We start from the raw sequence: 72,089 nt of genomic DNA, 5'->3' as shown, positions 1-72,089 counted from the left end.
GCACCAGATATGCATAATTCAGATTTTGCTCAAATGATCAGGCATTTGTGCACTGGATTAATGTTTTGTCTAATTTGCTTGATGCTCATCATGGGTGCAACTATTTACTATTTTATTTATATAATTTAATAATGTGCAAGTATTCCATTTTGCCTGATTTATATTCAGTGGCAATGATTTAGTATCATATTTACATAACTCATATCATGGAGTGATCACATGACTTATGTTCAGTAATAATATTGCTACAAATGCAGAGTAACTCATTTACATATTGCATTGTATATATTGTGCTAAGAAATAGTGTTTTATTTGCACAAGATACATGATGTAATAATGATTCAGCACCTCTTTTGTAATATTTATATCCAATGACAATGATTTAGGATGTCATTTGCATAATTTACATACTGTTGGAATGATCGGCTGTCTCGTTTGCATTATTTATCTCTTCTGTGTCTAATCTGCATAATCAGCCCCAGCCTGGGTGATTTCAGACCTAATTTGCATACTTTGCATCTCTCAAAGACAAGAACATTTTAATATATCATTTTTCAACTACAGAGCTTGAAAGAAGGAAGATTTAGTGTCTCATTTGCACATTTTCCACCTTGGTGGAATTCTGTAATAAGTTATTTGCACTTTTCATAACTCATTGAAATGATTCATAATTTCATTTGCACCAGCTATAACTCGCTGAATTTGAGAATTACTGGATGTTGCATCTTTGAATGCTAACTTGATCTTGAGGGAGTCATTTGCTGGTTTAAAGTCTTGGATTCCCTTCTTGTGGGAATACACAAAGCTTGCATGAGAGCGGCTTAGCATCTTGTTCATAATACTGTGGGGCTGAGAAAATGATTGGTACTTGAGAAAAAAAACGTGTGCTGGTTTGACAGAAAGATTTAATAGCCAACAGAAGTGCTCCTACCTGGACCACACAGTGTTCATATTAATTTAGTAAGGGAAATCATTTAATCATAAGGATAATATTTGGAAATGTCAGCTCATAATGTTGTGGGATGGTCTAGTTTATTGTTTAAGTGTGAGATTGATAGAGGTGTAAAGTGCAGAATATATTATTAAAGAAGAAAAGTATACGATTACTATGATTATCGGGTGATGTTTTTTGGGGGTTCAACAGTTTGGCAGCTCCACACTGGCTTAGCAACTTTACTTTAAAGCATCTTTACTAAATGTTTTTGGTTGTTGACTTCAACGGGCTGGCACTCACAACATGGCTGGCATCTGCATTACGCTAATTATTGCTGAATATTCCAATCAAACATTTTACAAGAAAATCTATGAAAGCAAAATAAGACAAGTTAAAAATGACTTACAATGTTGTTATCAGAGGAAAGAAGAAGAAAGAAAATTTCAAAGCAGAACACTGGAGTTCCAGATTCTCTTTAAAAATGATAAGAACAAACAGATATAGAATGACTATTTGCCGCAGAAGGAAAAATACGATAATAAAAACATAACCAATATGGTAAGCATTCTCTACACAGAATGATAGTACCTATCCGTTTATCTGTCTGTCTATCCATCCATCAAACTATCTATTAAAGTGAATATATTCTTATGTTACATGGCACCAGAGAGTGGCAACATGTTTGACGTCGCACTGACCTTTATATGGTCTCATAGTTGACATCACAGGTTGCACAGGTTTGTAGGAAACACTTCATGACAATGAACCACTCAACTGTCTGAACATGGCAGCTCCCACAATTGAAACAGAAAAAAAAATGTAATGTAAATGGAGTATGATAAAAATGAAACACAGCTTCTTTAGGTCATTTTCCTTAAAACTTCAGAAGGAAAAAACAAACTGGTAAGTGACAGTGTAATTCTGTAGATCCTTGCCTGCTGTTACCACTATACATATACTGCAGTTAGGAGTCTGTAGCAAAAAATAACATGATGGAGGTTGCCTTTTTTCTTTAAAATGTGGTCACACTGTAAAACAGTTTGAGAACTACTGAGATGAGAATTAAATAAACATTCAGACCTCATGTGGGGTAAAGTGTATACACTAGGCACTATTAACAAAACTGGAACTGTTCAAAAGTAAAGTTATAAAAGTTGTTGAATCCCTGAGAGTAAATGACAAGAAACAGAATCTGTAAGTTGTAGTTAAATGAAGCTTATGCAGGAAATGAGGAACACGGTAAAGGATAGATGGGAAAGGTTTTTCAAATTCAAAGTAGCAAAAATACCAGCCATGGACTTGGTCTGGAACCCCTACAGATTTTATTTTTTTTCTCCAGCTTTTGGAGGTTTTTAATTTTGTTTTTTCTGTCCACCCTGGCCATCGGACCTTACTTATTCTATGTTAATTAACGTTCACTTATGTTTATTTTTTTATTGTGTCTTCTATTTTTCTATTCATTTTGTAAAGCACTTTGAGCTACATTTTTTTGTATGAAAATGTGCTATATAAATAAATGTTGATTGATTGATTGATTGATTGAAAAGGAAAATAAAGCAATGGAAAAATAATTAATCCAGGAAACAATGTGACTTATTGGGCAATAAATCAACTATTCTATCGTGCTGCCAAAGGAATTTACATGGACCAGAAGTCAGAAATTGTATAGTTCAAAAGCAATGCAACCACAGCTGGCTCAAAATAAGAAAGTGAAAGGACAAACAACAGACACATGGATTATGGCAAGTTACAGAAAACTGGAGATAACACAAACAGATTAAAGGATAAAGTGATAAAAGACTCCCAACAGACTAGACTGAGTTATCGAGAACTAAATAAAATGAATATGGCAAAGGTTTGGAGCCAATCCCAGCAGCACTTAGTATACTAAGTGCTTGAGACAAAAGTGATTGGGATGCCAGTCCACTAAAGGGCCCCCAATCACATACTCAGACTGCAGACAATCTGGAACTGCCCAGTTAAAGTAACAAGCACATCTATGAGGACAAGGCAGACAAACAAAAGCACCCCCAAATAAACAGAACAACAACTAAGGATGCAAGGTCAATGAGGTTGCACCAAGCTCTATGCCACTGTAAGACTTGATAATTTATGTTAAAAGAATTTAACAATAAAAGTTAAGCTGATACTTAAATTGCATGGCTTTTGCAGCCATGCACCCGAGCCCGGCGTATTGATAAGTTTTGAAAAAAGGGTTTGGAGGTTGAATGAGCTCCTAAGGGAAGCAGGACCAGTAGACAAGCATATCAAAATGCATCATTTTGAACAAGCAAAGCAAATAAAATGGACTGGGCTAGGTACATTAGTCCTTCAGATGCCATAACGGGTTCATATAACATAACAAGACACACCCCACTTAGTACATTTGCCTTTTGCACACAGCCAGCTCAATCAGTCACATGCACCTCCTAACTTCCACTACGTAGCATAATTAAAGACAGAATGTTGAAAAGATGAAAAAGTGTTAAAATGCATATAACTTAAAAGAAAGAGAAGCCAGTAAAACTTTCTCACCCACAAGTAAAACCTGCAGAAACATTTTGTACTTATATGCTGACTATGCATAAAAGTGCACTGCCAATGACATTTTAAAGATGTTTTAACCTCTGCGGTAAGAGAAAAGGTAGGTGGTCATCTTTAATCAGGACACAAATCATAACAGGAAGTGTAATGCATTCAACTTCTTGTTACTTTCCCCAACGTTTAATTTAGAGCTCTGTATACTTAGAAAACATTGAGGTAGCGTCAACATTTCAAAAGTATATTTTTATTTATAAAAACTCATGTGCTTGACATCACATTACTACAATATTCCCTACAATGCAATACTGTGCCAGAGTTTAATATTTTTGAAAGCTAGGCATTTGAGCAGCAAGTTTTTACTTGTGAAATTATTGGAATCATCACAAACAATCATCTATAAAAGTAACAAGTATGTGTTTATAAATCAAATTACTATTTTGAATGAACTCACAATGCAAACTACATCAATTCACTTTGGCACACTGCTGTGATTTTGTTTTTTTTTTTTTCAAAATAGTCCTGTGGCCATCTCTTCCAGGCTTCTTTTAGGATTTGCCATTACTCTTCCTTTAACCTCTGTTCTTTTCCTTGTCCCAAGTGATCCCACACTGTCACAGTTATGTTGAGGCTGGGGCTCCAAGATGGTCAGTCCAATATCAGCACTGTCTCACTGGCAGACTTTTATTCCAAATAGGTTTCAGTTGTCTTTGCTGTGTGTTTCTAGTTGTAATCTTGCTGAAAATTGTAAGTATTTGCAAATATGTTTTTACTGATCTTCATGGTGAATCAAAATCTGTTTGTTTCTCTGCATTCACACACTGCTCAATTTAAACCAGATCCCCTATCCTGTCTGCTGAAATGGACTCCAGACCAGGACAGAGCCGCCGCCACCACCATGCTTTCAAGAAGACTGCAGACAAGCATTAATGTAGTCTTCTTCTTTTACTTCTTTCTCTATTCCCACTTCTACAGTATGTGGGGAACCCTGTGTTTGAAGCATCATCAAACAGTTCTCCTGCTCCTACCAAGTTAGTTCCTTTTCCTTCAGATTTTTTTTACTTTATCCATCCATCTCCACTTTGGCCTCCCTCACTTTTTCTTCCCCTGTAGTTCCATTCCCATCACTCTTTTCTCCACATATTCATGGTCCCTCCTCATCACATGTCCATTACACTTCCACCTAATTTTCTGGACTTTAAGACATCTCTCCCACTTTTATTGTACCTCTGATTATCTCATTTCTTATTCTGTCCTTTTGTGTAACTCCACACATCCATCTCAATATTCTCATTTCTGCCACATCTAACATCTTCTCCTGCACTCCCTTTACTACCCACTCCATACATCATTGCAGGTCTTACGACTGTCCTAAAAACATTGCCTTTAACCCTTGCCTCAATTCTTTGATTTCACAATACTCCTCATACCTTCCACCAATTGTTCCATCCGCACTACACTCTATGGGTTATCTCTGCATCCAGTTCTCCATCTTGAGTGACCACTGATCCTAGATATTTAAATTTAAATAGTTTTCCCTGCAGGCTAACTACTTAATTATGATCATTATTACATATCATATACTCTGTCTTCTTCCTGTTTATCTTCAACCCTTTACCGTTCAAAGCCCTTCTCCATACTTCCAACTTCTTCTCTAGTACTACACAACTCAGTGTTATCAGGAAAAATACAAGCAATTTGTCTTTTATCCCATGACTCAGCACATTCATAAGCAGATCAATGAGGTAAGGACTTAGACCCCTTTGCAGACCTCCTCTAACTAGGATCTTATCTGTTACCCCAACACTGCTTTTAACTAAAGTCCTCACCCCCTCATATATATCCTGGACAATCCTCACATACTTCTTTAGTACTCCTTTCTCTCTCACGTGCCTCCAGACCACTTGATGTGGCACTTTCTCCAATTCAATAAACACTATACAGTATGCACACCTTTCTGTTTATCTTGATGCTTCTCTATTAGCTGTCTTAATACAAAGACCGAAACACCTGTTCTTCTCACTGGCATAAAAACAAACTGCTCCTTCCTTATAGGGGTCTCTTCCTTAAGCCTTCTCTCTATAACACTTACTCAAATTTCCATTGTGTGACATCGGACTTTCATTGTGTGTGACACCAGTTTCTTGCAGACAAACATTAATGTAATTCTTGCTGTTTCCGTTTCAGGTATTCTAGTATTTTGTGACCCACATATTCCAAATTTGGACTCATTACTTTATAAGACCTTCTGCCATTGGCTTTTGCTATAGGTTTTATGGCTTCTTGTGTACTAAAACTCCTTACGCTTATTGCCTTTATCCATGAATGGCTTATTATCTGCAACACACCCTATAAGACCATTTCCTTTAAAACTTCTTCACACAGTTTAAGTATATATGTTGATCTCAGATGGCTGCAATGGATTGGTTTCAAACTGTTAAGACAGTGACCTTTAAGAACCATACATTAAATGCAGACAAATTTTAGGTCTTCTGCTTCCTTCTGTTTGGGTGTTCTGTTTCTTGTTTTCTAACTATAGTCATGTTGGTACAAAGTATGACTTTAACCTATCAAAGTATGTTAGCTTAGCCATTACCAAACTTCTCCTTGAGGTACCTCAGCACTTTGTTGTTACCACCAAATGCACATGAATCATATATGCCATTGGTAAAATTCACCACATACAGCTGCATGGAATAGCTAGGGAGCTTCAAGGACAGCCCTGGGAATAAGCTGGAATTGTTCTAGCTATCTCATAAATATCAATACATTTTTAGAAAAAACAAAATTGTTTATTTTTTTTTGTAATAATGTTCACTTGCATTTACAGTATTCTAATGTTGCATAATGGTTCACCAGCTAACACTTACTGCCCAGCCTTAAAAATAAATCTTCTAGGGTGTTCTAAGATGTTTTCACAAAACTGCATACCTGTTGTTCTCAGGTTCAGTCCATGTACACAGAGATTGAAAGGGCTAAAATTTTGAGTTTCAGCTTTCAACAGAATTACACATTTTAAACATGTCTGACCACAATAAAACCACTTATAGAGTCAGGTGCCTGTGAATACAGCATCTCAAAAATGTGTCTATCAACCAAAAAGAAACTTGGCATGGCAAACAGCAATGTAAAGTGTCAAAAACCCATTGATTTAGAATACAATCACTCCCATAGTTTATGATCTAAAGAAGACAGAAGTTTGAACTGCTATTGTGAATAATGACTTGCAACACTTTAGATCTAAAATCACATACTTAAACATGGAAATTCAAGTGCTGGACACATCACATGTTTTCATACAAACTGTATGAACAATGTTGCAAAAAGACTGAATTAAATACTATACATTACAGATACTGTAGGTTCTGTATGAAAGTTTTTTTGCCTGCACATGAATTTCTAAATAAACATCCACATTCCAATTTTCAATCTCCGATGAAGTAAAAAATAGAATTAGAAATTGCTGCCCTCTCCTGTCAATAATGGCTAAACAGAAAAAGAGTGGCATGAGCAAAACCCAAATGGATTTAGCTTTTTAGCCTAATCACCATCTCTGACGCTAAGATTTAATTAAGACATGTAATAGAAGTAGCCATTAAGAAAGATACCTTTCAGGAGGTTGGAGGTAATAAAAAAAAAAAAAAACACACTAATGAAACATTATAGTCGGTTCTTGTCGCCATAATTACTCTGAATAACTCAAGTATGCTTTTATAGGTTTCTAGTAATATTCTGTAATGGTGCCTAATAACACTGCTCTGTGGTTTATTAACCATCAAAGTGTCTCTGATCTTCTAAAGTAGGGTTTGTTTACTAAAAAAAATTGATGATACAGGAAAAAATGCAATTCTTCAATCCATTCATCTATCATCTACCCCTCTTATTCCAGGTCAAGTTTTCTGTCATACATCCATCCAACTGTCTTCCAAATCCACTTTTTTTTAATATATATTAATTTCTAAAATGCAAATGTAACAAATCAAAGAGGGCTAAACAAAATCAATATTACTTATGTCCAGATTTTCACAATGGTCTTTCTAACATTACAAGAAAGTGTCAGAGTTGGTTTGCAATGCTGGTTCAGGTTATATTTTGGTCTCATTTTAAAAATAGCATATGTTTTAGAGGACCTTAATATTTCCTGCTATCAATTAATCTTTTAAGGAATGAAAACTGGAATGATCAAATAAACATAAACTTGTTTATGTGAAACCCAAAGCTGTTTTTAAGATAATCAGAGGAGTTTGTTAAAAGATGCATAAACCTGCTCATTTAGCCCCAATTTTATTCATGAGCTACTAATATTCAGTATATTTTCTAAACACATGAATGTATTGCTTCTAAAACCTCTTCTAGTTATTGTAATGACTAGAGTTGACCATTGTAATGCTTTATAGTCAGACTGTTCAAATAGCTCACTTAATATTAAATACTTGAATTACTTTTAAAGCATGAGAACCAGCATCATAACTAAAACTAGTACACACATGTAACGCTAAATTTAAATCACTTCACTGCCTTCCTGCTTTAAAATCTCCTTTCTATTTATGTTGTTGTTATAGGACCATTTTTTAATATCGAGTGATATAGGTTAACTGAGGTTTTCTTTTAGGGTTTTCAAAAATACCATCACAGACATTTGCTAAAGATGATTCACAAGTAGCTTGAATGTTCACCAACATACAAAGGACTAAACCACAGAACAAAATAAATTAAAGTCAAGGCTGGAATATTTTCCTTTAATAGTCTGCTCAAGGATTTGTCTCTCGCAAAGTCAATCCTTTAATGGCTTGATGTTCAGGCACTATTTCATGACAGTAGACATCTTGCTTAGTATTTCATTGATGCCATGATCTCATAGGTCACATGGCACATGCGCTGCAAGCCCAGTAGCCGTGAAACTTCATAATATCCAATCAAATAAACAGTGCAGCCCATGAAATTTAGAAACATAAAATGGCAGCATCCACAAAAAAACAAATACACAAAGTGGTGACAAAACAATTAAGAACTCATTTAGTACAGTATCTGCATGAATCATTTTCCTTTATATTTTAAAGTATTATTACGAGTATTGTATTGTTATTTATATTTATTACTGCTTTTGCATTGTGCTACCATATTAGCAGTAACAACAACCACTGCTGCTATACTGTACACGAGGCAATACTACTATTACCACTATAAAAGATAGCCCACCTTTAGACTGAACACTATAAAACAGCTAACAAATTTGCATAAATATTAGCCAGTTAGTTTTAAAGTTTTTCTTATGTTTTGTTCTGAACATCAAGTTTTGGTATTTGGTTTTCCGTGTTAACATTCTCAAACCCCAGACTGCTTATCAGCTATTCTACTGTTTTGCACTTTGAAAGTCTGTCATTTTTGGCTACAGAGTTTTATTTTCTTCTGAATGGTCTCCTTTATTTGCCAAAGCACATACAATGAAAACACCACCATTAAAATAATGCTAAAAATGTAAGTAATCAATAATCCAAATTAATAAAACATTACAAATATACAGTAGACTAATGAAGGTACAAGATACAGACATCCTTAAAAGTCTCTACAAACACTGAAGCAGCAAACTTTGTGAAAACCAATACTTGTGTCACTCTCTAACTTTTGGCCACTTATGAGGATGAATGAAGAAAATATGAACTCTGACTTTATTATAACTAGTACCACAAGCTTTATTTGTCAACATTAAAGCTGCTGACAAGAGTTTTTGTATTTGTACTTCTACTGTCAGCTACCCATATTTAATTATAATGATGATGCACTTTGTAACAGATTTGATTTTGTCACAGGTTGTAGGGACTGGCAGTGGCAACCATTGAGAACCAATGAATACTCAGCCAGAAGTATAACTCATACAGTGCCAACAAACAAAGAAAAGCATGATAAAATATACAAGGACTGGAAATGATGGAGCACCTTAACCAAGCAGAACTTACTATTAAGCAATCCAGCACAAGACAAATCAGTCCTTGATTCACTTGTCGCATAGACTGTTCCAATTGGGTCAATGTTGATAATACTGTTGATGATGGAGAATTTTGAAGAATCTAACAGATTTGATTGGCTACCTTCAGAGTAATAATGAATTCTCATGTGGGTTTATAAATTAAAGTAATTCAGGCCTACAGCAAAGAATTATGCTACTGCCACATTTAACAGAGAAAGATGTCCTATTACTGGTTAGGTTAATTGGGGATTCCAAATAAACCCAAATTCATGTTAGTGGGCCTAACAATGGGCTGGCACTTTCACCAAGGTAGTTTCCTAGTTTGTCCCCAATATTGCTGTGATGGCTCCAGGCCCACGTTCATCCTGAACTGGATTAAGTCATTATGAGAAAGTTATGTTATGAAAGGCCAAATACACGTCTGTGTGGAGTAATTTCCTGGCACCATTCAACTCGATAAATTCTTTCAATACGTTCACGGAGTTTTAAACTTTAATAAGGCAAAATAAGTCTTCACAAGTATCATAGCTCTGGAATTTCCATTTGCTGGTGTAACTTTTCCAGAACTGCCTTCCTACAGAATCGCAGCTGTCAGTGTGAATTAATTATAACACAGTACAAAACCATAACCTAACAGTTTTTTTAATTTAGATGGCAAATATAGAACTTTTAAATATTTTTAGTGCAACTTTTCAATCTTAAATTTATAAAAACTATTAAAATTATTTTCATCACACTTTGTACAATAAAGCATACATGGTTCATGTGTGGTAGAAAAAAGCAAATTTGGATTTAATGTGTTCTCTTTCATCAATAATATCTTGTGATAGATGACAACTCAGCTATGTAAATACAAGAAAGGAAAAAGAGATGTTGTTGGCTCTTATAGCCAAGTTTTAAGAACTAAATGAACCCTGTCCTTCCCCCATGTGACACCTAGTCACATAACCCCCATTTCTCTAACTCGGAATAAAGTTATACATGGCTTTTCCAGGTTTCTGTGGATAACCAGATTATTAAGTGCATGTAAATGCACTCACACTTGTAGATTGATTTACTCAATCTTTCGTTTTTCAAAACTGTGTATACAGGACCTTTGGAGCCAGGACTGGGTAAAGCTCAATTATGAGTCATTAATCAGTCTTTCCTTGGGATGTGGAAGGAAACCATACTATTCTGAATATAAATCAAGGGAAGCAATGCTTAGACAATGCAATGCACTAGCGAGACTGTCATTCAAGTCAGTGTTGCACTTACCTCCAAGGACACGCGTGTGGTGTTACTATAAAATTCAACAGAGCAGTCGACAACTTATTGAAGTGTGAGAATAATAGATGCTCCAATTCTCAAATTTATTGAACATTAAATGAAAGACACGTTAACAACTATAAACAAATAAATAATAGTTTTAAAACTACACCTTGTTCTTGAAATAGTGTTTTGTCTCAGCCCCATTTACAATGGGATATCTGACTTTGTTTGACCTTCTCGACTCCTGAGTAGTGACTTCTAAACCTTTGATACTAGATTTTATCTTTCTCCCGTAGTTGCTATCAGTTATAAAGGAGGTGCCTTTCAATCTTCAGTCTCAACAGGCTACTTTATAAGCCAGCATTATAAAACCAGTATGCATCCAATATATTTTAGCAAAGTTAGATTCCTGTCATATGTTTATTTTGCACCGGACTAAATATTTTATGATGACCCTGGTGCATAATGCACAACGCATGAAATTGCACAATTGTATCCTGGTGATGGAAGAATAAATAAAAAAAATGGTACAGAGTGATTGTCTGCTATATGCTCTTTAACCTTTCATTGCAATGAATGTCACATAGGCATTTTCTTCCTCAGTATCATGGCAAATGAAATGTTGATTGAATGGGTATTTCTCTGCTTTAATGCCTATTTCATGTAGGATTATCTTGGGTGGTGTGTTAGTAGTACTGGCGGGACAGTGAATGCACAAATAACTCAGCAACCAGAACACAAATGTTTAGTACTCAGAAATGCTCCATAATTACCATACTCTGAATGGGACACACTCTATTCATAGTGTATCATTTTTGATAATGGCATTAGAGAATGATAAAATAGATTCCATTTGTATTAAATCATTTAATTCTGCAGTTCTCTGTGCTAGGATAATGCAGTAGCAGATCACTACAAGGAACTAAATCTTATTTGAGCCAAAAAAACACATGAAACTGTAAATATTTTGGAATCATTTAAAGGTAAGCATGTATCTGTATTCAGACCAACACAGCAACAATGGCCACAAGGCTAGGCTCAGGCCTGGATGAAACATATGTGTACTTACAACCAACCGATTTAGTTAACCTAGCAGATTATTATTAGCATGGGCACAGCTAGTGTCATACAGCATGTCATACAGGAGGGGCTGTCATCTCTTTATATATGAAGTAAAAGCACAGCATAGATAGTACACAGACAGAATGCAAATCAAAAGCTATGAAAAGAGACGCAGTACATCAGTATCACTCCTTCCCATTTCTGATCTATACTGTGTTTTTTGCATCTTAGGTGAGTAAAAGCTTACCTTTTTGTGTAATTGCTGGATATTACTTGTTTCATTTAACTTCAATTTCTTGCAAATGTTTCCCCCCATTTCACCAGATAAGAACTTTGATGGATGTGACTGTCATCAAACAGCACTGTAACTTGAATGCCCTGCATGCAAAATTTCAACAAGAAGGGTTTCTTCCTATTAAAATATTAAACGTTTCATTGGCTTACTGATTAAGTTTGACCTTTCCCTGCCAGAACACATGGAGTGAGAAATAAATTTTCCCAAAGTGTGATTTGCAACATTCAGATGACAAATGTGATTACAACAATTTGTAACCCAAGAAATTACCCTCCTGTGTAAAATGTGGAGGTAACACATGAACACGTCGATCCAGTGGCTGGCAAAGTCTCTCTTGTGAATGATGGAAATGGACGGTGAGTTTGGGCTAGAAAACTCGGGGTTAATGTTTAATGAATTGAAACTGGGCAAATTGAAATCTACTTGCTGGAGAATACAGGAGTGGCACTCTCCTCATGATAGATGTGATTCAATCAATATTGTGCACAACTTTTAACAATTCACGGGCAGTATAAGAACCCTATTTTTATAACACCAACTACACAGTTCTGGACCCTGAGCAATGGTTTGACACTGGTATATTTCAAAAAGGGTATACCAACCAATTAATGGATAACCTGTGTGGAAAGAAAAATAATTTGGTCATTTTCAGTGTATACTCTCCTCTGCCAATAGCATAATGTCCTATTAAGAGCAAAGCCTAACTACTGATGGATTGCAGATGTGTTTAGCATCAAACAGAACAAGAAAAATAATTTTAGTTGGCGAATTAGACACTCCAGTCATACACAAACAAACAAATCAAGGTTCGGCCAACATAAATAATAAATGTACTGACCAAGTTTGAGTTAATGTAGCATGGGTGCCCAGTTCACTCAGTCACAATGTCCTGTTTTGAAAGGGCACAGTAATTTTGTTTATGGTTTCACTGCTTGTCATGTGTTTCAAATGATGTATGGCGTACACAGATATGTATAATTCAACATGAATCATTCAACTGTCTTTATGAGGAACAATTTAAAAGGAATGTGGGTTAACGTTACTTTAGCAAAGCTCCACCGATCCTCTTGCCTCTTTCAGCCACAGGACTATAAAATAGCCAATAATACTCATTCTTTTGTGCCATGAGAAGACATGATGAACATACGATGGAGGGAGCTGAGCACTGAAGGCTGCATCCCTATTCTTCTCATTGCCAATAATTAAACAGGTGTTTTCCATCTAGGAGACTAAATATTTTTGGTTTATGTGTTCTTTCATTTTACTGTCTTTCTACAGTAATTTATAGTCTCTTTCACGTCCATCTACAGAAATCTTTTTAAATATTCATTTTAGTTGCCAATAACTTCTTAATTTAAAATGAAACATACACAGATCATAAAAATCCATGTTTTTATGTTATGGCTCGAAATCACTCTAAAAACCGCCATCTATTAAGTTTCTTAATCTTTTTTCTGAACAGGATCAAGGAAACCCAAAGTCTCTCCTGATAACAATGACCACAAAATAGTAATCACAGGATGCCTTTCTGTTTATATGCGCTCACTCACCCTTGGATAAATCAAATTTGCCCACATAAAATATACATGTATGGGTTGTGGAAAAATGTTATAGAGAAAATGAACCCGATGCCAGATTGTACACTCCACACAGTTACTGGGCTTAGCATTGTATACAAAACCCAGTGGTTAACCAATAAACTCAAAAGCAAGGCCCACTACTAAGGCAACAGTGTGGTCAAGCAGAGAACAAATGTAAAACTAATCTTTAATGTCTATTACTGAAGTGAGACATGGTCCAGTTAATGTTGGCTATGTTGTGTAGGTCATGGAGTTAAGCAGCTTGAGCACAGTTCAAATTAAATTAAGGGCATTATCACTGCAATTTGATTGTGTGGGAATAAAGCTGGGCTTGGAATACAAAAACATCCCTGTGAATTAGCAGATATACCATGCATTGAGCTAACATGTGCTTAAAACACATGCTCAGTAGCCCTGGCCGAGTCATCAATGGCTGAATGGGAGACCAGCTCTACAAGCAAGGTGTGGTATGACCTCAGATTTACTAGGACTGATTTCCACAGTGAGGCTTTCATGCAAAGTCTGGGCCAAATAAGCTTGGAAGGGGAGCAGAGCAGGAGAATAAAAAGGACAAACCTTTTCAAAATGGCCAAACACAAATTGGTTCACACCTCTCTGTTTCTTGCACATGTTGATAAGATGCATGGGGTTGCATGCAGCTCAGCCAGCTATCCTTGGTTTATCCATCCATTATCCAACCCACTATATCCTAACTACAGGGACATGGGGGTCTGCTGGAGCCAATCCCAGCCAACACAGGGTGCAAGGCAGGAAATAAACCCCGGGCAGGGCGCGCACACACACACACCCACACAATCACACACACACCAAGCACACACCAAGGATAATTTAGGATCACCAATGCACCTAACCTGCATGTCTTTGGACTGTGGGAAGAAACTGGAGTACCCAGAGGAAGCCCACACAGACACGGGGAGAACATGCAAACTCCAAGCAGGGAGGACCCGGGAAGCGAACCCAGGTCTCCTTACTAAGGGCAGCAGTGCTACCCACTGTGCCACCCTTCTTGGTTTAAAATGGGCCATTTCCTCCACAATTCTCTTTAACTTGTTCTGTTTCCACCACCCCCCCATCTAATTTTTCAATAAACTTCATCCTACCTCTCTAATCTAGGATGATAAAAGCAAAGGGATGTTCCTACTTTTCAAAAAAAAAATCAGTTTTGCTAAATCTTCATAATCGTTCAGCTTCTCAGATATTTGCCCAGCAAGAAACCTTTTTCTCACAGTGAAAAGGTAAATTTTGCTTTTAACATAATCTATGGTATGACTAATCTCACTGCCAGCACCAAAGAGATATTTACAGTCATGGCCGAAATTATCGGCACCCCTGGAATTTTCCCATAATCTGCACCATTTCTCCCGGAAAATTGTTGCAATTACAAATGTTTTTGTATACACATTTTTATTTCCTTTATGTGCATTGGAACAACACAAAAACAGAGAAAAAAAGCCAAATCTAACATCATGTCACACAGAACTCCAAAAATGGGCCAGACAAATTTATTGGCACCTTTTCAAAATTGAGGGTAAATCGTTTTATTTCAAGCATATGATGCTCGTTTGAACTCACCTGTGGCAAGAAACATGTGCTGGCAAAATAGCAATCACACCTGAAGCCAGTTAAAATGGAGAAAAGATGACTCAACCTTTCTGTTGTGTGTCTGAGTGTGCCACACTAAGCATGGAGAACAGAAAGAAGAGCAGAGAATTGTCTGAGGACTTGAGAACAAAAATTGTGGAAAAATATCAATCTCAAGGCTACAAGTCCATCTCTAGAGATCTTTATGTTCCTTTGTATACTGTGCGCAACAAAATCAAGAAGCTCACAACACATGGCACTGTAGCCAATTTCCCAGGACGTGGACAGAAGAGAAAACTTGATAAAAGAATGCAACGAAGGATAGTCTGAATGGTGGATAAACAGCCCCAATCAACTTCAAAACATATTCAAGCTGTTCTGCAGACTCGGGATGCAACAGTGTTAGCTCGAACTATCCGTCGACATCCAAACGAAATGAAACGCTATGGCAGGAGAGCCAGGAAGACCCCACTGCTGACACAGTAACATAATAAAGCCAGACTGGAGCTTGCCAAAATGTACCTGAGGAAGCCAAAATCCTTCTGGGCGAACTTCTTGTGGACAGATGAGACCAAGGTAGAGCTTTTTGGTAAAGCTCATGATTCTACAGTTTACAGAAAACGGAATGAGGCCTATAAAGAAAAGAACACAGTACCTACAGTCAAACATGGTGGATGTTCTAAGATGTTTTGGGGATGTTTTGCTGCCTCTGGAATTGGATGCCTTGACTGTGTGCAAGGTATCATGAAATCTGAAGACTATCAAAAGATATTGGGGCGCAATGTAGGGCCCAGTATCAGAAAGCTGGGTCTGCATCAGAGGTCATGGGTGTTCCAGCAGGACAATGACCCCAAACATACCTCTAAAAGCACCCAGAAATGGTTGAAGACAAAGCGCTGGAGAGTTCTGAAGTGGCCATCAATGCGTCCGGATCTAAATCCAATTGAACACTTATGGAGAGATCTCAAAATTGCTGTTGGGAGAAGGCTCCCTTCAAATCTGAGGGACCTTGAGCAGTTTGCAAAAGAAGAGGGGTCGGAAATTCCAGTTGAGAGGTGTCACAAGCTTGTTGATGGTTATAGGAAGAGCTTGATTTCAGTTATTTTTTCCAAAGGGCGTGCAACCAAATATTAAGTTGATGGTGCCAATAATTTTGTCCAGCTCGGTTTTTGAGTTTTGTGTGAAATGATGTCAGATTAGGCTTTTTTTCCTCTGTTTTTTTTGTGTTGTTCCAATGCACATAAAAGAAATAAACGTGTATACCAAAACATTTGTAATTGCAACAATTTTCTGGGAGAAATGGTGCATTTTCTGGGAAAATTCCAGGGGTGCCAATAATTTCGGCCATGCCTGTATATTACTGATACTCAGAAAGAACAAGCAAATCTACTTTTAATCCCACTATGTAAAGCAAGTTCAAGCCAATATATGGGTCAGTCCCTCCAGACCCCACCTCAAACCCATGGAGCAGAGCAGAGTGGTACTTCCACTGGCTGCCATTCTGGAATCAGCCATGGGTATTCATATCTCTCAGCTGGTTTGCGCAACTTTGGTAATTCTTAAGAGCTACCAGGATGGTTTCAACCCAGTACGTTGCTTCTGTAAGCAACCAAGAGAAGCAGATATAAAGTCAAGTTCAGTGAGTGGGCAAAAGAAGGTCACCCAAGGATGAATCATAATGCACTAAATCTATGACCACTATAAAATGAAACTGCAGGTGATGGTCTTAAGAACCTTTCTTACAGCCAAAGTTCTGCAACAACAGAGAACTCAAATAACTGACATTATCCATCCATCATTTTTTCATATCCTTATTATAGTTTCATTGGGTCACATTTACAGAGTAAAACAAAATTCTTGCTTAAACATGCTAATCCACAAGCAACATGACCATTTTAGAGCTGCAAAAAGCACAAGTCTATCCCAAGAACAGCAATGTGTTATGCTATTTTCTTGCTTCTCTTGTCTTCTCATGATGCTTCAGGTTGTACAATAGAAGCCCCTTTTAATATTAAGGGAGTAAGGAAGCTGCAAATGTCTTTCTAAAGTGTTTTCAGAGTTTAGGTTCTTGATACACACAGATGCTAACTTATTATATTGATTTCAAAATTTCGTTTCGCTCTTCGATTCCTGTTCTCAGAATCCTGTGTGTAATATATTGTAATCATTTTGTTGAATTATTTTTAGTCATTTGATTTCACTATTTTTTTTTTCAACCCTTTCTGCACCATTCCTCCACTAAAATGCTGGTGCCATCTGACTGATTTTTAATTTGTTCAATACTTTTATTTTTAATTTCATTTACGGATCCTGCATTGATTGTTTAAAGTAATTCAAAAGTCAAAATTGCAAAATCCTCACAAAGAAAGCCAAAGTTCCTTAACCTGAAAGTGGTAAAACTAAATGGTCAGATGCACCAAAACAGAGAAGCTAAGGTATTTTACATATGGCTCTTAAGAAATTTTTAATTGCACCTGGGGGCCCTAAACACATGCAAGTAAGAATTTCACTGTACTCTGTAAACAAGCAGCAGTGGGAAATTTGACCTGGGAACTTGCAAATAATTCAAATATAACAAAGAATAGACAATGAAATGGAGCAAAATTAAAAAAGTACAATAAAATGTAAGCGAAGAACACACAAGACAGTCAGACAAAATTACAGTTTCAGTTTCAATTACAGTACTTTCTCTGAAGTGAGATGACTTACCTAATTACTTCAGTGGTCTCCTTTTCCTTATTTTTTCTGCTTAGCAGACAAACACCTATGACATCTGAAGGATTGCTCCCTCTCTTTCATTCTTTGTGTCTCCTCCCAAAGTGCTACTCTCACTGTCTTATACCATCGAAACAACATATTTCACTTTCGAGACTCCAGCATGACAGTTTGCTACTCAAAAGTGGACCCTGCTTTCCTACACTAACATACTGAGGTTTTTTATCACTGCCAGAGTAATTCTTACTCATTTGAAGATGTAATCTGCTACACTCACCTTTGATCCTGGCTACCTTAGTAACCCTTCACATGACCCCTGCCAAATCAGGTTCAAACATGTAGTAGAATCAGGCACCACTTCCCTCTGCTCTTTTTCACAATGATGTGCTCTTGCCCATGGGATCTTCTTGTCAGCTGGAACATCCTTCCTTTTCCAGGCGTCCACTATTTAAGTGCTATACAGTATGTGTTCTTAGTTGAAAAGTTAATAATACAGTGTTTAAAGAATTCTGAGATCTCTGTGTCCATCTGGGGTTCAGGGTAGCAGGAGGTTGCTCCAGAACATATACTTTGAAATCCATTTTAGAATATAAACTAACAAAACAGACTGAAAGCAAAGGGATGGATGGATGGATTCATTCATGTGTTTTTATTTGGATGCAATCATACACTCAAAATGCTGAGGATTAGTAATTTCAAACTGCCATTACGCATGAAAGTGAATCATATAATCTTCATTTCATGTGCCTTTCATAGACCACAATATGATTAATAATTTTAAAGCAAAATCAGGTGAGACAAATTACTGTACTATAATTCTTTTTTCCATTTGTTGACAAAAAGCTCCAGGGAATTTATACAGTGCTTATTAGGAAGATTTGAGGAAAAATTATTGCCTATTATTACCATAACCTAGCACATTCTAACCAAAAAGCTTAAAGAAAACTCACGTGTTACTTTTAGGTTCCATTTCCGAACCTTAAATGAGATTAAGCATGTTTATGAATGTTATGTTAAACTATTGTTTGTTGTAATAAGCTTTAATTGAAATAGAAGTGCACATGTACAAAACTTAAAAACAAACAAGGCAGAAATATAAAACGGCACTAATGTTAGACAATTTTATGTTATTTAATTTAAACCTGTATTAGATAATGAAATGGGTATTACATTTTTTTGCGCTGGAATATAGGATGGATTGATGGAGCAGTGATTCAGTCCGTTGCTTTAATAGTTCCTTTGATTTGGGATTAAATCCTGACCTGGTCACTTCTTCTCTAAGGGTGTTGCACATTTTCTCTCCATTTCTGTGCACGTTTCCTCAAAGACTCTACAATATGTCACTACATTTTATTCTAAATAACCAGTTGTATCATTGACAGCAAGTGATATATGGGGTAAATGTCCTATTACTAGTTTACAAGAAGGCACAAATTATTCAACTGAAATGGCCAACAAAAACATTACAAAGATAAGTACAACATAACAAGGGTTTCAAAGTCATTTCAGCATGATTACAAGTGCTATCAATGACTGACTGCTGACAGGCTATACTGTCACAAAGACTCATTGACCAGTACTAGATGCATTAACCCAGGACCTGAAAATAAATCAGGCTAAGTGTACAGTAAAGTAGAAAATATGCAGAAAAACTTCAAAAATCAAATGTCACTCTGTTGTGTTTTTCAAAAGGCGGAGTGCTTTTTGAGCGCTGTTATGGTTTGAGTGACCATCTTATTACAGCTAGTTGTATGGTCTGATCATTCTTTTGAAATGGTTGATGCGATAAGTTTCTGACAGCTGTCTTAGTAGACTTTGCCTTGTTGATGTTTGTGGGCTCCTCTTTAGAACCACTGACGTTTGCACGCCAAACACTGGTCACATCCATTTATGTATCTACCAGCATTGTTTTCTCACACAGTTATAGTAAGATTAAGTTAGGAGGATACAAAACACAGTTTCTGCATTTTCATTTTGGTATTGGGTGCATTGTTCTAGGCTGTGTTAGTACTAGTGGTGTCTCTGTACATGACGTTAATGTTGCAACATACAAGGAGAGATGCACTAAGTGATAACATATCTGATGGCATCATAGACTTCGGATCACAGTGAAAATAAGGTTTACTATACTTGAGTATTATTGAGTTGAGTTGACTGAAGTCTTTTTTAATATGTGACTGTGCTTTTAGTACTAAGCATGCTTATTAAACATAGTCTGGTACACCTAACTAGCATAAGAGCATTTTATTTGTGTGTCATTCAGTATTTGCAGAATATACATATATTCCTGGTATGAAAAGGAATGGACATCTGCTCATTTCAATTATTGCCTTTGTACCTGTTGTACAATATAATTAATTTCTTTCTATCTATGTGATACAAAAATATATGTATATGTAACCACCTGAACACATAGAAGGGCAAGTTCTTGAAAGCTTTTTTACTCCTGAAAAACTATGGCCAAAGAGTTTATAAAATAAAAACGTAAATTATAAAACCTATCACATGACATTTTTGTAAAATTGTCTAGGTTTAACATTTAAATGGCAGTAGATGCTTTATCATAAGATGAAAGTGTTACTTTTGAAAACTTCCTGTTTGTGGTATGTGTATCTTCACTCATTGCATTCTCCATCTTGGAGATAATTGACAGTCGCAATTTGTGCTTGAAGTCTTTGCCCATAAAGACATACAGAAGAGGGTTGAGGAAACTGTTGCTGGAAGCAAGAAGTACAGAACATTGCATTCCAATATTTAGTATGTTCATATTGTATTTTGGATGATCAATTTCTATGATGGTGAAGATATGATAAGGAACCCAGCAAACAAAAAAAGAACAGATAATGGCTCCCATAATTTTGAAAGGCTTAGAAGATTTTGCAATGTGGTTCTTTTTCAGTTTGAATATAATAACAACATAGCAAAAAGTTATAAGTAGAAAAGGAATTACAAAGCCACAGGTGAAACGGATCATAAGGACAATCATCATGTTCTTTTCTTTCTGCTTATTTTCCCCATAATTGTTGAAGCAACTTATTTTTTCGCGTTTAGAAATAGTTTGGCGAAACACAAGAGAAGGAATACTTAAAAGAAAGGAAACACACCAAATGACGACCACAACCACAAAGGCTGTTTTTGGAGCACGATAATTTTGGGCCCACACTGGGAAGATGACTGAGATGAAGCGATCGATGCTGATGATTGCCAGGGTGAAAATACTGGAAAACATGTTGATAAACATTACAAATGAGATCAGCTTGCAGAGAGCTAGTCCAAAATGCCAGTGGCCAGAGGCCATATATGCAGCATTAAAAGGAATGAATAAGCAGAAGAGGAAATCTGCAGCGGCCAAACTCAGAAACCAGGTGGTATTGACAGTCCTCTTCATCTTGAATCCCGCAATCCAGATGACTAAAATATTTCCTGAGACTCCCAATAGAAAGATGATGGTATACAGCACAGCTACAATTATACTGAATTGGTCTACCTTGACAAGTGGCAAGTTGTGTACTGTCCCCATTTCATCATAATGCGAATAATTCTCATACGAAGTGTCATTGTAGGCATCGTCATAATCACTCATTGTTTTTCTCTGTGAACAGAAAACCAAGAATCAGCTACATTCTTCTTTCCAAAAACTGTGAAGCAGATATGAAACATGGTATGCCTTGGGCAAGAAAGGATCAGTTTTCTTTTATGAAAACAGTATGCTACCTAAAAACCTGTGCTGTTGATATTTTCAAATTGTGATGTTTGTTTCAATATGCACCATTAAATAACACCCTTGGGACTGACATGCTAGGCAACAAATAAGTAGAAATACAACTTACATTAGATACATGGATCAATTTAAAACATATATGAGACATATTTAAACATAAAATGTCTTACACGGTGATGGGAAAGCAATTTAAAGATGGGATTGCATTTCACTATTTTGTAACAGTTAAGTTTTAAAAGAACAAGTAGAATAAAAGGAAATTGTGAAACATTTTATTTATTAACCTAAAACATTTTAATATGACCCTTTACAAACCATTCAAAATAAAAGATTTATTGACTAAATCTAACCCAGCCCTAACTTTAATCACTTCCAAAAGTGTAACATATTAATTAAAAGCTTGTTTGTGTAATAATTGAAAGCTGCAGGTTTAAATATCTGATTTTGACAAAGAATTTTTTATTTGAGATAACATATGACAGGAGTTGGGTATCTGGACAAAGATTTGTTACATATGTTTCCTTAGTACCTTTACTGATACGGAGGTTATTTATTTTTTTAAACATGAGCTCTTTTTTACTTTCTCTAGACATTGTACTGAAGTGGGGCTTTATAGTTTGTAGTGTCATTATTATAACATGTACAGAGTACAGTGAAATTCTTACTTGTGCTGATCAACATGCAAACCATTGCCACTCTTATTTCAGGCAAACCTAAACTTGACCACAATTGGTTTGATGTCTGCTTGTGTGTCAGTTTATGTCACCTTTTCGAGTCTGTGGCATATAACTCATGAACAGTCTGACATTTTCATTACAATCCAACAATGATAGGACTTGAACAAAATCCGTCGATGAAAACTGATATGATTTATATATTTTTTTTAAACCAGAAGTAACTCTAATGGTACCTATTATTTGGAGAAATGTTTTATATACTTAAAAAGTCACAGAATATCAACAAGTTAACAGATTTTGTTCAAAACATTTTCTGAAGTTTCCAAAGTCTTCAGTCTTATAAAGGCAGTATTGACTATACATACTCAGAGATAGAGAGAGTGACAGAGTAAGCAAGATATACATTTTATTTATGTAAAGTAGGATGCAAGACCTTTAAAAAATTTTTGCCACATGCATGACTTAAAAAGTGATATTCCTTACATACATTTACTACTTTCCATTCATCAGGTTTTTAGAGATATATGGCCATTATTGCCACAAGTTCAGAGTATAGTGAAATTCTTACTTGCATGTGTTAATATGCCACCTCTCTCTAGTGCCATCATTAATGAGAACTACATTACCTTGAAATCTTAAAACATCTGTCTTCCTTAATTTAATATACAGTTAAATGATGTATGACCACTATTTATTTGTTGTGTTTTGCACTTCTACAAATTGTCTTGCAGTTTGTGAACATGGTATTGTGTATTGCATTAACTTCTCATATTTTGTTTAAATTGGCATTCTGCTCTGGTTGATTCTTAATTGTGGGCAGTGCTGCTGGGAAGACCCTATTCTGAAAAAAGTCAGATACACTAAATAATAAATTGACCTACTTTAATTATATTATTGATGCATTTATTGCAGAAATGTTTATTTTTTTTCTTTTTTAAGAATTATTGTAACACAATCCAATTCATGCCATTCTTTCACAAAATTGACACATCCATTAATTTTCTGAAGATTTTTTTCCATTACATATTTATTCAAATACAGGTATGTTGAGGCCCAGAGCAAGGAAAGACAAATATTCTGCAGAATACATACATCAAGTTGTATTGACTCTTGATAAGAAAAAAAAAAACATTTCTGCCCAGGAAATGAGCAAAAAGCACAAATGGCACAATCCAGATACATTAGCATGATAACTGTGACCATATTCCCAAATCTACTCTGATTTCTCATACATGACGACAGCTCTGCTATTTTCTTTTTTGCTGTCTGCATATATAAAGTATCCATTTCTTCTGAAGTCCTTTAACTTAAGAAGCATGTACAAAATTTACACCACTTTTTGTACCACATATCTAGTAAACATACCCATGCTAAATTTCACTTCTCTGTCTAAACCTCAATGATTTTTCATTCTCAGTTCCTGTTTCCACCTATCTAAATATCTACTACATTTGACATTGACTAACGCTGTCTTGCAGGAAACATACTCCCTAATCAGGTCTATAATGTTTTCACCTTGCCACCCAACCTCTTTTACATTCATCATTTCACTAGCTAACTACTGGTGCTCTCTGAGCTGTTCAATTCATTTGATGTGTTGCTACAAAATTTCCTACTTCTCTCTATTTCTATCTAGTTATTTATATCAACATGTAATATTCACAAGGTGTTTAACATTTTCCACCTCAAGGACTTGTTTCACTCTTCTACTCATGAGGTGGCAGAATTTTGGATTTAGCAAATTATCTCTTTGCTTCCACAATGACTCTACCCTCCCTGACCCTTTCTGCATCTTTATTGATATTGTTTTGCTGTTTCTTCTCTCTGTCTGGTGAAACACCATCCAAAACGACAACTCAGCACCAAACACTCCACACCTCATGTCATTTACTTAATGTGCCTACTCCTTCCATCTACTGCAGACATACATATCAAAATTCACCCACATTACATATTCTGTTACTGTGAAGACTACAGTACATTCCTTCCAATGAATGGCTCACATTCTCAGTAAAGTGAGAAACCACTGAAGCTCAAGACACCTGGTAAAAGGCTAGATTTCAAATGGTAGTCAATTGAGCTCTCCATTTATTAGGAAATCTGGTATTCCCCATTTTGGTATTACAAACAAGACTTTTCTGAATCTAGACTGAAGTGCTTACGTGGTTCAGGTGGTCAAAAGAAGACACAGCTGTTCTACTGTCTTTGTCAAAACTATTGACTAGATCCTTCCATTTTGGAAAAAAACAGATATTTCATCCTATTTAAATTGCAAACATTTTGACTATTTCTTTAAAGACTGAATCAATCCACTTATTGCTTCCCCTTTCACAGCCTCTCACCATATTAATATGTCAATTGTAAGGCTCCTTCTACTCCTTTCCTGACTTTTTGACCCATTTCCATATAAAATTTCTAACCTCCACAGTCACTTCACCTGTTACACCCAAGATTACACAAAAAGCCTTTGTTATGATGAAACCAATGCTTAACTTTACCTTAAATCTTTTGTTTTAATGTCAGAAACTCTATAACATCTTCTACATTCAACTGATTCTACACTTAACTGATAAGAACCTCTTTCAATCTGACTAGTGTGGCTTTTGCACTTGGACATGACTTGAGTGCAATGCAAATGACCTCCTTCTTCCTGATGATGCAGAATCTTTTTTCTCTGTGCTGTTCTTTATCTTGTTACTTTGAACCACACTCATGCTTTGCAACATGGATTGTTATAAGCATGCTCTGTGAAGGGATCTATAAAAAAATTATATGGTGAAGCCACCCATTGCCCCCTCCTGCATACGGATAATTTCACTACATATACTCATTAATTCCACTGTAATCAAAATCTGCCCTGGCAACACAAAGTGCAAGGCAGGACACAATCTTGAATATGACACCAGACCATTAAAGGAAATGATAAGCAACTGTATGTTTCTTTCTTTTTGCAAAATGAGATATTCTTTGTGGTTTTTCAATAGAAGCTTTAATAAACTCAAATTATGAAATTTTGTGCAGCTCTTCACTATCGCTTTGCTTTCCATTTAGAAGATGACTTTGCACCTGTCAGGTAAAATCCACCACTGTGCTTAAACAACTACAGATAATATATATATATATATATATATATATATATATATATATATATATATATATAGTGGTGTGAAAAACTATTTGCCCCTTCCTGATTTCTTATTCTTTTGCATGTTTGTCACACAAAATGTTTTTGATCATCAAACACATTTAACCATTAGTCAAATATAACACAAGTAAACACAAAATGCAGTTTTGAAATGACGGTTTTTATTATTTAGGGAGAAAAAAAATCCAAACCTACATGGCCCTGTGTGAAAAAGTAATTGCCCCCTGAACCTAATAACTGGTTGGGCCACCCTTAGCAGCTATAACTGCAATCAAGCGTTTGCGATAACTTGCAATGAGTCTTTTACAGCGCTCTGGAGGAATTTTGGCCCACTCATCTTTGCAGAATTGTTGTAATTCAGCTCTATTTGAGGGTTTTCTAGCATGAACAGCCTTTTTAAGGTCATGCCATAGCATCTCAATTGGATTCAGGTCAGGACTTTGACTAGGCCACTCCAAAGTCTTCATTTTGTTTTTCTTCAGCCATTCAGAGGTGGATTTGCTGGTGTGTTTTGGGTCATTGTCCTGTTGCAGCACCCAAGATCGCTTCAGCTTGAGTTGACGAACAGATGGCCGGACATTCTCCTTCAGGATTTTTGGTAGACAGTAGAATTCATGGTTCCATCTATCACAGCAAGCCTTCCAGGTCCTGAAGCAGCAAAACAACCCCAGACCATCACACTACCACCACCATATTTTACTGTTGGTATGATGTTCTTTTTCTGAAATGCTGTGTTCCTTTTACGCCAGATGTAACGGGACATTTGCCTTCCAAAAAGTTCAACTTTTGTCTCCAGTCCACAAGGTATTTTCCCAAAAGTCTTGGCAATCATTGAGATGTTTCTTAGTAAAATTGAGACGAGCCCTAATTTTCTTTTTGCTTAACAGTGGTTTGCGTCTTGGAAATCTGCCATGCAGTCCGTTTTTGCCCAGTCTCTTTCTTATGGTGGAGTCGTGAACACTGACCTTAATTGAGGCAAGTGAGGCCTTCAGTTCTTTAGACGTTGTCCTGGGGTCTTTTGTGACCTCTCGGATGAGTCATCTCTGCACTCTTGGGGTAATTTTGGTCGGCCGGCCACTCCTGGAAAGGTTCACCACTGTTCCATGTTTTTGCCATTTGTGGATAATGGCTCTCACTGTGGTTCGCTGGAGTCCCAAAGCTTTAGAAATGGCTTTATAACCTTTACCAGACTGATAGATCTCAATTACTTCTGTTCTCATTTGTTCCTGAATTTCTTTCGATCTTGGCATGATGTCTAGCTTTTGAGGTGCTTTTGGTCTACTTCTCTGTGTCAGGCAGCTCCTATTTAAGTGATTTCTTGATTGAAACAGGTGTGGCAGTAATCAGGCCTGGGGGTGGCTACGGAAATTGAACTCAGGTGTGATACACCACAGTTAGGTTATTTTTTAACAAGGGGGCAATTACTTTTTCACACAGGGCCATGTAGGTTTGGATTTTTTCTCCCTAAATAATAAAAACCATCATTTAAAAACTGCATTTTGTGTTTACTTGTGTTATATTTGACTAATGGTTAAATGTGTTTGATGATCAGAAACATTTTGTGTGAGAAACATGCAAAAGAATAAGAAATCAGGAAGGGGGCAAATAGTTTTTCATACCACTGTATATATATATATATATATATATATATATATATATATATATATATATATATAAGAACAATAGGACATGCGGTGTTAGAAAATAGATGGGCTTATATTTGCTCTGGGAATAACTCCCAAAACTGGCTCTAATAAGAACTCTAATAATAACTCACTCTAATAAGAAGGGAATTTCTATCTTCACTCTTTACTTCATTGGTCGAGGGTATTTTTCATGTTAGAGCAAGGTATTTGAAGTAATACTGCAAACAGAAATTATATAACAGTAGATAACAATGTTTCTAATGGAATGTAAGCCTGTGGTGACCAGCTATGGTCATAGAAAAGGATATCAAAAATGTCAATGAAAAACACCTCCTGTTACTCATGTTGCATAATCATCGTCTCCAGTCATCCGGCTGTATGCTCACAATGTGCACATGAATGCAGTTTATGCTGAAACAGTGGCAAATAAATACCTGGAAAATGGTGCAGCCCACAAATAGGAAGCCCCTTCACATGGGGTCACGCTTTTCTTATATCTCTCTATTATAAAAAAAATCATGGGAGAGAAAGACTAGGGAGAAGAGATGAGACTTTGTGCCAAGAGATTGACCCAGGACCGTCTCGCGGGGACATAGAACCAATATCAAATAAGACCACGGGCAGCAAAACACTCAGTCGTGTAAAGGCTTTGAGTACACACAGATCCAGGGCTCTCAGCGCATATAAAGTGTATAAGGACAATAAGTTATAGATAAAACGTCGACGACTATGCAAAGAAGAAAAAGCAGCACGGAGAAAAGAGACTCAAAATTGTTGGAGAGAAAAAAAATGCAAAAAAGAAAAAGAATGATCAAGTGCAAATTCAGAAAATAAGGAAAGCAATAATCAGCCCAGAGCAAGTATAACTGAAAAAACGCACATCCAATCGGGCTCAAAATTAAAAGACAGAGTAAAAGAAAAAGTAGAACTTCATAAAGATGTTCAAAAACGGCGCTATACACATGCAGAGCAGGTTAGAGATTATGAAAGCAGTGGAATTCAAAAGGCTCAAAAAAAAGTTGGCGCAATACACATGCTGAACAAGATGCAGAATATGAAAGCAGAAAAAAACGAAAGTGTCAGAACAAAGAAAGTAAACATCGTATTAGCCCAAACAAAGAGAAATTATTACTCGGAGAAATAATGAAAAGGCAAATAGAGATTGAATATATGGACATAGGTGATGTGTCAGAAGTATGTAAATATTGTAAGGCTTTGAAGTTTAAGTCAGAGAATTTCAAAAATGGGGTATACCTCACATGCACTTATTGGTTACTTTGTAAAAAAAATCTTCTGGAGAGACACAGTACCAAAGGAGTCCAGTCTTCATCTCAGGTCATTGGATAGCGTCCATGTCTCATAACCATATAATAAGACAGAAAGCACCAGGACTCTAAAGACTTGGACCTTTGTCCTTTTGCATAGATATCGAGGGCGCCATACACCCCTTTCCAGCAACCTCATGACCCCCCATGCTCTCCCAATCCGTCTACTGACTTCATAGGAAGAGTCACCAGAGACACAAATGTCACTGCCAAGGTAAGTAAACCTCTCAACAAGGTCAACACTCTCTCCGCAGACAGACATACTGCTGATGTCCATGCCCAAGAGGTCATTAAAGGCCTGGATGTTGGTTTTTATCAGGACACTCGCAAACCCAGACACTCAGACGCCTCACTCAGTCTCTCGAGCACCCTGATCAGAGCCTCCATTGACTCCACGAAGATCACAGCATCGTCAGCAAAGTCAAGATCCATGAACCTTTCTTCACCAACAGACGCCCCACAGCCGCTGGACCCCACGACCTTGCTGAACACCCAGTCCATACAAGCATTGAACAGAGTAGGAGCAGAACACACTGCTGACAAACCCCAGAATCAACTGAGAAAAACACAGAGGTCCTGCCTCCACTCTGCACAGCACTCACAGTACCAGTGTACAAGCCGGCCATGATATCCAGCAACCTCGAGGGGATCCTGCCAACCCTTAGGATGTCCCACAGGGCAGCTTGATCAACTGAGATGAACGCTTTGCGAAAATCAATAAAGGCTGCAAAGAAACTCTGCCGATATTCGCGTTTGCGCTCCATGAGAACCCTCAGTGCCAGGATGTGGTCGACGGTAGCCTTCTTAGGTGTAAAACCAGACTGTTCCGGTCACTGGTAGGTGAGCAAGTGATCACGGATCCTATTGAGGCTGACTCTAGCAAGGACCTTATCCCACACCGAGAGCAGTGTTATCCCCCTGTAGTTGCTGCAATCGAGGTGATCGCCCTTCACTTTCCAGATAGGGACGATAAGTCCCGTATTCCAGTCAGTTGGGATAATGCCAGTCTCCCAAATGGAAGCAAAGATTGCTTGCAATGCCAGGAGAATAGCCTTACCACCAGCCTGGAGAGGTTTACCCAGGATACCACAGATCCCTGAAAAAACTGTGTGCAAACTCATTAGAAACAGCTGGGTCTTGGAATCTGGCCAGTCCAGTTCTCATTTTCCTAGTAGGTGGTAATCTACTTGACCTAGACTGGATCCTAAGAGTAGCAACAAACATTAGAAAACAAACAGGGTTAAAAAGTAGGTTACTGTTAGAGATATACCTGCCTAGAGTCCAATTTCTTATCCGTTATGCTGTTCTGTTTACTGCTATGCAAGATCGTGCCACACTTCCATCTCCAATTCCCATGAAATATTTTCTAAGAATATGATGACTAAGGAGAGGTCAGCAGGCTGCATTACTGTGCTATCAATTCACTGCACTTAATGCTACCATCTAATTAGTGTATATAAATGAGCCATGTGTTAAGTTCATAGAAATTACTTAGGAACACTTTGAAACCACTTTACTTTTTTTTGTCTGGCACCCCCTGACTCGATGGTATGAGAAAACCCCCCCATATACTGCTCAACTTGTCTTGATGTCTAGTTAGGCAGGACTTTGAGCTTTGGCTCTCTAGACTTGAAAAACCTTCATTTTTAGGCCATTTTGAAACAAATTTTGTCCAAGAAATTACTCCCATATGATAAAGAGTAAACCAATAGTGATCTTCAGCAAAAAAGACAGGAAAGACTTGAAGTTGTGCATGTCACAACCGCCAACCCCTTGAGTTCACCCACTAATTGCATACATAAAATCAAAATGACTTCTTTTCACAAAACAAAAAGCCACATGTCATTTTTATGCTATTTCAAGGCTGCTGATCACGAATATCATACAATGTTTTATATCTGATCCTTTAACGGTTGTATCAGCCCTAAAAGTTCCAAGAAGTTTACAAACAAAACATACACATTTCAGGTATCACTATAGAATTGATTATAAATATGATGCTAATTTTGATCCAATGGACCTGTGTTAAAAGCTTTAAAAGGTCAAATTTCAATTACAATCAAGAAATGTTTAATTCTAAACATTTAAAATTGAAGCACACATTTTAATATTTCAAATATCTGACCCAACTATCCTTGTTTATTATGTACTATACTTCTACCACATAGAATATACACAATTACATTTCTTATGAACATTGTGAATTACGCAAATGCAGACTTTGTACATCCATCCAACCCGCTATATCCTAACCACAGGGTCACGGGGGTCTGCTGGAGCCAATCCCAGCCAACACAGGGTGCTATGCAAGAAACAAACCCTAGGCAGGGCACCACCCCACCGCAGGGCACGCATACACATACACACACGCACACACACACACCAGGAACACTCTAGGGTCATTTAGGGATAAAAGTTATGTTTATTTGGTATATTGGAGTTCAAAATATTTAGTCTGCCTGTACGTCTAAAGCAGGGGTGCCCACACTTTTACGGCTTGCGAGCTACTTACATTAAAAATATATATATATATATATATATATATATATATAATATACACTGAGTATCAGAGGTGGGTAGTAACGAGTTACATTTACTTGAGTATCTTTTTAAAAAAATTGTACCTCTGAGTAGTTTTACTGTACCATACTTTTTACTTGAGTACTTTTTACTCCTAGCTACATTTAGCAACATTCGAATTGTTACTTTTTTCCATTAGATAAAGCCTGACAGACAATTTTCAATCTGCTCTGTAGCGTATGCTGTCAAGTTGCGTCTTAACTGCGATTTTAGTTCCCTCTCGTTTCTCTTTCTCAGATCGATTATCGGAAGGAAGTCAGTTTCTTGGTTTTTATTAACAGTTCGAAAGTGCCTTTCCACATTCCCCTTCTTTGGAATAACAATAATGGATTGATAGATCAGACAAACGCACTTCGATTGTGACATTGTTTGAAACATCCTCTTCCAATTCCACATCCAGCCCATGCCTTCCCCAAACAATTTTTTTTTAAAGTCCCTTCTTTAGTTGATATAAATTGGAAGGCTAACTAGATCACAGCCGGAGTTTTGCAGTAGTTCGCGCGTTTAATCATGCGTGACCAGTGTGTTAGAAGAAAATAGATCTCAGACTGGCCGCCCTGTATGTCAATCAAGTGGCAAATGCCATAGGGAGGATAGACTAAGATTTTTTTAAAAATGTGAATGCAACGCGATGTACCTGCAATCCCTTTCCGATCTACCGGTCGATCGCGATCGAAGCATTGGTCACCCCTGGTCTAAAGACTTATAGTAACACAATCATTATAAGCCAATTTATAAAACCAATAAAGTCGGAAGAACCAATTCTTAAACAACTCTTAAAAATCAGGAACTCTAAAATATGAAAAAGGAGAAATTAACTTGCTTATATTGGGATTCTTGATATCCTCATGTCTGGAAATTTTCAAAGATCTGGGTTTTAAACATAGTACTGCTCATGTAAGATGTGCGCCTTGATCTTTCACTTCAGCCCAAATAACCGCCTTTTTTTTTGGTGTGGCCTCGTCATTAATTCTTCAAATCCAGCAGTCCTTCATAAGACACCTAGTTTTAGATTTATACCGAGCAAAACCCCAACAAGCTGTGCTTTTTAAAAATTACATACATGCATTGTCCAAGCTGGATTAGTCTAGTAACTGAGTTGTAGCAAACGAGGCCCCAAACTTTGGGTAAAGTGATCCCATGTGAGGCTCTGGGTGCGGGTGTAGGTTTGCTCTAAATGGTTCGCCCAGTGGCTCCTTGACCCGAACTGGAAAAGCGGGTTACAAAATGCATGAAATCAACGCACAAATTCTGATTCAGTTCCATAAAATAAGATAAGCAGCCACCTCAGAAGAGAATTGCAAAACACGGTCCGAGAACCAACACAAATGTGTATGAAACAGTAAACAAGCAATAGGCACAGCATCATAAAGGAAACCTAGGGATGCATTTTACAACACAAAACTGACCAATGTATAGTGACACACGGTAACTGACCTGGCTTTTTAATTTCTCATTGTTAGTTTTTCAGCAGTCGCAAAATGGATAATAAACTCCTGCGAAAAAAACCGACGAAGGTCTCCGTGCGACTTGCAAAACCACGTCTGCTGTGAGACACGTGGTCGTCAAATACCGCGCGCGGGAAAAACGCTACACACATGGGTGTGTAGCCAAGCGTTCCTCAACACGCGCCAGCGACAAGGCTCAGTGCCGGCCGCCAATGTATGTAGTGCAGCATCCAGTTCAGCGTGTGTCACAGGTAAGCCACTGTTTCGGGTCATGAAAGAAACACTTTCAGTACGGCTAGTCTACAAAAAAAAAAGTTGACCAGTGAGATGTCTTGGGGGCGGGGCCGTCCGTGTGCTTAGTTGTGTCTGTTAAATTCGCAAACAACTTTCAAAAGTGGGTGGGAGTGACGTCAGAAGTGGGTGGAGTTAAGCATCAGGCTATTATACGGAGAATATGATGCTGGATTTGCATCCTTCATGTATTGTTCTCTTTTTGGCTATTTAATTATTATTTATTTGTTGTTATTATTATTCAAACAATAAGTTACCAATATTTCAGTTATTGGTTATTATTAATTATTATTATAATATTATAATTTATTATTAATTATTATTTGTGGTATTCACCAGTACCGATGGATTCTCGCCGTTTTTATAGCACTCTTTTAGGTAGCATGCCGTTCTTAGAAGAATCACTTGTTGCCGCACTAGCTGATATTCTTATTCTGCTTTGGCAGGCTTGCCCTTTTTTTCTTAGACGGTAGGCAATGACGCCGTACATTTGAATGATGGCATGCCAATTCATTCCTTGTTGATTCATTCCCAGGCTCATGCAAGTTTTCAGTGCTGTTACATTATTATTGCTGTTAATATTATTAATTTGGAATAAGCCACCAAGTAGTGTGGTAGATCTTTGGACTTAAGGGACTTGCAAAACTGGACTTGATTCTTTTTTAAAGCTATTAAGTGGATAGGACTGGTGAGCTTTGTTGGGCTGAATGGCCTGTTGTCGTCTAGATTGTTCTTATGTATTAAAAATATTATTAATGATTACTTTTTTATAATTTAAACATTTACTTCTTATATAAATAATTAGTTATTGCTATTGTTATTCAAGGTTCGTTTCCCAGGTCCTCCCTGCGTGGAGTTTGCATGTTCTCCCCGTGTCTGCGTGGGTTTCCTCCGGGCGCTCCGGTTTCCTCCCACTGTCCAAAGACATGCAGGTTAGGTGGATTGGTGATTCTATATTGGCCCTAGTGTGTGCTTGGTGTGTGGGTGTGTTTGTGTGTGTCCTGCGGTGGGTTGGCACCCTGCCCAGGATTGGTTCCTGCCTTGTGCCATGTGTTGGCTGGGATTGGCTCCAGCAGACCCCCGTGACCCTGTGTTCGGATTCAGCGGGTTAGAAACCGGATGGATGGATGGATATTGTTATTCAAATTATTAGTGATTGCTAGATTACTTATCAAATGATCAATTACTATTACTATATAAATGCAAAGAATTATTATTATTCACACTTATTAAAGTACCGATTATTATTCAAATTGTTAATTACTAATAGTAATCACTAATAAATTAAAAAAATAATAATATCACTAAAAAATAACCCCATATAAAATGGGAATAGCTACAGAAGAAGATTATTATTTAAATTATTATTTTATTATCTGTATAATTAAAAAGTCAAAAAAAAAGTAGATCATACAAATTAAATGTCATACCCTTTTTATAGTGCGACCCCCCATCTCATCTGTTACCACTAGGGGTAAAGGCACACACGCTTACCACTACAGTACACAGCCCAGAACTGAGTCTTCAATTAGCATAACCCTCATGTGTGGGTAAAAACTGGAGTGAGTACCTGGCAGAGGACCTTCGACAGACACAGGAAAACTGTGAAAAGTGCACACCTACAGTGAGCAGCCAGGCACAGGGTTTGAACGTAAGTCGTTGGATCTGTGAGGCAGGACTGCTAACCACTGCACCACCAAGCCAGCTCCTTTTAAAACATGCTAACAATAAAAACACCTTTGCAAAAGAAGACCTTTTCTACTGTTTAACAAAACTGATGTAAATCGATGTGTTGACACTGTGTAGGCAAAGCCAGATTGAAAGACTTAATGATTGCAAAAGATAACATTTTGTATTTTTTTATTTAGTAAGTAAGTAAAGTTTATTTATAAAGTACCTTTCATAGACAGGAAGTCACAAAACACCATACAATAAAAGAAAAAAAATAAAGAAAAAGATGCTAGGCAAGACATAGACACATTAAGATACACAATAAACCAAAACAAACAAATAAACAATAAAACAAACAAAAACTATAAAACCAAACAAATACATTAAGTAAATTAAAATAAAATGAAAGAAATTAAATAAAAATAAAATTAATAACAATAACAATAAGAATCTAAGCAAAAGCCGGGCTAAACAAGAACGTTTTTGACTGTTTTTTAGGAGTCCACAGAGACAGCCATACAGTTCCAGATCTATTGAAGGGCTCAATCCCCCATTGTATTTAATCCTAATTTCTAGGAAGAAGTGCTAAAAAGTCCCTTTTTTAGTCAATTTTTTAGTCACTTTGTCCCTTTGGTAGATACAGTCTTGGTGTTGTACTCTCTGGTATCTGTTTGAATTTATAATTTTTTTCCTATGTTTCATTGTAAATACACAGTTATAGTAAAATATGCTATTAAAAAAATCTGATTAATGAAGTCTTTCTTGCCTTTGAAATACATCTTTACAATATCTATAAAAAGACAATAAGTTAAATCAATGAATATAAAACTTTATAATTTTTAACTGTATTTTTCAATGGAAATACTCACTTGAACAGGGGGATAGATGCTTGATTGAAATTTCCTGTTTGCGTTGCCTCAGAACCACTTCATCACCCAGTCATAAAAAAATGGTTAAATCAAGTAAAAAATAAGTGGATGTAGACGGTGGCCTTCTGTGTACTAAAAGTGATGAAAGAAAGCACAGGTCTTTCTCCGTAGGAAAACCAAAGAACTCCGTTATCTTATCTAATAATGCAGTTTACAGGCATTTATCATCTGCTGACTAAGACCCCAATACGCCCCCCTTGATGAGATTGTGGCAGGTGCCCAACCACTATCATGGTATTCTGAAGTCAAAGTGAAATACTTTTTGACAGAGTGTTGATCCCCTTTAACATCATTTTCCTACCCATATGCTGTAACCATAAGAGAGGGCCTGAGCAAAACTGTTGAGAGCTACTTACCAGAAGTAATCTGCCTTAGCTGAATGCAGTAGTCAAATCGTGAGAAAGTACCAGACTTTGTAAAACACATATAGTATACGTATTGTACTTCCTTTTTTTTAACTACTGTGTTTTTTAAGCCACAAAACACCCCTTTTCTTAGTGATAACAAACTCTAGCATTTACCACACTTACTGCATCATTTTTTCATATGGCCACAGTTTTGTTCAGTAAAACACATACACATTATTGATGACTGATAAATACTGTATTTATTGGTTTGTACCTATTGCTTGTCACACAGACAGATGTCTAATTGAGTCCTCAACAAGAAAAGAAGATTTGCCAAAACAGTTAGTTCAATTAAACATATGAAAGTATGTAGTCATTAAATATGGGTTATGTGTTGAGGGGAAAAAAAAAAAGAATTTTTCTTTAGTGATGTTTGCAGCTGTCTTCGCAAGTTTAACATAGTAAAAGAGACAAAAGTCAGAAAAACCAATTTAATCCACAGCAGTGTACCCTCAAACCCAGACAGCAGCATTTGTTGTGGCAGAAACACGCTGCTCAGAGAAGGCACTCGGAGACCTCAGGATGTGCATGCAGAATCAAGCTTTATTGCATGATGTACTCACGGTCTCAGTTCAGATGAATTGAGCAATTAGCACCTCGGCTACCTTCCATTTATTACAGTCCTTATGAAAAGTTTACCTCACTCAGTTTGTTTGACACTCCTCCCTGACTCCAACTTCCTGTTGCCTTCGTCCTACCTCTAATTAGTTCCACCAGTATTTCCCAGCCTAATGAGTGTAGCACTCTGTCTTATCCATCATGGCCACCTGGCAGGCCCTTTCTCCACCTTGAACCCGTCCAGTTCTCGATAGCCACCTAGAGAAGAGGGGCGCTTGTTTGTTAGCCTCTGTCTACACGCTTGAGCTTGAGTCATGAAATATTGATGGTTTCCAGCTTACTAAGAAAAATAAAAACTACACAGGCAAAAGCCTTTTTGTGACTTAACCCTTGCTATACTAACGTGCATCACGATACAATCCTTATTTTCATATATGCTTATGATTCTCTTTGAATATATGTAAATCATCGTCTTTAAGAATATACTTTTCTATATTTTACTCCCATTTGGTGTTCACTAGGGCCAAATTATTACTAAGATTACTTTGCTATCTTTTATAATAATTATGCTCAGTAAGCTATAATATTAATCATTTGTCCTGTATCACCATCAACATGTTAGGCTAAACTGTATATATATATATACCATCCCATAAGTTTACTATGGTTCTTCTGTCCCTAAATGTTAAGCTCTATTTTATTTGTTACAATATTAAAATCAATGACCAGGCCTTTGCAATGATATTCACATGACGTAATCCCAAATAGACATTTTATGTTGTGTTAGATTAGATTTTCATTAGCTCTAGATTACATAAATCATTGGTCCTTACAGGTAACTTATATTCTCATACAAAGTATCAATGAGTACATAAAAATACTTATCTACAAATATTTACTCTTACACATTTGCTTATGCATCAGGTGATGACCATGTCATGTTAATCACATTTTTTTTAAATTATATTATGCAAATTGCTATACCAGTTAAACCCAGCCACTTTGAATTTATAATAATTGCATAGTATTGGAGTCGTGTTCTGTGGAGGTCCCTGTAAAAAACAAGAAAATGTTCAGCCAGTTATTCCAAAATACAAATTTGTCTCAGTGTTCACTGTATCGTCCCCCTAAATGGATGACAATGTATACCAGCATCCTCCAGAGAACATCTCTCAGTCAGCACAGCAAGCAGAGGTCAAGAAAGAAATCCACAGTCTGGACAGATAAATTCTTAATTATCTTTGGACATGAGTTTAAAATATAACCAGAACAGTTAAGCTCCACATTTCGTTTCACATATCTCTGATTGTTAAGACATTGTCCAAATATGTCAAGGCTTAAAAATATTTTTCCTTTGACACAGAAGTTTATATTTGACTATATCTAAGATTGACAAGGTAAATGGTATAAAATACTTTATTCCTCAACTCAAAGTCCCTTAAATTAATTCATAGATCACTTAGATCAGCAAAAATGGTCTTGGAATCCCATCTATTAACACCTCATAACCTGTCATCTAAAAGCTTACAGTTTCTTTATATATATCCCAAGTATAATTTATTTTCTCTTTCTTCACTAATTATTTTACTAATTAAAGTAGTACTTACATTTCTACCTTAGGCTTTAGAGTCTTAATAAAAAATGTCTGGAGTGTTTCATTAAAGCATCAAATTATACAAGTGAACCTGTCACAAGCTTTGTAGTCATACAAACACCAGCAGTCCATTGTGTTTACCATTTAAAAAATGTCAGTCACCTATAGCACAAGAAGGGGGTGACAAAATAAATCAATAGATCAAAATTCCTTGTAATACAAAATCTGTGTGTGTATATATATATTTTTTTAATTCCCATATACCCACTGTAGCAGTAGGGGGCGCTACTGCTCCCTTGAACCCTCAGGTACCACGCCAAACACCAGGTAAAAGTCTAATAATTATTATTTATTTTAATAATTAAGTGCACAAAGCACCACCACTCCACTATTCTCAATAAACAATACACTAATCCAATAAATCACAATCCTCCACTCCCAGACGCATTGCCCTCCTACCACTTAGCTCAGCTCAGCGTCTGAGACTTCCCATGGTCCTTTTATATTTCCTGACCCAGAAGTGAATCCACCCTACAGTCCATGAGATTCCTTATCACTTCCGGGTCAGATACAAAGTCTTTTTCTTCACCCCGGAAGTACGTTGTTCCTACTGTTCACGTGATCAGGACATACTTCCAGGTTATAGGGCACGTAGCACTCCCCAAGCCTTCCTATAGCAGCTCCTGGTGGCCCCCATGGTATCCAGCAATGTTGTTTAAAAAAACTACAATGTCCATGAGGCTCTACTGGAATTCGGGGAACTTCCATGCCGCTGGGAGGGCTCCATCTGGCGGCTTGGAAGTGTGGTCCGGAATATATAGCCGGCCATCCTTCACACCACCCATATTAAGAATGGAGAATCTGCTCCTTTGTCAGTTAATCTTCACAGAATCTTAACCTAAGAAAATACAGTATTCTAAATGTATTTGTTAAATAGCATTGATTTCTTCTCCACATAACCTCCTGCCAAAGCCAGTTGATCTTGCACACTCTTTCACTGATATTTTCCAGATGTTTATTCTTGACTCTTGTAGAAAAGACACAGTCCGTCTTCCTTTGAGTCAACACACATACTATTTTCCTTTTTTTTCTCTTTTTTTAATATAGCATATATTTGCACGGAGCACTACCTGGACTGATTTAAAGAATTTCTCCTCCCATTTCAGCCTGGCCAATACTCAAAGGAAAATGGTGCTCATAGACTGTCATGCCTAATCACCACCTACTCATAACTCTTTTAGTTAGAATTAAGAGCTCTTTTAATTCAAACAAACAAACATATTTCCATTCTTGCACACATTTTTATTAGTCATCTCATCCTTTCAAACAACATCATACATGCTGACATGAACACTCTCAAGAACGATTATACTTGTTTTAAATGCACACACAGGGATCCCTTTAAGACACTAAATAACATACAGAAACTGTCTTTAACACATTCAAATTAACCCCAGTATTATTTTTATTTAACGCATTAACACACCTTTTATTTCTCAGGCTTATTATTTGCCCTCTCTCAATTCACCACACATTGACATCTATTCACTCAAGGAAACAGAAAGAAAAGAACTCTGAAGAAGAGCAAGTTCCACTCTTACTTACCTTACTGATCAGGACATGCAAACATCAATCAACCTGTCATGAGGCTAGCTGGTGTTAAACGTCATCAAACTGGGAACACAACACAATCCTACTCAGCTCTATACTGCACTGGTCTCCAGATCAAGGAGCCTCTGTTGTCGAACTGAGTCAAAAACAAAAAGGAAAAACCTTCCATGGTGATCCGATTATAAGGCAACAAGGAGAAATCCAGGCTTGTTTTGTGTCTCGTTATTGTTTGGCTGCTAATTAAGGAAAAATAAACAACTAAAGGGCCTGAGTCAAGTTAATTAAAAGAAGTAATTAGCAGCAAAGAGTGGTCACTAATTAAGAAGATGGTTAGAATGAAAACCCTGCAGCCACTGCGGCCCTCCAGGACTGGAGTTTGACACCCCTGGCATAACAATTAAAAAAAAATAAAAAAAACAATTCACCATGTCTCTTCCTACAATTCTCAGACTAATTTGTAGAACACAACAGATTTAGAACAGAACATTTGAACTTTTTTCTTCTTTTTTGTCTTGTTTTAAGCTTGTTTGTTTTGTAAGCAACTGAACAACTCCACTCTCCTTTCTCCTCAATCCACTCTACAACAACAGTCTCCTGTCTTCCAAATTCATCCATATCCAAGTTATTTGTTATGGACTTCCCATGGGCCAAGATCACCAAATTCCTCTTTCTTTTATGTAACATGGTGCGACAATAGGGGGTTAGGACCTGTGACAAAGTGGAGAAGGAACTCTCACACGATGCTGAAGACACACCAATTACCAGGGCTGTTACACACAATTTATGCAACTCAGGAAAGGTTTCTTTGTACTCCTGCAGTAGTTTACACACAGTGGACAGGTCTGTTTCCTTTGAACAATTTTTAAGCAGCATCTGTTTTGCCACAAGAACTTCATTTTCCAGACTTACAACATCTGCTACAGTGCCAGCCATCACAGCCAGAGAGTGCAACAGGGTGGAATCCAGAAATGCGCTAGATTTGGATGCAAGACTAGATTTGGCTCTCATCAGGTCAATATTCTTGTGTGAAAATCTAGTTTCCATTTCTGAAATGGCCCTGTCAAGGATGTTGAGCAGGGATCTTTTCAGAGACTGATGAAGGGAAATGGTAGGGTCACCAGAGTCTGTATGGCCCAACATTGAGAGCACAACACTTTGAACCAGGTGTTTGCTCATTGTTCTCCTTCTCTTTGTTGGATGTGACTCATCCTCAGCAAGAGATGACACTCCCCAACAGTCATCCTCACGGATATTTTTTAAGGAGTCCAGGGCTACACTAACAACCTCAGAAGCACTGCACAGATCAACTGACTGAGACTGTAGAATAGCATTTGCTGGTTTTAAGACACCAAGCACCCACACTAGGAACTTTCCAATCCCAAAGAAGTGATGCCTCTTAATTTGGCATAGCAGGCCTCATGCCTCGGTGCACAGGTCAACTGCAGCATCATCATCCTCTGTCATCTCAGATAGGATACTAAGGATTTGTTTTTGATTGTCCACAGTGCACCTTGTCACCTCATAGTGGCTTGTCCATCTGATCTCAAGCAGCTTTTTTAGACAAGGTGTCGAGTGCTGTGTGAGCTGCGCACAAACAGATCACGGAGGGAAAGAGCGAACAAGAGGTGAAACCTATCATCTCATTTGTGCCTTTTCCAGTGGATTTTTCAGCTACTGTAGTAAACCTTGTCCATATTCAGTTTGTGGGTAACCTATTATTTTCTTTCTCAACTTCTAAAAGTTTGATTTAAGGGGGCAGGATATTTGTTTAAGGGGGCATTGCCCCCTCTTGCCCCAGCGTAGAGCCGGCCCCGTAGACCATCAATTATGTTGTCTGTTAGGCTTTTCTCTGAATTTACTATCTTACTCTTCTTTATTTATTTATCTGGTTTAGAACCATGCTATATACTGTATACCCTGCCATTCTTTCTTAAACTCTGTGAAGTGCCTTGAGCATGGGAAAGGCACTATATAAATAAAATGTATTACTAATTATTATTATTATTATTATTAAAGTTGTCTCACTCACTAGCTCATTAACAAAAACGCTATTTCCTGTTTAGATAAAAAGCTGAAATTTGGCAGGATGGTACATCTAGGGCAGTAGGTATATTGCTGAGAAAGGAAATTTCAATATATCAATATTTTAGGTAAAACACTGCAACAGAAACTTTAAATACCCCAATATCTCAAAAAATGTTGTTACTGATTTGATTGTAATTTGGTGATGTTATAGAAAAAAGAGCATTAATCGACTTATATTTTTTTATTTGTCGCTATTTATTAACATTATGCTCTGCACTGTGCTGAGAGTGTGCTTTATGCAAATGATAAACTGAGCAGACCATAAACCAATAGGATGGACTGACAAATGAAAACCTGTAGGTGTCCTAGACAGAAAAAAGGAGACATGATCATGCTGTGAAGCAGAAAAAGGAAGTCCAAGAAAATGCAAAGCTCAGTAGTTAGCAAGTGTTGTTTCTTGCTGTTGACTACCAGCACTATTGATGTGTACTGGCTCCCATCTTGGTTATCTGCTCTGTTGAACTTTTGCTCTGCAGAGTTTTTGTTCCAATGAGTTTCAGAATCAGCGAAACAGTTTTCCTCTAATTAATCTCATTGTTTATTTAACTCTTCTGTTTTTTTTCTTCTCTCAGGGAGTCAGACATAGAGCAGCTGATTTAACTAATGGTCTTTACGGAAGACATTGCAGTTGTGACCTACTGGGCTGGCTACTTTGAGCAGCTGTTTAAAGTTGATCCTCCTGTTAGGATGTTGGACATCTCTGGGTCCACAGTTCTTGAGGCTGATCCTCCAATTGGCTGTGAACCACCCAATCTCACTGAGATTGCACAAAATGGTGAACCAGTTGATGGTAAGGAATGCTGCAGTGATCTGTGGTAAGGCTATCCTCCTTGACAGGCGTCATCCCACCTGACTGAAAAATGGGACTTGTTGGCCCTATCTGGAAAGGGAAGGGTGATTGCCTAGATTGCAGCAACTACAGGGGGATAACCCTGTTTTCGGTGCCAGGTAAAGTCCTTGCTAGGGTCATCCTGAATAGGATGATCACCTACCAGCGACCGGAGCAGTCTGGTTTTAGATAGATAGATAGATATATAGATAGATAGATATATAGATAGATAGATACTTTATTAATCCCAAGGGGAAATTCACAAAAAAACACGGAACTGCTGGAAAGGCTGCCACTTGCGGCGGTGCCTGAGTCAGTAGCTTAATACCTAAGAAGTTTATGATTGACTACATCCTGGCACTGAGGGTTCTCATGGAGCACAAACGCAAATATCAGCAGAGTTTCTTTGCAACCTTTGTTGCTTTTTGTAAAGCGTTCTTCTCAGTTGATCGAGCTGCCCTGTTGGGACATCCTGAGACTTTGTGGTATCCCCTCAAGGTTGTTGGATATCATGGCCGGCCTGTACACTGGTACTGTGAGTGCTGTGCAAAGTGGAGGCAGACCCTCTGTGATTTTTCCAGTTGATTCTGGGGTTCGTCAGGGTTGTGTTCTGCTCCTACTCTGTTCAATGCTGGCGTGCACTGGGTGTTGGGCAAGGTCGTGGCATCCAGCTGTAGTAGGGCATCTGTTGGTGAAGAAAGATTCACTTATCTTGACTTTGCTGACGATGCTGTGATCTTCTCAGAGTTAATGGAGGCTCTGATTGGAACACTCGAGAGACTGAGTGAGGAGTTTGAGTGTCTGGGCTTGCAAATGTCCTGATAAAAGCCAACATCAGGGCCTTTAATGACCTCTTGGGCACGGCCATCAGCAGTGTGTCTGTCTGCGAAGAAAGTGTTGACCTTGTTGAGAGGTTTACTTACCTTGGCAGTGACATTCATGTCTCTGGTGACCCTGTTAAGTCAGTAGATGAATTGGGAGAGCATGGGGTCATGAGGTCGCTGGAAAGGGGTGTGTGGCACTCCCGATATCTATGCAAAACGACGAAGGTATAAGTCTTTAGAGTCCTGGTGGTTCCTGTCTTGCTGTATGGTTGCGAGATATGGACGCTATCCAGTGACCTGAGACGAAGACTGTACTCCTTCAGTACTGTGTCTCTTCGGAGAATCCTTGGATTCCACTGGTTTGACTTTGTGTTGCTCATGGAGTCCTGAATGAGGCACATGACCTGCATTGTGAAGGAGCGTCAGTTACGACACTACTGTTATTTGGCGCGTTTTCCTGAGGGTGATCTGGCTCATAGGATCCTCATTTGTGAGGACCTGAGTGGCTGGACCAGGCCAAGGGGTAGCCCACGTAACACCTGGTTGCGGCAGATAGAGGGTCATTTCCGGAGGGTGGGACTGGACTGCGTGTCTGCCTGGGTGGTTGCCAACCGGGATCCCAAGCAGTTTTGTTGTGTGGTGGGTGCGGCAAAGAGCTGTACCAGTGAATGCTCCCTGACCTGACATTCTCTTATTTAGTATTCACCAAAGTGCAGTCATGAGATTTACATTTATAATAAATTCAGAAATATTATTTTTACACACTTAGTTTTGTTGTTTCCCTTTTTATTTTCCTTTTTCCTATGGATTTTTTTCTTTATTTATATAATGACAATTAATGAAAAGCAGAGTAGGCGCAAAGACAAATGACATTGAATAATTAAAGGCTGCAGCTACTTACTTCATTGTTATTTACACAAATATGCTCTTTAGCACTTACAGCAAGTGGAAAAGTGGAATGAAAACATAATGATGGAATTCCTACAAATGAAGTTTATTATCCCCATTTAACATACTTAAATATTTGACACTTTCCAATAAAAGCTTAGAAACCCAGTTTTGTTGTTTTTAGATTGACACCAAAACACAGAAAGTGGGAGACAACTGCTTTCTTGATTAAGGTGGGAGGCCAATTAGAAGCGTGACTTGGTTAGAAAGAAATCTGCAGCCACAGTTGGCATCCAGGATTCAGTAGCAAGGGCAATAATGCATCCTTTACATTTAGGAGCTCCCCACCTGGCTTCAAACAATAAAACCTAATCATGTATATTAATATACAGTTCTTTGAGGTCTTTAAACATATTTCTCCAAAGAAGTAGAGTGCAAATGGCAGCTTTTTCCCTAAAAATACTGACAAGATGGCACTAAGTTAAGTCATAGCAGAGGAAAGAAAATGATAACAAAGCTGCAGGTATAACTGGATCAAATTAGTGACACGATACTCATTCGCTCCTTCCAACCATCATACCTTACAGTCATAACTAAAATGTACTGCTTATCTCTTTCACTATTAATGAAGGAAAGTTGCAGCAGAAACCACAAATTGTAAAAAGTGTACTCTCTAGGTGGAATTGTAAATGAAGCATAATCGGTGCCACTTAAAATTCTGCAGGATGCATTAAACACTGATATGAAGCCAGGAGCTCATATGAAACAAGACAGAAGATAAGAATGCTGACATAAAAAGGTTTATTACAAAGATAATACATGTTCCATAATGTTTTTATAATACAAAAAAATAGACAAAAATACACTATCACTTTTGTATTGATTTTCTTTTTGTTTATGTTAGTGTAAATGGGCAGTATGGTGCCATAGTGATTAGCACTGCTGCCTTAAAGTTTCAAAGTCACTGTCCATTTTCAGTTTTTCCATTCTTCCTGTATCCATGTTGATTTCTTTCTGATATTCCATTGATGTGCATATCAGGTTTATTGTCATTGCTAAACTGGCAAAGTAAGAGTGAGTGTTTGTGTGTGTGTGTGTATTTACCCTGTGATCAGAAGGTGCTTCATTCCTGCATTGTGCTTATTGCTGCTCAGATCGCAGCTATGTCCCTGCATTGCAATAAGCATACTTGGAAAATAATCAACTTGTTAATTAATTAATTATTGGTAATTCATTGGCAATATATTGTCATACATCATAATTAAGCTGTTTTATGTTTTAATTTCCATCTATCTCTTTATTTTTAAACCTGTTTATTATTAAACACCTTGACACAGTATAACTATGTAATATTCTTTAAAAATATATGTTATTGCTGTGTTAGAGAGCTACATTTTGTACACAATTGTTAATAACTTTGCAGTTAGACTCGTGACTTCAATGAAATAACATTTCATAGACATAATTGAAACACACACCTTTTTGGGCATTGTGTTAAGATGCCCCAAATTGTTTTATGTTAACTCTGAATCAGCCGTGTGTTAGTAATGAAATATTAATAAGAACAAATGAGAAAATTAAGTCACTGAGCGAGCGAATGAGAGAGTGAGTAAGTATACATTTAGACAGTTAAAATTCAAGGTGTCTGTTTTAGTGAAGGAAGGAACATGAAGGGACAATAACGATGTTAATATGCTGATGTTACTGAGCAAGTCACTGGATTAATTTAATGTGTTCCTCTAACAAAATGGCAGCAATGCCTTTGCAATGATTAATGGAAGCATATGGAAAGTGATGTGAGGCCTAAAAATTAGTCCTTGATAATTAAAACTGCAATGAAAAAGAGCCTGTTTAAGGTTTTATTTAGAATTGATCGGATAATTGTCCGCAACTACAGTATGTATATTAGACTTACAAATCTAATATTGGCAGTTTTTCTTTAGGAGAGGTCCAGGAAAACCCTACCCAGACTCTGTTTCGTCCTCTAGAAGGGTAACATATCTGTTTTAGCATTTTGACCACACATGGGCGCATGGTTGCAGCTTCCACCTCTATGAACTCAATGGGAGGGTGAAATGAACTATTTTGCTTCTTAAGACTTCTTTGTCGTAAAGAGCATGATTCTGCTGCTCATATTCAACATTTCTGTGCCAGTGCTACTTTGGCCATGACCTTAAGCTGGCATTGGCGATACTATGCCTGTTTTCACAACAGATTTGTGAACATTTTAAAAAACATGTCTGCTATCATACTACATGCTAACCCTAACCCCATGTCTGCTATCATAATACTACCTCTGCCTGGTTTTTGGATGATCCCATGTCTGCTTTGATACTACATCACCCTTCATTTGGAAAAAGGCAGGCTATGGACAGACAGCACTACACAATATAGTGAGTGTTTATTTACAAACTCTATATGAGCACTCTGACCAATTACCTGATCTGAGGTGAAAGCTGCACATGTGTTGATTCTTCCCTCATTTGGAGAATGTAGTCTATGGACATGCAGGTAACCACTACACAGTGATACTTAGTGTTGATAGACATATAGGTGAACTGCACACAGACGTCAATGGATTTACTACTTTTGGTTGTAAAAACGTCCCAGCAATATTCAGCAGGCTCTGAATTAAACATTTGTAATTTCACCAACTGGGACACATAACCACGCCAAGCATTAAAATGGAAGTACAAGAGCAGATCCTTGGGTTGATGACAAATACTGTATGTAATTTGACTGAATTTTAAAGCTAGGAATTCAGGTTATCGCAATATATTTCCTTTCAAAGCAGAAGTAAACAGCTTCTCATGGTAAAAGAACAGCCATTTTCTTCCTATAAAAATGACATGAAAGTATTTTGACAATCTTTGTATCACAGTCATTTATGAGGTTTGCAAGGCTCAGATCTGCAGTTGTGAACCATCTTTTAAAGTTCCTGATCTTCGGAAACCTTTTGGCTCCCAACTTCCTCTTTCTCATTAAACGCAGTTTCCATCCACTTTTGTTTCTTGTCACCCATAAAAATGCAGATAGCAGGAGTGAGGACATTATTTGCCATTGAAAGCACTGTGACTATGGGCATCCAAGTAGTGGTTAGGGTTTTGTTTTCTTTCCTTGTTTTATAGGTTAGAATAAAGACAACTTGATAGGGCACCCAGCACAAAAAATAAGCAATTATGACCCAGCGGATAATGATGTAACCTTGCAAGGATTTCATTTTGCTGCTTCCACTGCGGCACAAAATGATCCCAGAGCAGCAGGCAGTCACTAAGAAAGGAATAGCCAGCCCACAAAAGAAACGGCTCAACAGGATGGTTTCATGTACTTTTGGGACCAAAGCTATAAGTGCATAGTTATCCTTGCACACAATTTCATTGTCTTCATGAATGGTGGTATCGCGAATGACAAGGGAAGGAGTACTTAACATGGTCGAGCCCATCCATATTACCACAAGGGAGCAAGAAATTGTTCCCACAGAGTGGCACCTCTGAGCAAAACAAGGGGCCATCAGTTTCACAAAGCGGTAACCTGCCACCACCGTAATAATGGAAGCAGTGAAAAACATGTTGAGAAAATGCAGGAAGGAGTTTGCCTTGCACAAAATAAGACCAAAAGACCAGTGATGATTCTGCCAGGATGAAATAACATTTAAGGAAAGAAAAAGACTGGACAGTAGATGAATGGTAGCCAGATTTGAGAAGAAAATGCTGATTGCTGTGTTGTGCAGAAAACAGACACGAAAGATAATAAAGCCATTGAGAAATGTGCCAAATATGACAATTATGCAATATACCACAATTTGCAGATATTTTAATTTGGACCCTTCTGTTGTTAGTGGGGGAGTGGAGTATGTAGAATCTTCATAAGAATATGTGTATTCATATGAATTCAAATTCATATCATAGTCAGTATTCTCCATGTTATTCACTGGTTTTCTGTCAAAAGAAAAAACAAAGAAAGTTCCAGGATTTAATCTGACTTTATAATATGAAACAAAATTCAGCTATTATAAAGTTCTTTTTTTTTTTTACTGTTTTTATTTTTCCAGTAGAACTGACCTACATTCTTAAACTAAATGCTCATGAAAGAATCCAGGCAGAAGACAGTGGGACCCTTGTTAAACTTTTGTCTAATTAATTCAAAGTCAATAGTCTTCACAGTTTAGCCCAGAAGTAAGATAAAAATGCAGAAGAAACTTTCCGTGCAGAATTATGGTGACCCCCCGTCACATGTACATTACTGTATTACACCAACAACTCCTCATGCATCCTTGATCAATTCATACTAATTAATCCTTCCATTTTCTAAAGGTCGTGAGGACTGAAGCTTGCATATAATCTTGGATGGTGTGCTCATCCACATCAGAGCGCTTTCATGCATATTTTAACACCCAGTCTGTGTAGTATCACCAGCCAACCTAACCTGCCTATGCTTTGGGTATGATGGGAAATCCTGAAGTACCTGCTGATAAAATGTGTAAATTCCAGACAGACATACAGCGTTTCAGACTTGTACGTGACAGCAGTGCTATCCATTGTATGATAGATAAACAGATGCTTAAATGAGAGTAGGTCCAATCATTTTGATTCATGCACTTTTAAGTTTATATTTGGTTTATCAATGCAAATTATGCATTGATCATGGCAAATTTATTGAAACTGTGATGAGCAAGTTAATCGCAAAGTACACTCCCAGACCAGTTCAGAGCTGCTGGCTGCAAGTCTTTGGTTCTGGGAGAGGAACAGAGTAACTGCACACATACGTTTAAACACCGCATAGGCTGTTGAACCTGTTGAAAGCCACTAAATCAGCAGTACTCTGATCATAAAGAGGCAAACCAGCTACTTAAACAAGCTTCATTATTTAAAAAAAAAAGCTTTGGAAACCCAGAGCACAGACAGGTAGCTGCGTAGTCAGTTCAGAGAGATATTGTCTAAGGAGGTCTTAGTTTAACACTATGAATAGTTAAGAAAAAATAGCTTCTGACCATCAGACCCAATTAGTACATTCATTTGTAAACACATAAATAAATGGGCGTTTTATTTTGTTGTCACAGCCTTCTGCAGATCCAGTTTGTTTATTTTTCCAGCATTTTCTTCAATGCAACATCTACATCTTTGTCAGAGTCTTGGATAATACGGCAGCCCACCATCCTGGGCTCAGCTACTATCAAACCCTAAAATCCATATAAACTACCTACCTACATATGTGCTAACATTCCGTACAGCAGTTACTGTTTTATTAAATGCCTATGTTGGTTCATAACAAGTATAGATTCTCAGTTTCTGCTTATTTAGTATTTCTAAAATGTTCTCCAGCCAAGATGGTAAGCTTTGCAAGCAGCTTGTTTTCACTGTGCTACATGGTACTGTACTTCATTACATTTATTTAGGGCTTTTATGTACAGCAATAATTGTATAACTGTTTTATAAAATTAGTTTTCATCTTTGCCCTGTGCGTTTGTTGCTGAACAGCAGCTCCATAAATGTAGCCATCCATCCAGCTTCCTAACCCACTTATCCTCTGGAGGACCACGGGGCAGGTGGAGCTGGAGGAAACCCACATAAAAGAAAATTGTGTTCTTTTTAAAAAAAATAATTTTGAAGTTGAGCCCATAAGCAGCACAAAAATGCAATAGGTATACAGTTTTTGTGCTTTACAGGGTCAGATAGTTTTTTTTATATTGGACATGTAATCTAGTTTGTCTGCCTTAAACTTAACACGCACCCTTCCGTTTCCTTAATTTCATAACCACATTTCCTAGTCAGAATAACACATGGCACGACCCACCAGACCTTGGCACCCTGCCCAGGATTGGTTCCTGCCTTGTGCCCTGTGTTGGCTGGGATTGACTCCAGCAGACCACCGTGACCCTGTGTTCGGATTCAGTGGGTTGGGAAATGGATGGAAGGTCGGCCCACCGGACCTCACCGGGGGGCAATTCTGAGTCACCCATCGGATAAGGTGACCATCCGTCCCCGTTTTCCGGGGACAGTCCCCTTTTTCGGACAACTGTCCCCACTCAGAAACATGTCCCCGTTTTGTCCCCGGTTTAAGATTTCGTCCCCGGTTTCAGCTGGTTCACTTTTTTGAATGTATCTCACCACCACGATAATTTGAACTCGGCACGCATGGCCGCATGCACGGTGTTTTGACGGAAGTCATGCTTTAACATATCCTGCAACTTTCTCCTGGCGAGAAATCACGTGATACTCTGTAGTGTTTAAAGTCCCTACTCGTGATCTGTAGATTCTACGCTCCTCCACAAACCCCCAAACCCCCCCATGTCCCCAAAAAATTCTGGTCACCTTACCATCGGATTGACGTTCGTCTAATTTAAAATATTATTTTAATTATGGCTGCAAAGTCCCATCAAACCGAATATTCACGTGAAAAGATTGTAACGAGACTTTCCCTTTATAAGCAACAATCCATTAGAAGTCTTCAAATTGTAAGAGGCAATAAAACATTAAATATATTCTGTCGTATGCATTAAACGCTCCCTATTCCGTCTCATAAACTATCCATTGGATTCGCCGTCAGTGCCGCGCTCATTGCAAACCTCTTCATGCGTCAATAAAATTCCGACAGAAAAATTATTTTTAAGTTATTTGCACCTTCTTTCATCTGCAAAACAACCCGGCAGTTTCGTCCTGTGAAAAATTCCCAAGTTCCTGGGGAAAAAAGGGTCACTCAGTCCGTGAAAATCCTAGACGAGGGTCTGTGTCCCTTTTTGCACGGCTTTAATGTTGCATCTGCAAACGATCCCGACAAGTAATCCCAAATTGTAATCAGGACGCAACTTTTTTTTTCTCTGTATAATGAACTGTTAATGGAGCCAAGATTTTTCCTGTTTCGTCACTGCGCCCGACCCCTGGAAGCGCTTGTGCGGGAGACAAATTTCCATGAGTGTGGGAAGTATTGGGGATCCGTTAATGTTCATTTTTACGGTTTATCAGGGAATTTGACAGGACACAAGAATGCAAAGGACTAACGTGCAAAAGCACTCCCTCCTGGAATAGAGCCAATGAATTGGACCTTGTGCAGAGCCTCGTCCTGTTTACTCACACGTACTGTACTTATCTCGGTTGTAGGGGGCTCTTTTATCTACTGTAGCTCCCCTCAAAGGGCACGTGCCCAGAGAGCTACAGATGTCTTAGAATTTGACAGTCGCGTGCTCGTATACACACAGACATACCACACTGCACGTGCAGTATGTATATCCATTCATCCGAAACCATAACGACTCTCTTCCCTTTAAAAGACATTTAAACATTTCCCCGCCAGGCATCTGGAACGAGCAAGTTCTGCGACGAAGGATACAGTCCAAACAGTGTTAAAATGCATATAGACATTTTATATTACCTGTATACTTATTTAAAAATGGTCAACTTTTCACAGAGTAGTAAATTAGCTGTAATCAATCCAAAGCAAAAGTGTGTGCCTTTACTCTTAGAAACTTAGATCATTTTAAACGTATGAAATCAGCTCACGACTTTTCAAAGGCATAATTGTAATGACGTTTATGTAAATAGTTTTCATTTTTTTACCATACACACAGTATGGTGTTACAATTAAATACGAAAATCTATAAGACTTTGGAAATACATTAATTTGTGGAGAATTTAATAGACAATAGTGCAGAAACTACACGAATATTTTTCTATTAAAGATTAAGAAGTGAAGTATTGCCAGAGTGCGCCTGCACGTTGTGACGGTTCACCCCGAAAATGGATGGAGGGATTAGAACTGTTTTAGGTCAATAATAACAAATCACATTCATTTAAATCCGTCATTTTAAAGCACTCAAAAAAATAAACCAACCGGTTTTAACATAACTTAAAAATAAGTTTGTTGATATTACGTTGCATTTTCTAGTTACGTTGACACAAGTCTTGTAGATGGTACATTAACACAATTAAATCATGATTAAACAAAACCTGCAATCAGCATCATGGATTATTGTCTATACCTACTTTTTAAAATTAATCTTACTCAAGATTAGCACTTTTCAAAGACTCAAAACATGGTTTGCGCTCTAATACTATGCCGAATTGATTGTCGATTTTACTTAAAATAAACACGTTTTATGCACGTGACTACGCTATATTTGCATTAATATCTGCCCCATAATTTTGGAAACAAAGTTAAAGACTTTAGTACATTGATTTTTTTTTTTCAAATTCCAGATGTTTTGTGTGCTTGAAGCTGATTTATGATTCTTTTTTATATACACTGACAAATTTCCTTCCCACCCTACATCACAAAAGCATCGTTTTCTTTTGCTCTTATATTACAAAGTTAACAATGTGAAGACTACACAGAATGTACAATCATCCCAAAATAAATAAGAAAGGGAATGATCTTCCATATTTTGTGTTTGTATTGATACAGTATAAATCATTGAATATTGTCAGTACTGTTAATTGAATTGAAATGTGTGGCATAAAGTCCATTGAATAATATATTTTTTTAGTATACTATTCATATAATTCTTTTTCAATCATATACAATTTATTCATATAAGATTTATTTAAAAAACAAATAAGTCTTCTTAAACATATGTATTTAAGGAATATCAATTGTATGAATCAGAAAACAAACATTAGGGGTGGCACGGTGGCACGGTGGCGCAGTGGTAGCACTGCTGCCTCACAGTAAGGAGACATGGGTTCATATCCCGGGTCCTCCCTGTGTGGAGTTTGCATGTTCTCCCCGTGCCTGCGTGGGTTTCCTCTGGGTTCTCCGGTTTGCTCCCACAGTCCAAAGACATGCAGGTTAGGTGCTTTGCCAATCCTAAATTGCCCTTAGTGTGTGTGTGTGTCCTGCAGTAGGCCTTGTGCCCTGTGTTGGCTGGGATTGGCTCCAGCAGACCCCCGTGACCCTGTGTTAGGATATAGAAGGTTGGATGATTACATGATGCACTTTAATGGATATTTTCCAATCAGTTGAAACATGTAAATCTATCAAAAATGACCCAAATGTTTCTTTAAATGAGGAAATAGTATTCTGGAATGTTGCTGTTCACATGCTCTCACTGCCAGAAGTGATTCTCCTCTATTGAGCCCTTGAGCAAGGCCCTTACCTTGAAAATTGCCACAGGGGAATCAGTACTCTGACCTCCAAAGGGCATGTGAAAAGACAATTTTCCTTAGTACAGTGTACCAAATGCCAAAACAAATAAATAAGATTCACATATCTGAACATTTTAATGGTAATACAAAATTACTTGATTGAGTTTGATGGAAATGTATCATCCAATTGAAATGTGTAAATCTTAAAAATTGGATCGCAACATTTGTTTTAGTGAAGTTTCTGGTAATAGTAAACTACAGAGACTCGGACAAGACATACTGTTGCCATCCTGTTCGCCTTCCCTAAATGCGCCCTTCCACAAGAAGCAGAGCATTTTTCTGCTTATAGCATAATGATGTTTGCATTATTTTGTCATACGTATATGTGCATGTGTTTTTATTTGTTTGCATCCAAATGGTTTTGCAATTGCATATGCATTATATTGTTTTGTATGCATTGTGCGTATGCTATTGATCTTCATATTAACTACGCTGGTTTGTGTTCATATTAGTTGTCTATGTTTAGTTGCGTTATGCCAATTACCAGTCCCTTTTAATGCCAGTATTTATCTACCTTTGGTGAAGAGCTCATAATAACAAGCAGCTCTGATTATAAATCAGAAGGTTGTGTTGTCTTAAATTTGATTTGGACATGGTTGTAGAAGTAATCAGGACTGAAGTTTTGGTTTCTCATCAGGCTTGACCTGCTGGAAGCTCTAGCACCTTACAGCCAGAGCCAACCCAACCATTTAGGTGAATTGGGCAATTTGTAGGGCAACAGTTTTTGAAACAATGCAAACCCTGACTTATGAACCCTTCTACCTCATGCAACTAACTGACTCACATCAATGCTATTATATTGTTTTATATTATTTCTGCCTACCAGTGATGTTTGGTGTTAAGATCTGACAAGCTAGATGAGTCCTTTACAGGTGGGCTTCCAAATGTCAGAATGCACTGCACTCTGCTTCACTGGGGCTTTCTTTATGCTCACCATCTTTGTACCCTTATTTTCTTCAGGTGCAGGTGTTTTAGTGTTGTTTCCTTTCAGTGAGTTTTCTTCTGCAGATTTTCTATCCTTGTTTCATGTTTGGTTTGATGCAGATTTTGGATGTGTATATTTATTTTTCTTTCCACTTCTTTTTTGTTTTCACATGAATGTGAATACATAAATAACTTCATAATCCATTTAAATTTCTTCGGAAACCAATGAGAGAAGATCCTGTTCACCCACACATCGAAATATACAGCAGGAAATCTTACTGCTTCAAAGTTAAGTCGTCTTAATTAAATTTTCAAGAAGACACTAGACACTTTAAACACAAAATGGCTACCCAGAAAGGAAGCAATGTTTGGAATTCCAGCTAAACAACTATTTGAGTGTCTGCTAAAGTAGTCATCTCCAATTTGGGCATTAGAAAATCAAAGATATAATAATAGTGTTAAGCAGTAGCATTAACTAAAGAGTTTGTCATAATGAAGCATAAGAACCATTTACTGCAGTTAGTAAATTGTTTGTAGTGTTATAATGGGAGTATTAGCAGATTCACTGGCTTAGTGCTTCCAAGTGACTATGTGGTGGGGACTGAAATGACATCCTTTTGTTTTACAGGCTGCATCTGGTAGGGAGACACGATAAGCAGTGGTGTCCTTCGTATGAACATGGAGCTCATTTAAAAAACACAGTAATAGTGAATGAGACTGGAACAGAGATTTGGTAGTGTTATACAGTAGATACACAATGGGACATTTTGAAATCTCTCTTAATACTCCACTGCATTCATTAAACTAAATAATTGTAGATTTCCTTTGTCTCTCTGACATTTTCAGACTTTTTCATCTAAAATAAGATATATTGGTTCATTTTTGTGATTATTGAGAGGTGGTATGAGACTAGCTACAGAGGTCTTGCATGTGGCGATGACAAGAAAAAAAAACAACCCCAATAAAGTATGCTGCAGTAAAGTGAAAAATACATTGAATGGGCAGTCAAAATATTCTACAATATATTTGCTCCTAAATGCATTTTTTTTAAATATATTTCAGATATAATTAGGAATACATTTTGAGCAATATACAAGAGAGAGTATATTATCTGTTTGACAGAGAGTAATCAGCAAAGTGATGTACAGTACAGTATTATATGGATGTATGCCATTTAACATCAGTTAAATCTATAAACAAAACCCCCCTCCTTTTGGATGGTTTCATACTGTACCTCTCAAGTTCAGTTTAGCTCTGTCATTAAACATCTGTTCTTGTCCGTTTTACGATAAATGTAAATCTTGACATGTTACATGTTGGCTGATTTTAGACTTTAATGCACCAAAAGGGTCAGATCTTAGTTACACTTTACCAAAATAATATACTTTTCTATTACTAGAGATAATTTGTTAAACAATTGTATATTTAGAATAATATATTCACGAAACTTTTTAAACTGGGCAGCACGATGGCGCAGTGGTGGCGCTGCTGAATCTCAGTAAGAAGACCTGGGTTTGCTTCCCAGATCCTCCTTGTGTGGAGTTTGCATGTTCTCCCCGTGTCTGCGTGGGTTTCCTCCGGGTGCTCCAGTTTCCTTCCACAGCCCAAAGACATGCAGGTTAGGTGCATTGGCAATTCTAAATTGTCCCTAGTGTGTGTTTAGTGTGTGGGTGTGTGTGTGCCCTGCCCGGAGCTTTGTTCCTGCTTTGCGCCCTGTGTTGGCTGGGACTGGCTCCAGCAAACCCTGTGTTAGGATATAGTGGTTTGGAAAATGACTGACTGACTGGCTTTTTAAACTATCTTTTGATCTATGTTGGACTGCAATGAATTAGCATTGCATTCAGGGTTGATTCCTGCCAGTGGTGCTAGGATAGGCTCTGGTCCCCCATTGACCCTGAATTGGACTAAGTGGTTTTAAGAATGCTGTTTGTCATAGTGAGAGATTGTGTCAGAAGTGAAAGATGTGTGTGTGTGAGAGAAAGAGAGAGAGAGAGAGAAAGATGATTAAGGATTTAGAGATCAGCATTTATGAGACCCTGTTCACTGCCTAAATCGATTAGCCTGGGTACGTGGTTGCTGGTGAGTCCTAGCCTTTGAAAACTGAGTGCAGATGATGTTTCCTCTGACCATAAATGAGCAGTGTGAGATGAAAATATATTGAATTTTTCTAGTCAAAAAGAAACAAAATGATTTTCATCTGAGATAATCTCATTGATATTTGTGAATATTCTTACAAAAGGGTGATGTAGTGAAGACAAGAAAGAGATGATGGACTTGTTGCCTGCTATGGAGTGTTTCACTAAATAAGGAGGATTTTTTTATCAGAATGAACATGGAAGCATTCATTAGCTGTGTACAACTCACTTCTCCATTCATTCAACAGTGTGCCGTGTACTCTCCTACATGCTACAGGAAATCTTGTAGATATTGCAGTGTCTGAATTCGTAATGATTGAAAGTTGTAGATTTATGTATGGACAGAGCTTCAGGAAGAGTTTAAATTATTATAACTGTAATCAGAAGTACAAATGAACATGGGGTGGAAGATGGGTTAAAACAGAAGCCATACTCATTTGAGTACAGAATGCAATTGGTTTCCATATTTTTTAAGGTATATCATCCATCCATCCATTGCGGTAAATTGTGAATTCAAATTTGCCTGGGGTGGTAGTGTGTGTGGGAGTTCTCTACAATCTTGTGGTTTGCCACCCAATAAGCAAGTTTATAAAATGAATGAAAGCACTTGAAGCGTAAAACATAGAACTAGTAGGAACAAATGGGTGAACAGAAATCAGCATGTGCAGAACTGACAAAAATGGCAGTGCAGTAACTTCTAAAAGTGATTACCAGGTTTCTAGTGTTTTAAATTTAGAGCTAAACAATGGTCTAGATTTTGATTTCTACTTACCAATTTAATTGAAGTAATTGAAAAAAGTCCTGGCTCCTGTCTTTCAAGTACAAGATACCCTAGAACAAGCCTCCCATTTTTTTTAAAAAAGCACAAAATTTGGATCCCAGTGCTAAGACAGCCAAGAGCAACTTGAAGAGCCTGGTTCTGAATCACTGAAAGATTTCTTTCTGTCTCTGCTGAATGAATGCAAAAACATAGAGTATGTGCAAGTCCATCTGATTCAACAGTGAGCAGTTCATCCAGCTTTATTTGTCAGCACACTCCCCCTTCTGCAGTGCAGTTTAACCAGACAAACCAGATTCATATTTTATACTTAACTGAAATAAAACATTTTATTACTATCCAGCTGTACATTATCAAAAGCTGATCTGACCATATCATACCAACCTAAGATGAGGAGCCAGTCCATCACAGGCCACACTCATACACATACTGTATCAACATTCATTCATACTGGGTCACTTTAGAGGTGCCAGTCATGCTAACCTGCGTGTGTTTGGGATGTGGAAGAAAATGTACGTACTGGATAAAAAGACAAACATGGAGAGAAAGTGTAAACTTCACAGAGAAGTGACTGGGCCAGTGACAAAATGCATATGACTTGCCTCATCACACCTGCTTTACACCAGAAGTATGGACGAAAACTCAAACCTGACAGCAGTTGTGGTTATAAAGCAGCTTTATTTTTCAGAGTCACGGTAGGAAGAGTTTCAGAAAAGCAGACAATCAAATATACATGACAGCGTCAGGGCTCTTCTGAACCCCGTCTGTTGGGTGGGGTCCAGTTTTATACCCCTAGAATGCGTGATTTAATATCATTATAAAATGTAACAGCCAACACGTTTATTATACACAATCCTTGAGCCCCTTCAACGCCCCTTGTAAAACTTGATTTCTTGGCCCCTTTTGTTATGCCATTCAGATGTAAACTAAGGGAGGGAAAACGTGATAAGGCAGACTCATGTGTGGAATGCTCAGACCTTGATTCCTTTGCACAAATATTTTTCTGTTTGCTAAAAAAAAAGCATGCTATTACATGGTTTTGTAAAGCTTACTTCTCAGACATGAATTAGTACAAGGGAACGATAAGAACATTCGTCTTCCACAGAAGCAACTCTTGCCTGACATTGAATATTTATGAATAGTTATGAACATTAACCTGAACTGTGAACTGTCCATGTTGAAGCTGAGGGACATAATTGTCTTTAATATGTCTATATGTACCTGTATATATACAGTTGTGCATCTGCTTTATATTTTGTTTTCTTTGTAAATCTAAACAAATCTAATGAGATAGGTGCTATTAAAATAAATCAAACTGAGTGGAATCACCCAACAGATGCACATAGCAGAAATTTTTTGCACATTACTAATTGTGAGCCAGAGCCATGGCGCACCTTTAACTGGCAGCAAACGTTTAATTTTTTTTTTCTTGGTTTAGGTAATCCAGTGTTGTTTTTCTTATGCTAGTGTGAAGAACAGGCTATTCATGGAGTAAAGTGAGGCCAGTCTGTCCGGTTTGTTAGGTCTGTTCTTGAGGCTTGGCCAGGCTGAAGAGTGAAAATTGTACTTGAACTCCAATATTTCTTTCTTGTTCTTTATGGCAGCTATTACTGTATTTTGTTTTATTTTCAAAGAGACATCTTTACTTACTCTACTGATTGTCAGTCAACATTCAGTTCATCTTCTTTATGGTCCTGTATACTCCTGCCATTAGCACTCTGTATTATTATTTACATATTGTACTTTGTTGTCTTGTTGATGGTGTGAATTTCAAGAAGGGGCCATTTCAAATGGTGACTGCGTGATTGAGCATTCTTTATCTACTTGAAGCGCTTGTGCCATTGAGTCTAAAGGGGTAGACTGTAAGCCACAAGGATGCTTTTTCACAGTCGTCCACTGATACAGTGTGTGACTTTGTGTAACTCATGATTGTTCTTTGAGGCCATACTATAGAATTGACTGCACAATGATTTGAAAATCATTTTGCAGGAATGTGTGACCTAAAAGTGTACATTCAAAAAGTACTGACACTGACATTCAGCTAGCTTTCCCGTTTTTAAAAATGATCACATTATCATCTCAACAGTAAACACTATTAAAACATTTTTGAAGTCTGTATATGACAATATGTGTCACTTGTTTAACATTTGCTTTGTTGCTATTATTCTATGTGGTATGGAGGACTTTTTATTTAGCTAGATTTAAAAACAAACAGTAAATCCTAGATGGCCCTAAAGTAAAGGATTAAGGAAAAAATAATAATTTTAAATATACCTTTTTAGACAGAAGACTGCTGGTGAGGCCCATGGTGGTAAAGAAGATGCCCTGTTGTGGGAAGACAAAACTAGCCAGGCATTCACTGGGATCTATCAGAGCATTTGGGCTCATGTGTGGTGAAGCAGGGTGTATACGTTAAGAATAATGCAAACATCATAAAATTCACCAAGAATACGTAGCACAACAAGAACCAATAATCAAAATATAAGGAAGCAACAGAAAGAAATTTAGAACAACTGAATAACAAAATTAACCAAGAATATGAGCACAAAACATTAACTACATTTAAGACAGAAACAGAACAAACACAATCAACAGAAAAAGGTAATGGGTAAACAAGAAATTAAGTCAATGGTTTTAATCTAAAACAGTAAACCCAAAGTAAAAAGAAAAACGTAACATCCTTTAACTGGAAATTCTTAAATCCAAACAATAATACAGTATTACTAACCTCAAACCATGACCAAAACAAAATGACCCTCTTATTAAGTAAATTATAAAAGAAAAACACGGCACTGACACTGGGACTTAATTAGAGGAGATGATAAAGGGCAGTGGCAGTTTAGAGTTTGAAGTATGTTCTAAATCAGCCTTGCATTTGTGGAATGGGAACAGGAATTGCAACATGCAGGATTCACTTAGAACACAGTTCTGTGATCTCTCTTTATTGTGGAACCGAATCCTGTTGACTTTGTAGCTAGCCTAATTGATTAAATTATATCTTTATGGTTAATGGGGTAAGAGTGAATGGAAAGGAAGGTGGGCAGGAGAAAGAGAGCCATTGGTGGAGAGATGAAAGGGTGAATGGTGACTACATGAAATGAGTCATTCGCTATGGAAGGGGAGGATAAACAACGCTAACAATTTATTTAATGGTTAATTGTTCATATTCTAATTAACAATAAACAGCGAAAGAAAGTTTTGATAATAAAATATCTTGGTACAATTCAGACATAATGTGTTATATATATTTAGGAGAATGACATGATAGAAAAAGAGTAATATATAGAGCTGTTGAAAATATTGATTTACTAGAAACAGTTTAAAATATTCAAGGCAAAAAAGTAGTTGCTTTAAGTAGTTTTCAGTATAGCAGAAATGAACTGAAAAAAGATAGAGCTTTAGTGGATTACGTCAAGAGGGCAAAGAGTTACCAAAGAGAGTGTAGTTTGTTTTTTATATGTTAAATTATTTAATAATAATAATAATAATTTATTACATTTATATAGCGCTTTTCAAGGCACTCAAAGCGCTTTACATACAAGGGGGGGATCTCCTCAACCACCACCAGTGTGCAGCATCCACCTTCACTTGTTATTCCTTCACTTGTTTAATGTTTAACAAGTCAAAGATTTGGCCATATTGCTCTGTTGGCAGGAGTACAAAATATGTGGGAGAACATGAAAATGTAATATAAGCAGAAAGGTCAATGGTAAACATTGTAATTGTGGACAAAATAATCAAGACAATTGAGCATATATTGACACTCTGTGCAAACTAAGGGAAGAAGATTTAAGTGATTAAAAAGTACAACAAAAAAGAGCGATGGTAATAATAATCAAAGATTTGAGCACCTGTGAAAAGATCATACTGTATACAGATGAATAAAGTTAATTGTATAGTTTTTATCATTGAAGTAATAAACTATGCTGGTCAAAATAAAAGTAAAACTGAACAAAATAAAATTATTAAGGAAGCAAAAAATGCTTAGACACTCAAAATAGTACAATTGTTAGTTTGTCAAATGGCTATTAAGACTTCTTTTTTCCTAATGTCATTTTTATAGACTGGAATGCTAGAAGGCTGATAACAAATGAAGACAAATTCTAAAGAAAAATGATGAGTAATAGATAACAAACTAGAATGAATTTTACATCAAAGAGACATTGAGACAGGGACTAGAGATTGAAATTCCTAGATATACATGTTAGAAAAGATGGAATAGCTGAAATAGGAGTGGGTGTCGGATTTTAGTGAAAAATTACATGACATTTTAAACTATAGAAGGTATTGAATGTAATATGATTGACATATTTGTTTTAAAAGGCAGTTGCATTTTATTAATTTTATAATTGTTGTAAAATATCCCACATTGATTCATTTACAAAAAAATAAGTAATATAAAGAAGTCATTTATTTTGTTGTGGTGACATTAATTCTAATAATAAGCTTCCAGATAGTGAGGAAACAAGTGTGAATGGTTCAGTAAAAGTAATAGAGGACATAATGCATACATTTATTTTTACTGTTTAAATGATGGAAAGGGTACAAGAGTAAAGAGAGCTAAGAAAACATCTTTTCTAGCGTTAGTGTTGATATTTAATAATTTTATTGGGGATAGTTTTAGTAATCATTTCACAAATTTGCTAAAAATAGAAACTAGTATAACTGTAGGAAGTATGCCTGTTTTATGAAGTGTGGTTTAACTCTTAGTTTAATGCTTATTTATTGTTATTTCACACTTAATTTGGATAAGAAGATGAAAGAATAGAATAGGTGAAGGCATTTTAAATATTTTGAGCAGTGTATTTATGAAACAAAAATGGACACAGGGAAGAGAGTTGTACCTTAGTGGAATAATAAATGCAGCATAATCATCAAAGATAAAAAGAGAGCCTCTGTTTATTTCAGATGGAATGAGGTATAAAAAGAAAGCAATTGCTACACAAATAATTAAAATGCTAAACCTCATCACCAGAAGAAGTGTTGTAGTAGAATAAATAATAATACAACAGTGGCTCATGTTTTGAAGAAAATGTGAACAGCAAGTAGATTTTATAATTAATCCTGTATTTCTTTTTTTATGGGAAGAGAGGGCTGCTTTAACTGACAAATAGAAAACAGATTTTCTTGTACAATGTGTTGTGAAAATGAATTCTAATGAAATATGATGATTAACACAAAGAAAATGTTATTGAAAAGGTTTCAGAATAATGACAACAGATTTAAAGGCTTGGTAAGAGCCCATAATAACCCTTTAAGTTGGAAAAAAAACTAAAGGAATGCTCTGGGAAAAGATGGAATTTATTATCATTTTTAAGTAGTTGAAAGACATTTTTTTGACAGAGTATGTAAAACAGGTAACTTTCCAAAGCAAAGAAAATGTGAAGTAATAATTCCAACTGGCCAGCAGGGAAAAGAATATTATGTTATGTTATGATAAATGCAACAGATTCTTATCTGTTTTCCCAGTTGTTTTTATATTCTACCTTTTAAATTGTTCAACTTTTTTTTTATTGTGTAAATTGTTCAATGATGTATGGATGATGAAGATACTCTTCCCTTAGTGCCTGTTGCACTGTTCTCCCCGTATTTGTGTGGGCACTTTCTAGATATTGTAGTTTCCCCCTTTATCCCAAGGACATGTGTCATAGATTAATTAGAACCTCTACACTGCATATGTCTGCCATTTCTTTTTTTCTCTCATGCTCTCTTTTAATCACAATGGAAACTTTTCTGCTGTACTGAGTTGTTCTCGCTCATGAGCAGAAAGTCTTTCTATTGTTAATAAATATTCCCAGAAGTGAGGCCTTATCTGAGGGCCTTCTTGGATAGTTTCCTAAAGAGAAGTGTAGTGAGTTGCAGCAGGGTGGATACTGTATAAAAAACACTGCGCCTTACCGTCATTTCTCTTCAATGCAACCTGGGTGGGTGAGCTAGAAAATACAGTTTACTTTAAATTACTGTAAACTGAAGAGATTTAAGAGAGAGATAGAGAGAACTATTACCAGGCCCTATTAGAAGTTCAAACCTGAAAGAAAGTAAGAAGCCAGATGGGATTCCATTCAAGCGAATGGAATGCAAGCACTAAGAAGACAAATATTTTCAACAAATGAAGCAATACCAGATGTCTCTAAGAGACCATGCTAAAAATCCCAAAACTCCAAAGCACTGCACAGAAACTTTTAGAGATTCAAACCATTGAGACCCGTGAAGATGTCAGCAAAGCCAAAAAATGGCAGTCCCAGGTGCAGGCGCTCTCTGCAATATCCAAGAACCCTGTATGCCTTTAAATATCTGCCATTCACTGGCTGTAATGATGAGACATCCTCACTGAAGAGGTATGTCTGTGTATTTATGTCAGTGTATTATGTTTAGGGGTCAAGTCAGAGAACAAGAGTAGTCAGACAGGAGGAGCAAGAGAAGTTTTCAAAGTTAAAGTAAAATAGCTCAAAAAGTACAAAATGCATTTAAAACAGGAGCCAAGATTGAAGTTACGAAAATGGTGAAGACCTATCTATGTGTTTATTATCCATTGTCTATACATGTTTAATCCAGTCTTGCAGTTGCAGTTTGTATCAGTAAGTTTCGATACAAAGAACCTTCCAGAGCTGCAATCAAGAACCACATAGACATAGTAACTGAACATCACTGTGGACAGATGCACTTTCCTAAACTCTGGGTGCAGTCAAGTGGATTCTGCACCACACACTAGGATGTATTTGACATGGGGGTACGGTGTAAGTTCTGAAGTTGAAGAAATGGAGGGGTCAAAGGGGAGTGTGACAATTTCAAAATTTAGTTCTTTAAAATTAATAGTCAAATGAGTTAACAATACATTTTTAACCTTTGTCAAGGTGCAAAATAAGAATAAAGTCAGTGAGCAAGATGAAGACTTGGAGGTCATTGCAGCATATTCAAAAGGCATGCAGTCCTTTCTCTGTAATACAATGATCCAAGATAAATAATCAGTTTCTTAATAAATATGGTTCTTGATTGCTTACTTGTTTAAGATATTCATGGTATATATGTCATCTGTTTTGCCACTCTGGCCAACTAACTAAGAAATGGAACCTCAGATTCAAAACAGAATGATTGAAAAAAATAGATTTTTGTCAGCAGGTCCTTAAGTTTGTATTTCTGCAATCAGTAAATGCTTAGATAATCTTATAGCACCATGTTGTTTAGATAATCTTGAAGCAAACATTTAGTTCTTTGCCAAAAAAGTTATTTGCAAACAAATACTCATTCAGTGATTTCCTGAAGCCATTTTCCAGTATAGTGTAGCTGAGAGTTGTTAACATCAAGTTCAAGGCAGCAATTAACATGAAGAAGATGCCGGTTCATCACAAGATTTTAATGTGCATAACCTAATATTTATTAATTCCACCTCAGTCACTATTTGTCTGCATTGGTGGTCCTCTGCACCCCCCACCACAACATCCCCAGAGACCTATATATTGGGTTAATGGTGTGTGTAGGTGGGTGTTTGCATGAGTGGCCAATGTAATATTCTGGAGGTCGTTGGCCTTTTATAACTTCAGATTGGATTATGTTGGTTAGATGAACAGGAGTGTCCATGGAGTAACTGTATGATAAAAGATGTAATTAAGCCAATGAAGGCCAAGTTAAAGAAATTCCAAAGACTAGAGCTTATCTGGGGTTGCCTAAATAGGTCCCTGACTGTCCTACTGTATATACTCACAACAGATTATATTAATGGTTGGTAACAGTTTGGTTAGCAGAGAACCAGTCCACCTAGCAACACTGAGGGATGACCTGAACAATGAAGTTTATTCAACAGCACTATTCACACTGTCTCTAGATTCAGTCTTAGTCTTTCAACTAAAATATAATTTACTTTTAGTCAAATTTTATCTTTGTAATCCTACCTGTTTTTTACTCAGGTATATTTATGAAATATTCATGAATTTAGCCACCATGAACATTACAATATTTTTCAAAAAATGAAGGCTTTGACATGTTAATAAAATGGAATTTAAATCCTAAGTCATTTTATAAATGTATCCTTGCCCTTCTCTTGGCTTTGTTTATCTGTTGGCACTTGTGATAGTGACCCTGTTGGGTGCCCTATAGTCAAGCACATGCTGTATATGTCAAACATGATTTTCCTTTAAAAAATATATATATATATATATATATATGTGTATATATGTATATATGTGTGTATGTCGCTCAGTATATTTTCTTTTGATTTTTAATTAACATTTTTGTTTTTCATTTCCAGTATAACAGTATACAATGTACATATATATACATTTCAGTCTTTTAACATTTTCTTGCTAATGGATTTGTTCTGTACTTCATAGCTGATTTATAGCAGAACATAAAGTTCTATGTATACCCCTCACACCATTCCTCCATCTAATATAGATGTGTCTTTTCAGGAACCTTTATATATATATATATATATATATACAGTAAATATACTGTGTATATATATATATTGTGGAGCCCGGCCGGGACGCCCAGAAGGACCAGAGGAGGGCTTGTACCTCCTCCAGACCACGAGGGGGCGTCCGTCCTGGTTACGCTGGTGGCCTCGGGTAGAGGGCATGGAAGCCCAGCCCTGTAGGGGCCCGTGGCCACCACCAGGCGGCGCCCCACTGCCTGAACAGCCCTGGAGCCCAGCACTTCCGTCACACCAGAAAGTGCTGGGGGGAAGACGACAGGGGACACTCGGACGGCTTCCGGGTGCGCAGCCGGCACTTCCGCCACACAAGGGCGTGTCTGCGGAGGAGTGCCGGGAAGCAGCTGGAGCCCATCCGGGTTCCCATAAAAGGGGCCGCCTCCCAGCAGTCGTAGCGGAAGTCGGGTGGAAGAGGAAGGAGCTGGAGTGAGGACTGGAGGCGGCCAGGAGAAAGAGAGGCACAGGACAGTGGGGCCTGGACATTGGGGGAAACGGTGCTCGAAACACTGGGCTTTGTGACTGCACTAATTTGTAAATATTGTACAAATAAACGTGTGTTGGGTGGAACTATGTTGTCCGTCTGTGTGTGTCCGGGTCCCATACACCCGGCCGGGACGTTCCGAACCTCCCCCGGGACGCTTGGTGGCAGCCTCCATTGCGGACGGTGATTCCCCAACCACCTGCAGGGCTCCATGGGAGATGGAGTCCTCCACAGCCTGGTTGGGGGCTCGGGTGGCCGCTAGGGGGAGCTGTATGGACTCCGCAGCCTGGCTGCTTGAATTCTCAGCCCCACCCAGAAGGGCAATTAGGACCAGGTGGTCAACCAGCTGGAACTCTTCTGGGTGGGGTATAAAAAGGGCCAGCCAACTCCACTCGAGGCCAGAATCGGGAGGAAGAGGACGAGGTTGCCTGGGAGGAGTGGTGGAGCAGGAACACTTTGGTTTGTGGGGGTTTTTGTGTTTGGACTGTGTTGGGCCTGTGGGACACGGGGAAGACATGTGCCCATGGCTGAAGAATTAAAAATAAAAAAAACCCTTGAGTGTGAACACGTGCCTCTGCGTAGTCTGTGCCGGGTCGGGCGCTATATAGCGCCTTATCACAATATATACAGTGCATCCAGAAAGTATTCACAGCGCATCATTTTTTCCACATTTTGTTCTGTTACAGCTTTATTCTAAAATTGATTAAATTCATTTTTTTCCTCAGAATTCTACACACAACACCCCATAATGACAAAGTGAAAAAAGTTTACTTGACATTTTTGCAAATTTATTAAAAACAAAAAAAGAGATATATTTTATAATTGTATATACAGTATATATATATATAAAATGCATCAAAAAGTTTGGCTGTCCACACATCTAACAGAGGCAAATCCAATAATTTTCTAGCATTATGGCCACACTCATATCTTCTGAATCGATAAAAAATTGCCATCTGAAAAGCAGAAGACAATTTGACCATTGATCCTGACATGGGATGGATCAATACAAAGTCAGTTTATTCCCCAAGAGAAGAGACGTGAAAGAAATGGATACAGTTTAGAGTGATGAATCAATTTACTATGTAAAGTCACTTGAAGATTAGCCATGAATAGAAATGACTGATTAAGTTCATCCATCCATCCGTTATCCAACCCACTATATCCTAACTACAGGGTCACAAGAGCCATTCCCAGCCAGCACAGGGCAGGAAGCACCCGGAGGAAACCCATGCAAACTCCACGCAGGGAGGACCCGGGAAGCAAATCCGGGTCTTCTAACTCTGAGGTAGCAGTGCTACTCACTGAACCACCGTGCTGCCCTGAGTTCACTTTTTTTTTCTTTTTCTTTAGAGTTAAGGAAAAATACGTATAATATATAGGCACATGTGCCCTAGAGCCAAGTATCTAAATGGAAGGTTGATGGAACGATAATGAAGAAAAAAAATCTATTGTGTGTAACAGGCTGGCCAAGAAGAGAGGGCAGAGGCCGCATCAAAGAGAATTGCACTGAGAATATGACAGGCCTGATGTTAAAATATTGTTTGCTGGAAATATGGAATGTGCCACTGAGTGTTCCCAAAAGAAAGTGACAAGGAGGTGAAGCAGGAAAACTGCTCATTTTGTAAACTCAGTGAGACCTGCTTGCTAGTCTGCAGAAAGAAGCAAAAGCAGCAACTGTTTGGACAAGATTGAAAGGACTTATTTTGTTCAGAGGGCTGTGTAGGAGCCTGAAATGAACCTCTACAAGAATTAGATTTGCACCTGTGGGGCACAAAATAAACACACAAAAAATGCACAAAGCATAAATCTTACAAGTAACAAACCTGTAAGTGCAGACAAGGTATCATCATGAACATGAAGCTAAATTAGCATTGGCACGCTGGACACAATCAGGCACAAGTGCCTGTGCTTGCTAGTGAGTTCAAGACTCTGGCAGTACAGTCACAACACTATCTGTAGTAACAGGCAGGGAGCCCAGAAAGAATACAGTAAGCAAGAGAACCCAATAACATAGAATAACCTGCTATGAAATATGGCCATCTACATGTGATACAGTTGGTCACTCTTTAAGTATTAACTGGTTGGCATTTAGTTTACATTTCTGTTGTTCCTTGAAAGAGTTTATATGTGTCATTTGCAGCACATGTGAAGTGAACACAGAGAGCCATAGATAGCTCTCTAGATGATTGTGATTGTGTTTGGAAAGCACGGTCTGTTGGTACGATTGGTGTAAGATGTAAGCAGTTAAAGAAGCAATTAATGAGTGGGTCAGTAAGCATGTAGATTACAAAGGATTTAGCATGCTATTTTAATTACCATGGAATTGGATAACATTTATAAATTAACAATCAGTCTTAAGGCAGAGTTTATGATGTTCTTAGTATGACAGAGTTTTCAGGAAGCTCACCCAGCTTTGACCGAATGAATGTTATTGACTTTCTCAGGAAGCCTTTCTCAACGGTTAATATACATATTGAATTGTTCATTGACTGTGACTTACAGTGTACTAATGCAACATATTACCTCGTTTCAGTTCAGGGGATGGGTAAATTAGTAGCCATAGAGTTTTGCGCATTGTTGTAAATGCATTTAACCACTCAACATATCCTTGGTTACAAGTTGTTTTTTTTTTTGGTGGCTGAAAGTGTTACTCAAAATAATTGATTAGCTGCTTTTGTATTTCAGTAAACTATAACACAGTTTTCAGCAAACTTTATCACCTTGTCATTTGAAATGCTCCCAAACCAAGCTGTGTTTAGCACACTCTATTTTTGCTGAACACATTTTATTGATTAACATATTTTTATTTAGAAAGATGTTGATTAGAAGTGTGTATTCTGTGAAAGTGGAGGAAACTATAATGCATGTATTCTGATGTAGCTTCAGTATTGTCATAGTGTCTATATAAATGAACAATATGAATCAAAATAGGTGTATTAGGCATTGTACTGCAGCAAGGCAGTTAAACTGAGCGATACAAATTTTAATTACCTTTATAATCAATCAGAATATTCTATTTAAACTTTTAAGGTAAGTTAGTCAAACAAGAGTTAATCATTAACATGCCTAGACCTTTGCAAGTTTAATCAGTAGATTGAAAGGGCCAGGGATTCAGAGAGTGGATTGCAGATAGGTACAGAATTTCTTTAAATACAGAAAAACAGGCTCTTCTGCAAGGTAGTAAAATGCAGCAAAGACATTAATTGATTTTTCAGCAGACAATAACATTTTTCAGGTAAGTAATTTTGAGTTAAAGATGTTATACATACTGATCACGGGAGCTGAAGAGCATCCTTTTGCATGTTGATTAGCACTTACAAATAAGAATTTCACTGTACTCTGTACATGTGATGATATAGACCCTATACAGTTTAAATCGGTTTAGTTTATTTTTGTATGGCGCTCTTCACTGCGGGCGCAAAGCACTATGACAATTTCACAGGTAGAATGCAAATACAAAGTTTACTAATTACGTAACAAGTACATTAAAACACAAAGTCTGAATTGAATAACATAAATGTAGCCCAGCAATTTCTGTCAATTAATTGAATTTAAAAATGTGTCCAGCTGACATTAGAGGAGAAGAAAACAAATACTCCGTAGCATTCCTGGAGAAAATCAACCTCTGGAGGGTCCACTGTGAATTATAAGTGAAAATAAGTGACAAAGTCAGACAGATGTTCATCCTGGGCATTGTACAGTAGGATGTGTGCCGGGCCTTCCAATCTGATAACAGAAACATTATATCTGTTGATTGCAGGGCATCCAGTATCTCAGATGTCTTTCCATGGGCAAGAAAACACCTTAGGAATGGATCAGGGCTCCAGCAGGATACTAAGAAGAGAAGAAGAGTAAAGGAAGGTTAGTAACAGTTCATAATTATTATAATGCTTATATTTTTGTACAAACAACTAAGCAATATCATATGCACAGTTAATCAGCAGCTCTCGTCTGCATATGTTATACTAAAGTTGTGAGTCTTCAGTCTGAATTTTAAAACTGAGACTAAAGGGGCATTTCTTATACTGGCTGTAAGTCTACAGCTTTGTGCCCTGTAACTAAAGGCTCAACTTCCCACTGTTATTTTATAATTCCTTGGAATGTTTAGTAGGCCACCATCTTGATTTTAATGTGTGCTTTGGTTGGTAAGTAATAATAAGTGCAGGTACGTAAGCAGGGCTGTGGCCATTTAAGGCTTTATGAGGTAAGAAGGAAGATTTTAAAATCTGCCTTAAACATAACTGGGAGCCAGTGTAAAGACTTTAGAACAAGACTGATGTGATCACACTTTGTAGTTCTTGTAATGTTTCTTGTGGTAACATTTTTAATTAATTGCTTTTAATTCAAAATGAATCTTTAAACTGCTGGCAATTGAAGACACAAAATGGCGTCCAAAATGTTGCAAAACAAAACATAGAATCTAAACTACTGCAAATTCCAACCAATTAATAAAAGGAACAGAATCCTTAACATCAAAAACCCCCAATACAATTACAAATTCCAACTCAGCTGTAACCACTACAGGGAGCCATGAACCTCAAACCAAAGACACAGCAATACCCAACACAAGTCCAGGTTCAAAACAATAATTTTTATTTACCAAAACACTTTCTTCATACAAACACCGGTACAAATAAACCATTCACAATCCTCCTTCTTCCTCCAAAAGAGCATTACCCACTGCCATTCAAATATGACTCAATCTAAATGAGACAGCAGGCTTTCTTTTAAGATAGACCTGGGAACTGCTTCCAGTCTCCTATTCAAGTCCTCTGAAGCACTTCTGGGTCTTACAAAAACCAAAGCAGTCCTCCCCTGGCAGTACCCTCTGGTGGTCCCCAAAGACTCCTACAGGGCTGCATTTCTGGACTCCAACTCCCATGCTACCCTGTGAGTGCCTTAAACAGGCCCGGCCATGTGGAATACTGCCACCTGTCGTTTGAGGAAATTAACTGCTCCTTCCATTATGGCCTCCTGGCTGGACATGAATTCTTCCTTTATCCCAATCCAGGATGCTTGCCCCTTCTCCCTGGCACCTTCAGAATAAAACCAAATCATGACAATGTCCATCCATCCATCCATTATCCAACCTGCTATATCCTAACTACAGGGTTACGGGGGTCTGCTATAGCCATTCCCAGCCAACACAGGGCGCAAGGCAGGAAACAAACCCCGGGCAGGGTGCCAGCCCACCACAGTCATGACAATGTGTTTCAGAGAAATGTATTTCAGGCAGTTCCCTGAACACTGTCATCAAGGTAACAATCTCTTTTGACAGTATTTGCCAGTGACCCTTTCAGGCAGTGAGCACTCAAATACACATCTAATGGAAAAATGCTGTGATGGAAAGCTGAGAAAACACTTCAGGTGCCTCACAATTAGAAAACAAAAGAGACACTGTGACAAGGGAGGAGAATGTGTTTGCAGCCTACAAACAGAAAAGCATGAGAAGCACTTCATGACGTAGCGTGACTTTTAGTTTGAAGTGTCTCATTTATTTAGCTTTTTATTTATACGTCTTTTATGTTTGCATTCTTTGCAATATGTTAATTATGCATTTCCTTTTATGTTATCTCTCTATTATAATAAAAAAAGTCCTGCGATGAGACAAGACTTTTTGGAAGACGAGACTTTTTGGAAGATTTTTTCAAGTCTCGCGAGTTGAAACTTTGGCCATGAGATGGTTTCAAGTCACGCCCTCTTCTCAACCATAGAAAACCACGCACACGGGATGAGACATTTCATCACGAAGAGTTATCAACAGTAAAAATGAGTACATGAGCAATCCTAGCACAGAGAAACGATGAAGTCAAATGAATTAACAGCAAAATTATCCATCGCTTAGACGTCAGATTGGTTAAATGCGTATCTATAGACTATGCTGAAACTGTTGGTGGTGATCATGCAGAAGATGAAAACATCAACTTACAATATCACAAAAAATATCTACAACTGTTAACACCGTCCGGTCTTCCTCCTCACGAATTACTGTAGAAAGAAGGATGTATCCAAAAAGATAATGTAGT

At 37.5% G+C, this 72,089-nt stretch overlaps 2 protein-coding genes across 6 annotated transcripts; both read right to left on the bottom strand.

Annotated features, from left to right (window-relative positions):
* Nucleotides 1–18,582: 18,582 nt before the first annotated feature.
* Nucleotides 18,583–35,766, bottom strand: LOC120541255 (chemokine-like receptor 1). 3 transcript variants are annotated; one of them, XM_039772725.1, is made up of 3 exons: nucleotides 35,738–35,766; nucleotides 35,322–35,453; nucleotides 18,583–21,540 (listed from the first exon to the last, which is right to left on the bottom strand). In XM_039772725.1, the coding sequence occupies exon 3, from the start codon at nucleotides 21,529–21,531 to the stop codon at nucleotides 20,488–20,490; it is 1,044 nt and encodes a 347-aa protein (XP_039628659.1). In that variant the 5' UTR covers nucleotides 21,532–21,540; nucleotides 35,322–35,453; nucleotides 35,738–35,766; the 3' UTR covers nucleotides 18,583–20,487. The 3 variants fall into 3 exon arrangements, with proteins under 3 accessions (XP_039628659.1, XP_039628660.1, XP_039628658.1); XM_039772726.1 differs by lacking the exon at nucleotides 35,322–35,453 and having other exon boundaries at nucleotides 35,738–35,762; XM_039772724.1 differs by lacking the exon at nucleotides 35,738–35,766 and having other exon boundaries at nucleotides 35,322–35,673.
* A 9,195-nt stretch (nucleotides 35,767–44,961) lies between these two features.
* On the bottom strand, nucleotides 44,962–57,352 carry LOC120540785 (chemokine-like receptor 1). Of its 3 annotated transcripts, none has more exons than XM_039771845.1 (2): nucleotides 57,146–57,352; nucleotides 44,962–48,115 (listed from the first exon to the last, which is right to left on the bottom strand). In XM_039771845.1, exon 2 carries the CDS (start codon nucleotides 48,097–48,099, stop codon nucleotides 47,107–47,109), a length of 993 nt encoding a protein of 330 aa, XP_039627779.1. In that variant the 5' UTR covers nucleotides 48,100–48,115; nucleotides 57,146–57,352; the 3' UTR covers nucleotides 44,962–47,106. The 3 variants fall into 3 exon arrangements, with proteins under 3 accessions (XP_039627779.1, XP_039627778.1, XP_039627780.1); XM_039771844.1 differs by lacking the exon at nucleotides 57,146–57,352 and adding an exon at nucleotides 50,798–51,240; XM_039771846.1 differs by lacking the exon at nucleotides 57,146–57,352 and adding an exon at nucleotides 50,494–50,791.
* Nucleotides 57,353–72,089: the final 14,737 nt, after the last annotated feature.

The sequence above is a fragment of the Polypterus senegalus genome, chromosome 12 (assembly GCF_016835505.1).
Source record: "Polypterus senegalus isolate Bchr_013 chromosome 12, ASM1683550v1, whole genome shotgun sequence".
NCBI lineage: Eukaryota > Metazoa > Chordata > Cladistia > Polypteriformes > Polypteridae > Polypterus > Polypterus senegalus.
The sequence above is the reverse complement of the archived record's forward strand: the minus strand, read 5'-3'. Positions and strand labels throughout refer to the sequence as shown.

Coding starts and splice junctions, on each gene's coding strand:
- LOC120540785 (XM_039771845.1), bottom strand. CDS start 48,099: ATGGAGAATACTGACTATGATATGAATTTGAATTCATATGAATACACA.
- LOC120541255 (XM_039772725.1), bottom strand. CDS start 21,531: ATGAGTGATTATGACGATGCCTACAATGACACTTCGTATGAGAATTAT.